This window comes from Plectropomus leopardus, chromosome 14 (genome assembly GCF_026936395.1).
Source record: "Plectropomus leopardus strain MGB_pleo_1.0 chromosome 14, ASM2693639v1, whole genome shotgun sequence".
Taxonomy (NCBI): Eukaryota; Metazoa; Chordata; class Actinopteri; order Perciformes; family Serranidae; genus Plectropomus; species Plectropomus leopardus.
Window position 1 is genome coordinate 4,230,001 of NC_142189.1, and position 61,360 is coordinate 4,291,360.

Here is a 61,360-nt window from a genome sequence, read left to right on the forward strand (position 1 = left end):
CTCAAGTTCAAATAATAATTACAGTTATTAGAAGAAGTGTGAGATGGACACGTCATCATTTCAGCCAAAGGTGTTTTCATAATTATGTATTTTGTATTTCAGGGACTGAGCTCACCTTTAACTACAACCTGGACTGCCTCGGGAATGAAAAAACCGTCTGTCGCTGCGGTGCTCCAAACTGCAGCGGGTTTCTCGGTGATCGGCCGAAGGTGAGCTTTATGATCAGAGTTGTGGTTTCATCATCAAATTTAAACTGAAATTACCCAAATCAGCAGAACCGTGTAAAAAAAAAACAAAAAAAAAAAAAACTGTTGTATAAACTGCACCATGGTTTTGTCTGTCTGGGTGTTTCCAGAAGTTTAAGAGCATTTTCTCTTTTTAAGAGCACATTTTGTTTCACCAGCTCAGCTGAATAAATATCACATCTAAATCGACCCAGCTTTCATCCCAACCTCTCCTCCGCAGAACTCAAACGGCCAAACAGCCGAGCCAAAAGGGAAAAGGTTGAAGAGAAAGTATAAAAAGAGGAAAACTGAGGGAAAGAAAAAGTCGGATGATGACTGTTTCCGCTGCGGGGACGGAGGGCAGCTGGTGCTCTGTGGAAAGAAAACCTGCACCAAAGCTTATCACCTGTCCTGCCTGAACCTCACCAAGAGACCCTTCGGTAAGAAACACCCGAAATACAACGCTGCAGCACCTCAGATATGCACCAACATGCATCTGGAAGAACAGCTGTAGATTGTTATTGGTTATCCGAATACCGAATTATCTTGAAAATGTCTGAAACATCAAATCTAACTGATACCTGAAGACACCCTGATGAAAATAAAGCTTTTACATAAAATACAGATTTTTAAATATTTTTAATTTCAAAAATGAAGTTATTTTAATGCATTTTCAGCATATTGTTTAGTTTAGTGATAGTTAGCCGCTCCAGAAGACTTTTCAATTGATTGATTTTTATTGTAAAGAATTTATAACTTGTAAATATGTACGAAAACCTTCTGCTCTTTGAGTTAATTACATTGCGTAAATTTGTATAAATATTTAAAGTTTGGGCGTGTCTGCTGTAGCTATAAGGAGTACAAGATTTTATTGAACATTTTAAGGAGTTGATTTTTTTATTATAGTTTATAGAGTTGTTTTTCTTCCTGTGTCCAGTGTTTGAGTTTATTTCACCTTTCACCTCAGATCAGCTGCGTCCTCTAACTTTGTGTCCATCTTCCTCGTCCTCGCTCCCTGCAGGCCGCTGGGACTGCCCCTGGCACCACTGTGACGTCTGCGGGAAAAACTCAGAGGCTTTCTGCCAGCTCTGCCCCAACTCCTTCTGCAAGGCTCACCAGGAGGGGGCGCTGCGTCTCTGGCCCCCCACTGGACAGCTGTGCTGTCTGGAGCACGAGGAGCTGGATCAGGACGTCAACTTGGAGACAAACGCGGCGATGATGACCGCCACTACTGCGGCCATCGGTGGCCGTCCGCCTAAAGGCTTGAGGAAGGCGGTGGGAGCCGGGGCCAAAACAAAAGGCTCCAAGAGGAAAGCAGCAGAGGCCTGAAAGTGACCTTTGACCCCTCAGAGAGCCAAAAGACCAAACCAGACTCTGACACCTGCTTCCCCGTTCATGAACAAATCTAAACCCCACATTATGTCTCCAAGATCACAAAAATCAAAGCACTGTACATCCTCATCAGGGAAAGCCGCTGATCTCTCACATGCTCGCCGCTCAAACGTTTCTTATTTTTAAACATTTTCAGGTCTTTTTTTTATTTTTTATTTTTTTAACTTGTCTGCACTGAGGCGAACCATCTGTGGTAAAGCACAAAGCAGCAGAGCAAGCACAGGTCAGGAAGCTTCTGCTGGTGGATTTCAACTCGTTCTTCCACCAAACAAACAGCCTTTGAATTTTTTGTTTTGTCTTTTAATTTTAGAATAACAAAAGAAACCAGCTGGTTTCTGCAGAAAAGAAACTGAAGTAAACCTGAGCAGCCGCGTCACCGTCTGCTAACTTGAATCTCTCTCAGCCCCCCGTCACTCAACACAGATGATCTTGAACATCAGAGTTTTATAGCTATATCTATATATGTTTATATCAAAGACCAAAATTATGATTACTGGAGTAGTGTGAAACATCAAACAGGTTGCCAAATGGATTGCTTTTATTTTTATATATAGTATATATATGCCAGATGTAATATGGAAACACCAAGACACTATGGATAGGCCTCAGACGACCTCTTTACTTCTGTTGTAGCCATAGGTTACATTTAACTTTAGACGTTCATTTGCTGTTTTACAACCTGTTATTTTGTTTTAGCTCAGTTTAGATTCAAGTAAATTTTTTTTCTTTTTCTTGGGTATCAGGATGCTGAACGATGGCGCCACAAACCATTTATCTACCTGCCTGTCCAGAGAGCGAGCGGTTACGGAAAGTATTAAGCAGAGAGCGCTCTTAAACTGCCGTCTGACTTAAAAACACTACTGGGAGGTTTATAGGTCTTTAATGCTCGGTGCTAAACCAGATAAATGAAGGAATAAGTGCGATTTTCTGGACGTTTTTTCTACGTTTTCAGTCCTAACCTTAAAAATGCTGTTTTTATTTTAGTATCTGAAAATTGAGGTGCAAAGATTTTTATGTTTAAATAATGCACATCATGCTGATTCACACTTTTAAGGGCCTTTCAGTATCAGCCTGCTGGATTTTTTTTACTGACAACAAACTCCGTAAACTTGAGTAGTTCATCTGTAGCTGAGGTTTTAAAGACTCATCTCAGCTGTTTTAATCCTCAGGAGGTTTTTAGTCTCAAACTGCATCCTGCTTGTTGTTTAACACGTTGTAACAGTACACTGGCTAACGTCTTGTGACTCCCATTTTGGTTGATTTTTCATATTTGTACTTGACATGAAGCAACACAAGGAGGGTAAACAAAACTGCAGAGTATGGTGGCCAATTTAGGACTCTTTAATGACCCTCAGTGGTCTTTGAGCTCCAGCTGCACTTGTTAAACCTCTGCCGTACTTCCACTACCTGCATTGCAAATGCTGCCTTCATTTAGAGTCGCAGTTACTATAATTAGCAGTTTTCGACTCCGATAAATAGCATTTACATCATCTGTTATTCAAAAGCAAACATTATTTAAAGGTTTTCACTTTAACTTTTTGGGTCAATGTAAGAAATACGCATTATTATGTTATTGATACAGATGTGAATTCTCTTTACAACCAGCACATCCTGTACATTTGAAGGTTCTGAGCCTGAAGTCTGTTAAGCCCCGTATCCACCAAAGTGTTTTTTCGGAGGCTAGTTTTTTTTAATTTTAAAGCTTTGCAGTGGTAGCGCTGCATAATTCACGCTGATCTACAAACACCAGCAGCACAACGAGCTGCTCCATGTCTATTCTGCTGCTGTTCTTTCTTCTTTTTTTTTCTTCGTCAGAGCACCGAGATTTGAAAATTACGTAACTTTTGTTTCAAACACTGCGCTTTTCAGTCACTTCAGTCATACAGTCCTAATGGAGGAGCAAACTCTACCCTGTCGACATGTTAACTTCTGAGGATGTCACGCATCATAGCAACCAGACGCAATCAAAATTTCTCTTTTGAACAAACACTTGAAACGCTCCCAGCTGGGTGTTTCCTGAGGACTGCATGGCGGTTTCAGCTTAAAAAAAAAAAACATACGCTTTGGTGGACATGGGGCTTTAGACTGGAGCCAAGTCTAAACCTGCAGAGCTGAGACTTACAAAGTGAGTCTGAAATGTCCAGAAATGGCCACCATAGAGAGGACAAGTCCTCCCCTACCAGTGTCCCCCATGGGACCTTGATATGACATTGAAACCATATGATTTTTGTCAAATTTAAAGATCGTTTTTGCAAGTCAAGAAAGTCCAAGTTTGTTGTAGTATCATTTTTCTAATTGTGTATTTTCACAGACTTAAACTACAGCAGTTTTATGACTTTTTTTTTTTTAATTGACAAACATCATATGTGTGATTCATGGCACAACTCAAAAAGAAAATTATTTGGGGGACACAAAAACTGGCCCTTCTTTACCAGGTTAGCTGTGGTTATTGTCTGAAATTTCATCTTTAAAGTCTCCGTTAACACAGTGTTTTGAAGAATTGGTGTCATCAGTCCCTCTCTTGGATTGACTGAGGTTTTTGGGTTTTTTTCAGCACACTGAAAACAGTTCTTTGCCTTTAGATTTAACATGACATTCATAAAACTGTTAATCGTCTTACCGTCTGAATCTCTTCTAACAGAAGGCCGTTCTATCATAAAGCCACTATTTGTGCTTCTTTTCTCCTCAAAAACATCTCCAAAAAACACTTTTGAGTTGTACAACACAACAGGAGGCCTTTTTTTTTTTTTGTAACAGCACCTTTTTTTTTTTTTTTTAGTTTTCATTTTTCCCCAGAGTGTATGAATGAGACATGTCAGATGCAGCAAGTCTTGTATGAGTATTTTTGACTTTGTATGTATCCTAACTTTGACGTTGTGTTGAGTGAATGTAGTCCAGCCAGTTATTTTTGTAAGCACTGTAATTCCCTGTAGAGCTGAAGTGTAATGTGTGCGTAGGGGTTTCATTCTGTAACTACTGTCATAGTAAACCAGAGACTAATATGTACATAATGTATAAGTGGTAATAGTGATGCATCTATTGTAAATATCATACAATTTCTCTGACATTGTATGTTTTTTTTTTTGTTTGTTTGTTTTTTTCTTGATGCAGTGCTGAAACACTTTTGCGCAGGATCTCACATCTGTTGAATCGTGCAATAAAAAGTGACCAAATATGGATTGACTTAGTTATCACTGATATCTATCTCATTTACCTGTGAGGCTGCTTTACGTTATCTTGACATGCTATTTTCTCTAGTTGTCAGCTGTTTTTGGGAAATGTCATATTTTGACATTTTTCGCCATACTATAGTATGCAATTTTTGGTTGCTTTTTCGAAGTGCTATTTCATGGTGTTTTTGCGTTTTTTGCAACATCCTTTGCTATGGCATGTCTTGGCATGCTGATTTACATGGTTTTCAGCTGTTTTCAGCTGTTTTTTTGTACATGTCATATTTTTACATTTTCCGCCAAACTATTGTATGGTTTTTTCGACATGCTATATTATGGTGTTTTTGCACCATGTTATGCTATGGGGTGTCTCTACATGCGGTTTTAGGTGGCTTTATGTGATTTTCAGCTGTTTTTTTGACATGTCATATTTTGACATTTTTAGCCATAGTCTAGTTATATGTAGACATTTTCGGTTGTTTTTTCAAAATGCTATAATTGCGTTTTGCTGTGTTTTTGCAACATTCTATCTTATGGCGTGTCTCAGCATACTATTTTATGTGGTTTGCAGCTGTTTTGGGGTCATGTCATATTTTGACACTTTTCGCCATACTATATAGTGTGGCATTTTTGATTGTTTTTTCAATGTGCCATATTAAGTTGTTTTAATTTGTTTTTGCAACATGCTGTGCTATGGTGTGTCTCTGCATGCAATTTTATGTGGTTTTCAGCTGTTTTTGGGACATGACATTTTTTGACATACTATAGTATGGCATTTTGTGTCATGTGTGTTTGTGTCATGTGTCAAACAAAACATGGTGTTATTGGTCGTTTTTGCAACATTCTATGTTATGGCATGTCTACGTGCTCTTTTAGGTGGTTTTATGTGGTTTTCAGCTGTATTACTTTTTGGGCCATTTTTTGACATGCCATATTATGGTGTTTTTGGCCTTTTTTTGCAACATTCTATGCCATGGCGTGTCCTGGCACACTATTTTATGCAGTTGATATGGCGAAAAATATCAAAAAATGACATGTCCCAAAAACTGCTGAAAACTGCATAAAATAGCATGCCAGGACATGCCATGGCATAGAATATGGCATGTCAAAAAAATGACCCAAAAAACAATACTGTATCCATCAATCCATCCTTCCATTTTCGTCTGCTTATCTGAGTCCGGGTCGTGGGGGCAGCAGGCTAAGCAGAGCACTCCAGGTGTCCCTCTTTCCAGCTTTCTAGCTCCTCCTGGGGGACCCCAAGGCGTTCCCAGGCCCGATGAGATATGTTTTCCCTCCAGCCTGTTCTGGGTCTGTCCCAGTGCCTCCTACCAGTAGGATGTGCCCAGAGGACTGATCTGATGCTGATCAGATGCCTGAACCACCTCAACTGGCCCCTTTCGACGCAAAGGAGAAGCGGCTCTACTAGGAACTCCTCCCGGATGTCCGAGCTCCTGACCCTATCTCTACGGCTGAGCCCAGCCACCCTCAGGAGGAAGCTCATCTCCATCGCTTGTATCCGCAATCTCATTCTTTTGGTCACTACCTACAGCTCATGACCATAGGTGAGGATTGGAACTGGAAAATCAAGAGCTTCACCTTCTGGCTCAGCTCCTTCTTCACCACGACAGTCCAATGGAACTCCTGCATCAACCGCACCACACCGTTTGTCCATCTCACGGTACGTTCTACCCTTACTCGTGAACAAGACCCCGACATACTTAAACTCCTCGCTTGGTTGCAGCAACTCATTCCCCACCCAGAGGGAACAGTCCAACGTTCTCCGGCAGAGAGCCATGGCTTCAGATTTGGATTTGCTGACTCTGATCCCGACTGCTTCACACTTGGCTGCAAACTGCCCCACTGCATGCTGGAGGTCAAGGTGTGATGGAGCCAACAGAACCACATCATTTGCAAAGAGCAGAGACGCAATTCTGATGTCCCCAAACCATACCGGGGCTGCGGGGAGGAAGGGGTACGGTATGGTGCTGGGGATTAACAGGCCCTGGACCACGGCCCGGACAGAACCCGCATTGTTCCCTCTGAATCTTAGGTTCGACAGTCGGATGGAGCCTCCTTTCCAGCACCCTGGGGTAGACTTTCCCTGGGAGACTGAGTAGTGTGATACCCTGATAATTGGAGCACACCCTCCAGTCCCCCTTTTTGAAAATGGATACCACCACCCCGGTGTGCCACTCCACAGGCACCATACCCAACCTCAATGCGACACTGAACAGGCGTGTCAACCAACATTGCATCTCAGGGCGAATCAGGGTGAATCTCATCCACACCAGGCGCCTTGCCACTGCGGAGCTTTTTAACTTCCCTTAGTGACATCAGGGATGCCAGGGATATGGATGAAGGTTCCCCCAAGTCTTCAGACTCTGCGTCCTCCACGGAGGACGTGAAGGCAGGCTTCAGGAGTTCCTCAAAGTGTTTCTTCCACCATTCGACAATATCCCCGGTCCGGGTCAGCTGTTCTCCTCTCCTATTGAGGACAGCCTGAGACAAGCCCTGCTTCACCTTTTGGAGACTTCTCAAGGTTTGTCAGAACTTCCTTGAGGCCGACCGAAAGTCCTCCTCCATGGCTTCCCGAACCCTTCCCACATCCAAGTTTTTGCTTTGAAGACTTCCTCCGCTGCAGCCCTTCTGGCCAACAAGTACCTGTCTGCTGTTATCGGAGACCCCCGGGCCAACAGCCTGGTAGGCCTCCTCCTTCAGCCTGACAGCCTCCTTCACAGCTGGTGTCCACCAGCCGGTTCTCTGGTTACCGCTACGACAAGGAACTGACAACCTTCTGACCACAACTTCTTGCAGCCGTCTCTACAATGGAGGTTTTGAACAAGGACCACTCGGATTCCATGTCCCCAACCTCCCCCGCGATGCACAAAGGCATGAGTTAAAGATCTGGCGGACAGGGGCCATGACTGGCACAGAAGTCCAATAACAAAACACCACTCAGGTTTAGCTCGAATGGTGCTTTGTGTGGTGTGCCTCCCAATCACGCCCCTCTGGGTTTCTCCGTCATTGCCCATGTGAGCGTTGAAATCCTCCAGAAGAACTATAGAGTCACCAGTCGTCACCCTTTCCAGGGCACCGCCCAGAGACTCCAAGAAGCCGGGTACTCTGAACTGAGGTTGGGTGCATATGCGCACACAACAGTCAGAGACCTCAGCTCTGCGACTCTTAGTCGCATCTAGGTGACCCTCTCATTCCCTGAGGTACACTCCAACTTAGAGGCACTCAGCTGGGGGCTTGTGAGTATCCCACACCTGCCCGGCGCCTCTCACCCTGGGAAACTCTGGAAAAGGCGAGAATCCAGCCCCTCTCCAGGGGTATGGTTCCAGAACCAGTGCTATGCATGGAGGTGAGCCCAACTATATATAGTTGGTACCTCTCAACCTCCTGTGCCAGCTCCGGTTCCTTACCCGCCAGAGAGGGTGCTGGTGACCCCGTACCAGGCAAGGTACCCACATCCCAAAGACGCCATTTAATCATGGTTGTTTCTGAAACACTCTGAGTCTTGCCCCTCTCCTGAGACCACTTTCCCTTGGTAGACCTGACCAGGTACTAGTAGCCCCAGACAACACAGCTCCCAGGCTCATGGAGGTTTGCAAACCCCTATAGTAGGCGATAGTAGCTATAGTATGGCGAAAAAGTCAAAAAATGACATTTTCCAAAAACACCTAAAAACAACTGAAAACTGCATACAAAAGCGTGCCGAAACACGCCATAGCATAGAAATTTTAAATAAAGGCCGATAAAAACCTTAATTTTGCATGTTGAAAAAATGACCCCAAAAGCAAGGCTATAGTATGGCGAAAAAGTCAAAAGATGACATTTTCCAAAAACACCTGAAAATAACTTAAAACTGCATGAAATAGCGTTGCGAAACACGTCATAGCATAGAAATTTTCAATAAAGTCCGAAAACACCTTAATTTTGCATGTTGAAAAAATGACCCAAAAAGCAAGGCTATTGTATGGTGAAAAAGTCCAAAAATGACATTTTCCAAAAACACCTGATAACAATTGAAAACTGCATAAAATAGCGTGTCGCAAGACGCCATAGCATAGAACTTTTCAAAAACTTCCGAAAACACCTTAATTTTGCATGCTGAAAAAATGACCCAAAAAGCAAGGCTATAGTATGGCGAAAAAGTCAAAAAATGACATTTTCCAAAAACACCTAAAAACAACTGAAAACTGCATAAAATAGCATGCCGAAACACGCCATAGCATAGAAATGTTCAAAAACTGCCGAAAACACCTTAACTTTGCATGTTGAAAAAATGACCCAAGAAGCAAGGCTATAGCATGGCGAAAAAGTCAAAAAATGACATTTTCTGAAAACAACTGAAAAATGTTTAAAATAGCGTGGCGAAACACGCCATAGCATAGAAATTTTAAATAAAGGCCGAAAAAAAACCTTAATTTTGCATGTTGAAAAAATGACCCAAAGAGCAAGGCTATAGTATGGCGAAAAAGTCCAAAAATGACATTTTCCAAAAACACCTGACAACAACTGAAAACTGCATAAAATAGCATGCCGAAAGACGCCATAGCATAGAAATGTTCAAAAACTGCCGAAAAAACCTTAATTTTGCATGCTGAAAAAATGATCCAAAAAGCAAGGCTATAGTATGGCGAAAAAGTCAAAAAATGACATTTTCCAAAAACCCCTGAAAATAACTTAAAACTGCACAAAATAGCGTGCCGAAACACGTCATAGCATAGAAATTTTCAATAAAGGCCGAAAACACCTTAATTTTGCATGTTGAAAAAATGACCCAAAAAGCAAGGCTATAGTATGGTGAAAAACTCAAAATGTTTAAAATAGCGTGGCGAAACACGCCATAGCATAGAAATTTTCAATAAAGGCTGAAGACACCTTAATTTTGCATGTTGAAAAAATGACCCAAAAAGCAAGGCTATAGTATGGCGAAAAAGTCAAAAAATGACATTTTCTGAAAACAACTGAAAACAACTGAAAAATGTTTAAAATAGCGTGCCAAAACACGCCATAGCATAGAAATTTTCAATAAAGGCCGAAAACACCTTAATTTTGCATGTTGAAAAAATGACCCAAAAAGCAAGGCTATAGTATGGCGAAAAAGTCAAAAAATGACATTTTCCAAAAACACCTGAAAATAACTGAAAACTGCATGAAATAGCGTGTCGCAAGACACCATAGCATTGAACTTTTCAAAAACTTCCGAAAACACCTTAATTTTGCATGTTGAAAAAATGACCCAAAAAGCAAGGCTATAATATGGCGAAAAAGTCAAAAAATGACGTTTTCCAAAAACACCTGAAAACAACTTAAAACTGCATAAAATAGCGTGGCGAAACATGTCATAGCATAGAAATTTTCAATAAAGTCCGAAAACACCTTAATTTTGCATGTTGAAAAAATGACCCAAAAAGCAAGGCTATAGTATGGCGAAAAAGTCAAAAAATGACATTTTCCAAAAACGCCTGTTAACCATTGAAAACTGCATAAAATAGCGTGTCGCAAGACGCCATAGCATAGAAATGTTCAAAAACTGCCAAAAACACCTTTATTTTGCATGCTGAAAAAATGACCCAAAAAGCAAGGCTATAGTATGGCGAAAAAGTCCAAAAATGACATTTTCCAAAAACCCCTGAAAATAACTGAAAACTGCATGAAATAGCATGGCGAAACACGCCATAGCATAGAAATTTTCAAAAACTTCCGAAAACACCTTAATTTTGCATGTTGAAAAAATGACCCAAGAAGCAAGGCTATAGTATGGCGAAAAAGTCCAAAAATGACATTTTCCAAAAACACCTAAAAACAACTGAAAGCTGCATCTAAAAGCGTGCCGAAACACGCCACAGCATAGAAATTTTAAATAAAGGCCGAAAAAACCTTAATTTTGCATGTTGAAAAAATGACCCAAAAAGCAAGGCTATAGTATGGTGAAAAAGTCAAAAGATGACATTTTCCAAAAACACCTGAAAACAACTGAAAACTGCATAAAATAGCGTGGCCAAAACACACCATAGCATAGAAATTTTCAAAAACTGCCGAAAACACCTTAATTTTGCATGCTGAAAAAATGACCCAAAAAGCAAGGCTATAGTATGGCGAAAAAGTCCAAAAATGACATTTTCCAAAAACGCCTGTTAACCATTGAAAACTTCATAAAATAGCGTGTCGCAAGACGCCATAGCATAGAAATTTTAAATAAAGGCCGAAAAAACCTTAATTTTGCATGTTGAAAAAATGACCCAAGAAGCAAGGCTATAGTATGGCAAAAAAGTCCAAAAATGATATTTTCCAAAAACACCTGAAAACAACTGAAAACTGCATAAAATAGCGTGGCGTAACACGCCATAGCGTAGAAATTTTCAAAAACTTCCGAAAACACCTTAATTTTGCATGTTGAAAAAATGACCCAAGAAGCAAGGCTATAGTATGGCAAAAAGTCAAAAATGACATTTTCCAAAAACACCTAAAACAACTGAAAACTGCATACAAAAGCGTGCCGAAACACGCCATAGCATAGAAATTTTAAATAAAGGCAGAAAAAAACTTAATTTTGCATGTTGAAAAAATGACCCAAAAAGCAAGGCTATAGTATGGCGAAAAAGTACAAAAATGACATTTTCCAAAAACGCCTGTTAACCATTGAAAACTGCATAAAATAGCGTGTCGCAAGACGCCATAGCATAGAAATGTTCAAAAACTGCCGAAAACACCTTTATTTTGCATGCTGAAAAAATGACCCAAAAAGCAAGGCTATAGTATGGCGAAAAAGTCCAAAAATGACATTTTCCAAAAACCCCTGAAAATAACTGAAAACTGCATGAAATAGCATGGCGAAACACGCCATAGCATAGAAATTTTTTAAAAACTGACGAAAACACCTTAATTTTGCATGTTGAAAAAATGACCCAAGAAGCAAGGCTATAGTATGGCGAAAAAGTCAAAAAATGACATTTTCCAAAAACACCTAAAAACAACTGGAAGCTGCATACAAAAGCGTGCCGAAACACGCCATAGCATAGAAATTTTAAATAAAGGCCGAAAAAACCTTAATTTTGCATGTTGAAAAAATGACCCAAAAAGCAAGGCTATAGTATGGCGAAAAAGTCAAAAGATGACATTTTCCAAAAACACCTGAAAACAACTGAAAACTGCATAAAATAGCGTGGCCAAAACACACCATAGCATAGAAATTTTCAAAAACTGCCGAAAACACCTTAATTTTGCATGCTGAAAAAATGACCCAAGAAGCAAGGCTATAGTATGGCAAAAAAGTCAAAAAATGACATTTTCCAAAAACACCTAAAAACAACTGAAAACTGCATACAAAAGCGTGCCGAAACACGCCATAGCATAGAAATTTTCAAAAACTGCCGAAAACACCTTAATTTTGCATGCTGAAAAAATGACCCAAGAAGCAAGGCTATAGTATGGCAAAAAAGTCAAAAAATGACATTTTCCAAAAACACCTAAAAACAACTGAAAACTGCATACAAAAGCGTGCCGAAACACGCCATAGCATAGAAATTTTAAATAAAGGCAGAAAAAACCTTAATTTTGCATGTTGAAAAAATGACCCAAAAAGCAAGGCTATAGTATGGCGAAAAAGTCCAAAAATGACATTTTCCAAAAACACCTAAAAACAACTGAAAGCAGCATACAAAAGCGTGCCGAAACACGCCATAGCATAGAAATTTTCAATAAAGGCCGAAAAAACCTTAATTTTGCATGTTGAAAAAATGACCCAAAAAGCAAGGCTATAGTATGGCGAAAAAGTCAAAAGATGACATTTTCCAAAAACACCTGAAAACAACTGAAAACTGCATAAAATAGCGTGGCCAAAACACACCATAGCATAGAAATTTTCAAAAACTGCCAAAAAAACCTTAATTTTGCATGTTGAAAAAATGACCCAAAAAGCAAGACTATAGTATGGCGAAAAAGTCCAAAAATGACATTTTCCAAAAACACCTGAAAACAACTGAAAACTCCATAAAATAGCGTGGCGTAACACGCCATAGCATAGAAATTTTCAAAAACTTCCGAAAACACCTTAATTTTGCATGTTGAAAAAATGACCCAAGAAGCAAGGCTATAGTATGGCGAAAAAGTCCAAAAATGACATTTTCCAAAAACACCTGAAAATAACTGAAAACTGCATGAAATAGCATGGCGAAACACGCCATAGCATAGAAATTTTCAAAAACTGATGAAAACACCTTAATTTTGCATGTTGAAAAAATGACCCAAAAAGCAAGGCTATAGTATGGCGAAAAAGTCCAAAAATGACCTTTTCCAAAAACACCTGAAAATAACTGAAAACTGCATGAAATAGCATGGCGAAACATGCCATAGCATAGAAATTTTCAAAAACTGATGAAAACACCTTAATTTTGCACGTTCAAAAAATGACCCAAAAAGCAAGGCTATAGTATGGCGAAAAAGTCCAAAAATGACATTTTCCAAAAACACCTGAAAACAACTGAAAACTGCATAAAATAAAATAACGTATGGCGTAACACGCCATAGCATAAAAATTTTCAAAAACTTCCGAAAACACCTTAATTTTGCATGTTGAAAAAATGACCCAAGAAGCAAGGCTATAGTATGGCGAAAAAGTCAAAAAATGACATTTTCCAAAAACACCTAAAAACAACTGAAAACTGCATACAAAAGCGTGCCGAAACACGCCATAGCATAGAAATTTTAAATAAAGGCAGAAAAAACCTTAATTTTGCATGTTGAAAAAATGACCCAAAAAGCAAGGCTATAGTATGGCGAAAAAGTACAAAAATGAAATTTTCCAAAAACGCCTGTTAACCATTGAAAACTGCATAAAATAGCGTGTCGCAAGACGCCATAGCATAGAAATGTTCAAAAACTGCCGAAAAAACCTTAATTTTGCATGTTGAAAAAATGACCCAAGAAGCAAGGCTATAGTATGGCGAAAAAGTCCAAAAATGACATTTTCCAAAAATGCCTGAAAACAACTGAAAACTGCATGAAATAGCATGGCGAAACACGCCATAGCATAGAAATTTTCAAAAACTGATGAAAACACCTTAATTTTGCATGTTGAAAAAATGACCCAAAAAGCAAGGCTATAGTATGGCGAAAAAGTCCAAAAATGACATTTTCCAAAAACACCTGAAAATAACTGAAAACTGCATGAAATAGCATGGCGAAACATGCCATAGCATAGAAATTTTCAAAAACTGATGAAAACACCTTAATTTTGCACGTTCAAAAAATGACCCAAAAAGCAAGGCTATAGTATGGCGAAAAAGTCCAAAAATGACATTTTCCAAAAACACCTGAAAACAACTGAAAACTGCATAAAATAGCGTGGCGTAACACGCCATAGCATAGAAATTTTCAAAAACTTCCGAAAACACCTTAATTTTGCATGTTGAAAAAATGACCCAAGAAGCAAGGCTATAGTATGGCGAAAAAGTCAAAAAATGACATTTTCCAAAAACACCTAAAAACAACTGAAAACTGCATACAAAAGCGTGCCGAAACACGCCATAGCATAGAAATTTTAAATAAAGGCAGAAAAAAACTTAATTTTGCATGTTGAAAAAATGACCCAAAAAGCAAGGCTATAGTATGGCGAAAAAGTACAAAAATGAAATTTTCCAAAAACGCCTGTTAACCATTGAAAACTGCATAAAATAGCGTGTCGCAAGACGCCATAGCATAGAAATGTTCAAAAACTGCCGAAAAAACCTTAATTTTGCATGTTGAAAAAATGACCCAAGAAACAAGGCTATAGTATGGCGAAAAAGTCCAAAAATGACATTTTCCAAAAATGCCTGAAAACAACTGAAAACTCCATAAAATAGCGTGGCGTAACACGCCATAGCATAGAAATTTTCAAAAACTTCCGAAAACACCTTAATTTTGCATGTTGAAAAAATGACCCAAGAAGCAAGGCTATAGTATGGCGAAAAAGTCAAAAAATGACATTTTCCAAAAACACCTGAAAACAACTGAAAACTGCATAAAATAGCGTGGCGTAACACGCCATAGCGTAGAAATTTTCAAAAACTTCCGAAAACACCTTAATTTTGCATGTTGAAAAAATGACCCAAGAAGCAAGGTTATAGTATGGCAAAAAAGTCAAAAAATGACATTTTCCAAAAACACCTAAAAACAACTGAAAACTGCATACAAAAGCGTGCCGAAACACGCCATAGCATAGAAATTTTAAATAAAGGCAGAAAAAACCTTAATTTTGCATGTTGAAAAAATGACCCAAAAAGCAAGGCTATAGTATGGCGAAAAAGTCCAAAAATGACATTTTCTAAAAACACCTGAAAACAACTGAAAACTGCATAAAATAGCGTGGCGTAACACGCCATAGCATAGAAATTTTCAGAAACTTCCGAAAACACCTTAATTTTGCATGTTGAAAAGATGACCCAAGAAGCAAGGCTATAGTATGGCGAAAAAGTCAAAAAATGACATTTTCCAAAAACACCTAAAAACAACTGAAAACTGCATAAAATAGCATGCCGAAACACGCCATAGCATAGAAATTTTAAATAAAGGCCGAAAAAACCTTAATTTTGCATGCTGAAAAAATGACCCAAAAAGCAAGGCTATAGTATGGCGAAAAAGTCCAAAAATGACATTTTCCAAAAACACCTGAAAATAACTGAAAACTGCATGAAATAGCATGGCGAAACACGCCATAGCATAGAAATTTTCAAAAACTGATGAAAACACCTTAATTTTGCATGTTGAAAAAATGACCCAAAAAGCAAGGCTATAGTATGGCGAAAAAGTCAAAAAATGACATTTTCCAAAAACACCTGAAAACAACTGAAAACTGCATAAAATAGCGTATGTAACACGCCATAGCATAGAAATTTTCAAAAACTTCCGAAAACACCTTAATTTTGCATGTTGAAAAAATGACCCAAGAAGCAAGGCTATAGTATGGCGAAAAAATCAAAAAATGACATTTTCCAAAAACACCTAAAAACAACTGAAAACTGCATACAAAAGCGTTCCGAAACACGCCATAGCATAGAAATTTTAAATAAAGGCCGAAAAAACCTTAATTTTGCATGTTGAAAAAATGACCCAAAAAGCAAGGCTATAGTATGGCGAAAAAGTCAAAAAATGACATTTTCCAAAAACACCTGAAAATAACTGAAAACTGCATGAAATAGCATGGCGAAACACGCCATAGCATAGAAATTTTCAAAAACTTCCGAAAACACCTTAATTTTGCATGCTGAAAAAATGACCCAAGAAGCAAGGCTATAGTATGGCGAAAAAGTCAAAAAATGACATTTTCCAAAAACACCTGAAAACAACTGAAAACTGCATAAAATAGCGTGGCATAACACGCCATAGCGTAGAAATTTTCAAAAACTTCCGAAAACACCTTAATTTTGCATGTTGAAAAAATGACCCAAGAAGCAAGGCTATAGTATGGCAAAAAAGTCAAAAAATGACATTTTCCAAAAACACCTAAAAACAACTGAAAACTGCATACAAAAGCGTGCCGAAACACGCCATAGCATAGAAATTTTAAATAAAGGCAGAAAAAACCTTAATTTTGCATGTTGAAAAAATGACCCAAAAAGCAAGGCTATAGTATGGCGAAAAAGTCAAAAAATGACATTTTCTAAAAACACCTGAAAACAACTGAAAACTGCATAAAATAGCGTGGCGTAACACGCCATAGCATAGAAATTTTCAGAAACTGCCGAAAACACCTTAATTTTGCATGTTGAAAAGATGACCCAAGAAGCAAGGCTATAGTATGGCGAAAAAGTCAAAAAATGACATTTTCCAAAAACACCTAAAAACAACTGAAAACTGCATAAAATAGCATGCCGAAACACGCCATAGCATAGAAATTTTAAATAAAGGCCGAAAAAACCTTAATTTTGCATGTTGAAAAAATGACCCAAAAAGCAAGGCTATAGTATGGCGAAAAAGTCCAAAAATGACATTTTCCAAAAACGCCTGTTAACCATTGAAAACTGCATAAAATAGCGTGTCGCAAGACGCCATAGCATAGAAATGTTCAAAAACTGCCGAAAACACCTTTAGTTTGCATGCTGAAAAAATGACCCAAAAAGCAAGGCTATAGTATGGCGAAAAAGTCCAAAAATGACATTTTCCAAAAACACCTGAAAATAACTGAAAACTGCATGAAATAGCATGGCGAAACACGCCATAGCATAGAAATTTTCAAAAACTGATGAAAACACCTTAATTTTGCATGTTGAAAAAATGACCCAAAAAGCAAGGCTATAGTATGGCGAAAAAGTCAAAAAATGACATTTTCCAAAAACACCTGAAAACAACTGAAAACTGCATAAAATAGCGTGGCGTAACACGCCATAGCATAGAAATTTTCAAAAACTTCCGAAAACACCTTAATTTTGCATGTTGAAAAAATGACCCAAGAAGCAAGGCTATAGTATGGCGAAAAAATCAAAAAATGACATTTTCCAAAAACACCTAAAAACAACTGAAAACTGCATACAAAAGCGTTCCGAAACACGCCATAGCATAGAAATTTTAAATAAAGGCCGAAAAAACCTTAATTTTGCATGTTGAAAAAATGACCCAAAAAGCAAGGCTATAGTATGGCGAAAAAGTCAAAAAATGACATTTTCCAAAAACACCTGAAAATAACTGAAAACTGCATGAAATAGCATGGCGAAACACGCCATAGCATAGAAATTTTCAAAAACTGATGAAAACACCTTAATTTTGCATGTTGAAAAAATGACCCAAAAAGCAAGGCTATAGTATGGCGAAAAAGTCCAAAAATGACATTTTCCAAAAACACCTGAAAATAACTGAAAACTGCATGAAATAGCATGGCGAAACATGCCATAGCATAGAAATTTTCAAAAACTGATGAAAACACCTTAATTTTGCACGTTCAAAAAATGACCCAAAAAGCAAGGCTATAGTATGGCGAAAAAGTCCAAAAATGACATTTTCCAAAAACACCTGAAAACAACTGAAAACTGCATAAAATAGCGTGGCGTAACACGCCATAGCATAGAAATTTTCAAAAACTTCCGAAAACACCTTAATTTTGCATGTTGAAAAAATGACCCAAAAAGCAAGGCTATAGTATGGCGAAAAAGTCAAAAGATGACATTTTCCAAAAACACCTAAAAACAACTGAAAACTGCATAAAATAGCATGGCCAAAACACACCATAGCATAGAAATTTTCAAAAACTGCCGAAAACACCTTAATTTTGCATGCTGAAAAAATGACCCAAAAAGCAAGGCTATAGTATGGCAAAAAAGTCCAAAAATGACATTTTCCAAAAACACCTGAAAACAACTGAAAACTGCTTTAAATAGCGTGGCGTAACACACCATAGCATTGAACTTTTCAAAAACTTCCGAAAACACCTTAATTTTGCATGTTGAAAAAATGACCCAAGAAGCAAGGCTATAGTATGGCGAAAAAGTCAAAAAATGACATTTTCCAAAAACACCTAAAAACAACTGAAAACTGCATACAAAAGCGTGCCGAAACACACCATAGCATAGAAATTTTCAAAAACTTCCGAAAACACCTTAATTTTGCATGCTGAAAAAATGATCCTAAAAGCAAGGCTATAGTATGGCGAAAAAGTCCAAAAATGACATTTTCCAGAAACACCTAAAAACAACTGAAAACTGCATAAAATAGCGTGCCGAAACACGCCATAGCATAGAAATTTTCAAAAACTTCCGAAAACACCTTAATTTTGCATGTTGAAAAAATGACCCAAGAAGCAAGGCGAAAAAGTCAAAAAATGACATTTTCCAAAAACACCTGAAGACAACTGAAAACTGCTTAAAATAGCGTGGCGTAACACACCATAGCATTGAACTTTTCAAAAACTTCCGAAAACACCTTAATTTTGCATGTTGAAAAAATGACCCAAGAAGCAAGGCTATAGTATGGCGAAAAAGTCAAAAAATGACATTTTCCAAAAACACCTAAAAACAACTGAAAACTGCATAAAATAGCGTGCCAAAACACGCCATAGCATAGAAATTTTCAAAAACTGCTGAAAACACCTTAATTTTGCATGTTGAAAAAATGACCCAAAAAGCAAGGCTATAGTATGGCGAAAAAGTCAAAAAATGACATTTTCCAAAAATGCCTGAAAACAACTGAAAACTGCATAAAATAGCGTGGCCAAAACACACCATAGCATAGAAATTTTCAAAAACTGCCGAAAACACCTTAATTTTGCATGTTGAAAAAATGACCCAAAAAGCAAGGCTATAGTATGGCGAAAAAGTCAAAAAATGACATTTTCCAGAAACACCTGAAAACAACTGAAAACTGCATAAAATAGCGTGGCGTAACACGCCATAGCATAGAAATTTTCAAAAACTGCCGAAAACACCTTAATTTTGCATGTTGAAAAAATGACCCAAAAAGCAACAAAAAGATCCACATACATTCAGCACATGGGAGGTGTTGACTTGTTGGATTCACTGATTGCTTTGTATCGCACCAACATCAGGTCAAAGAAGTGGTACCACCGTCTTGTCTTTCACTTCATAGATATGGCAGTGGTGACCTCTTGGCTCCTCTACAGACGGGATTGCACTGACAATGGAATGACAAGAAGTGACTACATGCGCCTCTATGCTTTCAAGGCCCAAATTGCACACAGTCGGTGCAAATCCAAGAAAGATGTCAGGAAGAGAGGGCGAATCAGTGGTGGGATTTCCCAACAGTATGAGGAGAAGAGAAAGAAGCAGGGCCACACAGCTCCCATCCCAAACCAGGATGTCCGCTTGGACAGTACCGCACACTGGCCAGTCATGTGTGACAAAAAGGGGAGATGCAGGGTTCCTGGTTGCCCAGGAACACCCAAAGTCATGTGCAGAAAGTGCAGCACACACCTCTGCTTCACAGCAGACAAGAACTGTTTTTTAAAGTTCCACACTGAATAAAATCTGATCACATGGAGAATGTGACGTGGCACAATGCATACATGAAATGATGATACATGAAACCTACGGCTGTATCAAATGAAATATGTAAATATGTTTCAGTTGGGTTTTTTGCTTTTTGTTTAGTTATTTGTTGACTTTTCTAAAAGATTGTTTGGTGTTGTATTGTTCTCTGAGTATTGTTTTATAACAAATGAGTTCAGAGTTTTCTCTTTGATTTTGTACCATTGTTGCACGATGTGGCCCTCAGGCAACGAAAAAATATTTTGGAATGAGGGGGTCACAAAAAATAAAAAATGAGTTTTATCAATAAAGTGTCCCAAAATGAACCAAGAAATAATGTGGAATCATTTTTATCATGTACCATCAAATTGTGTGCAGTAGAGGGTTAATTTTGCATGTTGAAAAAATGACCCAAGAAGCAAGGCTATAGTATGGCGAAAAGGTCAAAAAATGACATTTTCCAAAAACCCCTGAAAATGACTAAAAACTGCATAAAATAGCGTGGCGAAACACGCCATAGCATAGAAATTTTCAATAAAGTCCGAAAACACCTTAATTTTGCATGTTGAAAAAATGACCCAAAAAGCAAGGCTATAGTATGGCAAAAAAGTCAAAAAATGACATTTTCCAAAAACACCTGAAAACAACTGAAAACTGCTTAAAATAGCATGCCGAAACACGCCATAGCATAGAACTTTTCAAAAACTGCCCAAAACACCTTAATTTTGCATGTTGAAAAAATGACCCAAGAAGCAAGGCTATAGTATGGCGAAAAAGTCAAAAAATGACATTTTCCAAAAACACCTGAAAACAACTGAAAACTGCTTAAAATAGCATGGCGTAACACACCATAGCATTGAACTTTTCAAAAACTTCCGAAAACACCTTAATTTTGCATGTTGAAAAAATGACCCAAGAAGCAAGGCTATAGTATGGCGAAAAGGTCAAAAAATGACATTTTCCAAAAACCCCTGAAAATGACTGAAAACTGCATGAAATAGCGTGGCGAAACACGCCATAGCATAGAAATTTTCAATAAAGTCCGAAAACACCTTAATTTTGCATGTTGAAAAAATGACCCAAAAAGCAAGGCTATAGTATGGCAAAAAAGTCAAAAAATGACATTTTCCAAAAACACCTGAAAACAACTGAAAACTGCATAAAATAGCATGCCGAAACACGCCATCGCATAGAAATTTTCAAAAACTGCCGAAAACACCTTAATTTTGCATGTTGAAAAACTGACCCAAGAAGCAAGGCTATAGTATGGCGAAAAAGTCAAAAAATGACAATTTCAAAAAACCCCTGAAAATAACTGAAAACTGCATGAAATAGCGTGGCGAAACACGCCATAGCATAGAAATTTTCAATAAAGGCCGAAAACACCTTAATTTTGCATGTTGAAAAAATGACCCAAAAAGCAAGGCTATAGTATGGCGAAAAAGTCAAAAAATGACATTTTCCAAAAATGCCTGAAAACAACTGAAAACTGCATACAAAAGCGTGCCGAAACACGCCATAGCATAGAAATTTTCAAAAACTGCTGAAAACACCTTAATTTTGCATGCTGAAAAAATGACCCAAAAAGCAAGGCTATAGTATGGCGAAAAAGTCAAAAAATGACATTTTCCAAAAACACCTGAAAACAACTGAAAACTGCTTAAAATAGCGTGGCGTAACACGCCATAGCATAGAACTTTTCAAAAACTGCCCAAAACACCTTAATTTTGCATGTTGAAAAAATGACCCAAGAAGCAAGGCTATAGTATGGCGAAAAAGTCAAAAAATGACATTTTCCAAAAACACCTGAAAACAACTGAAAACTGCTTAAAATAGCGTGGCGTAACACACCATAGCATTGAACTTTTCAAAAACTTCCGAAAACACCTTAATTTTGCATGTTGAAAAAATGACCCAAAAAGCAAGGCTATAGTATGGCAAAAAAGTCAAAAAATGACATTTTCCAAAAACACCTGAAAACAACTGAAAACTGCATAAAATAGCATGCCGAAACACGCCATAGCATAGAAATTTTCAAAAACTGCCGAAAACACCTAAATTTTGCATGTTGAAAAAATGACCCAAGAAGCAAGGCTATAGTATGGCGAAAAAGTCAAAAAATGACATTTTCCAAAAATGCCTGAAAACAACTGAAAACTGCATACAAAAGCGTGGCGTAACACGCCATAGCATAGAACTTTTCAAAAACTGCTGAAAACACCTTAATTTTGCATGCTGAAAAAATGACCCAAAAAGCAAGGCTATAGTATGGCGAAAAAGTCAAAAAATGACATTTTCCAAAAACACCTGAAAACAACTGAAAACTGCATAAAATAGCATGCCGAAACACGCCATAGCATAGAAATTTTCAAAAACTGCCGAAAACACCTAAATTTTGCATGTTGAAAAAATGACCCAAGAAGCAAGGCTATAGTATGGCGAAAAAGTCAAAAAATGACATTTTCCAAAAATGCCTGAAAACAACTGAAAACTGCATACAAAAGCGTGGCGTAACACGCCATAGCATAGAACTTTTCAAAAACTGCTGAAAACACCTTAATTTTGCATGCTGAAAAAATGACCCAAAATGCAAGGCTATAGTATGGCGAAAAAGTCCAAAAATGACATTTTCCAAAAACACCTAAAAACAACTGAAAACTGCATACAAAAGCGTGGCGTAACACGCCATAGCATAGAACTTTTCAAAAACTGCTGAAAACACCTTAATTTTGCATGCTGAAAAAATGACCCAAAAAGCAAGGCTATAGTATGGCGAAAAAGTCAAAAAATGACATTTTCCAAAAACACCTGAAAACAACTGAAAACTGCATAAAATAGCATGCCGAAACACGCCATAGCATAGAAATTTTCAAAAACTGCCGAAAACACCTAAATTTTGCATGTTGAAAAAATGACCCAAGAAGCAAGGCTATAGTATGGCGAAAAAGTCAAAAAATGACATTTTCCAAAAATGCCTGAAAACAACTGAAAACTGCATACAAAAGCGTACATGTAACACGCCATAGCATAGAACTTTTCAAAACTGCTGAAAACACCTTAATTTTGCATGCTGAAAAATGACCCAAAATGCAAGGCTATAGTATGGCGAAAAAAGTCAAAAATGACATTTTCCAAAACACCTAAAAACAACTGAAAACTGCATACAAAAGCGTGCCGAAACACGCCATAGCATAGAAATTTTCAAAAACTGATGAAAACACCTTAATTTTGCATGTTGAAAAAATGACCCAAAAAGCAAGGCTATAGTATGGCGAAAAAGTCAAAAAATGACATTTTCCAAAAACACCTGAAAATAACTGAAAACTGCATGAAATAGCATGGCGAAACACGCCATAGCATAGAAATTTTCAAAAACTGATGAAAACACCTTAATTTTGCATGTTGAAAAAATGACCCAAGAAGCAAGGCTATAGTATGGCGAAAAAGTCAAAAAATGACATTTTCCAAAAATGCCTGAAAACAACTGAAAACTGCATACAAAAGCGTGGCGTAACACGCCATAGCATAGAACTTTTCAAAAACTGCTGAAAACACCTTAATTTTGCATGCTGAAAAATGACCCAAAAAGCAAGGCTATAGTATGGCGAAAAAAGTCAAAAAATGACATTTTCCAAAAACACCTGAAAACAACTGAAAACTGCTTAAAATAGCGTGGCGTAACACGCCATAGCATAGAACTTTTCAAAAACTGCCCAAAACACCTTAATTTTGCATGTTGAAAAAATGACCCAAGAAGCAAGGCTATAGTATGGCGAAAAAGTCAAAAAATGACATTTTCCAAAAACACCTGAAAACAACTGAAAACTGCTTAAAATAGCGTGGCGTAACACACCATAGCATTGAACTTTTCAAAAACTTCCGAAAACACCTTAATTTTGCATGTTGAAAAAATGACCCAAAAAGCAAGGCTATAGTATGGCGAAAAAGTCAAAAAATGACATTTTCCAAAAACACCTGAAAACAACTGAAAACTGCATAAAATAGCATGCCGAAACACGCCATAGCATAGAAATTTTCAAAAACTGCCGAAAACACCTAAATTTTGCATGTTGAAAAAATGACCCAAGAAGCAAGGCTATAGTATGGCAAAAGTCAAAAATGACATTTTCCAAAATGCCTGAAAACAACTGAAAACTGCATACAAAAGCGTGGCGTAACACGCCATAGCATAGAACTTTTCAAAAACTGCTGAAAACACCTTAATTTTGCATGCTGAAAAAATGACCCAAAATGCAAGGCTATAGTATGGCGAAAAAGTCCAAAAATGACATTTTCCAAAAACACCTAAAAACAACTGAAAACTGCATACAAAAGCGTGCCGAAACACGCCACAGCATAGAAATTTTAAATAAAGGCCGAAAAAACCTTAATTTTGCATGTTGAAAAAATGACCCAAAAAGCAAGGCTATAGTATGGCGAAAAAGTCAAAAAATGACATTTTCCAAAAACACCTGAAAATAACTGAAAACTGCATGAAATAGCATGGCGAAACACGCCATAGCATAGAAATTTTCAAAAACTGATGAAAACACCTTAATTTTGCATGTTGAAAAAATGACCCAAAAAGCAAGGCTATAGTATGGCGAAAAAGTCCAAAAATGACATTTTCCAAAAACACCTGAAAATAACTGAAAACTGCATGAAATAGCGTGGCGAAACACGCCATAGCATAGAAATTTTCAATAAAGGCCGAAAACACCTTAATTTTGCATGTTGAAAAAATGACCCAAAAAGCAAGGCTATAGTATGGCAAAAGTCAAAAAATGACATTTTCCAAAAATGCCTGAAAACAACTGAAAACTGCATACAAAAGCGTGCCGAAACACGCCATAGCATAGAAATTTTCAAAAACTGCTGAAAACACCTTAATTTTGCATGCTGAAAAAATGACCCAAAAAGCAAGGCTATAGTATGGCGAAAAAGTCAAAAAATGACATTTTCCAAAAACACCTGAAAACAACTGAAAACTGCTTAAAATAGCGTGGCGTAACACACCATAGCATTGAACTTTTCAAAAACTTCCGAAAACACCTTAATTTTGCATGTTGAAAAAATGACCCAAAAAGCAAGGCTATAGTATGGCAAAAAAGTCAAAAAATGACATTTTCCAAAAACACCTGAAAACAACTGAAAACTGCATAAAATAGCATGCCGAAACACACCATAGCATAGAAATTTTCAAAAACTGCCGAAAACACCTAAATTTTGCATGTTGAAAAAATGACCCAAGAAGCAAGGCTATAGTATGGCGAAAAAGTCAAAAAATGACATTTTCCAAAACACCTGAAAATGACTGAAAACTGCATAAAATAGCATGCGAAACACGCCATAGCATAGAAATTTTCAATAAACTGCCGAAAACACCTTAATTTTGCATGTTGAAAAATGACCCAAAAAGCAAGGCTATAGTATGGCAAAAAGTCAAAAATGACATTTTCCAAAACACCTGAAAACAACTGAAAACTGCATAAAATAGCATGCAGAAACACGCCATAGCATAGAAATTTTCAAAAACTGCCGAAAACACCTTAATTTTGCATGTTGAAAAAATGACCCAAAAAGCAAGGCTATAGTATGGCGAAAAAGTCAAAAAATGACATTTTCCAAAAACACCTGAAAACAACTGAAAACTGCTTAAAATAGCGTGGCGTAACACGCCATAGCATAGAACTTTTCAAAAACTGCCGAAAACACCTAAATTTTGCATGTTGAAAAAATGACCCAAAAAGCAAGGCTATAGTATGGCAAAAAGTCAAAAAATGACGTTTTCCAAAAACACCTGAAAACAACTGAAAACTGCATAAAAAAGCGTGCCGAAACACGCCATAGCATAGAAATTTTCAAAAACTGCCGAAAACACCTTAATTTTGCATGTTGAAAAAATGACCCAAAAAGCAAGGCTATAGTATGGCGAAAAAGTCAAAAAATGACATTTTCCAAAAACACCTGAAAACAACTGAAAACTGCATGAAATAGCGTGGCGAAACACGCCATAGCATAGAAATTTTCAAAAACTGATGAAAACACCTTAATTTTGCATGTTGAAAAATGACCCAAAAAGCAAGGCTATAGTATGGCGAAAAAGTCAAAAATGACATTTTCAAAAACACCTGAAAACAACTGAAAACTGCATGAAATAGCATGGCGAAACATGCCATAGCATAGAAATTTTCAAAAACTGATGAAAACACCTTAATTTTGCACGTTCAAAAAATGACCCAAAAAGCAAGGCTATAGTATGGCGAAAAAGTCCAAAAATGACATTTTCCAAAAACACCTGAAAACAACTGAAAACTGCATAAAATAGCGTGGCGTAACACGCCATAGCATAGAAATTTTCAGAAACTGCCGAAAACACCTTAATTTTGCATGTTGAAAAATGACCCAAAAAGCAAGGCTATAGTATGGCGAAAAAGTCAAAAATGACATTTTCCAAAACACCTGAAAACAACTGAAAACTGCATAAAATAGCATGCGAAACACACCATAGCATAGAAATTTTCAAAAACTTCAAAAAACACCTTAATTTTGCATGTTGAAAAAATGACCCAAAAAGCAAGGTTATAGTATGGCGAAAAAGTCAAAAAATGACATTTTCCAAAAATGCCTGAAAACAACTGAAAACTGCATAAAATAGCGTAGCGAAAGACGCCATAGCATAGAAATTTTCACAAACTGCCGAAAACACCTTAATTTTGCATGTTGAAAAATGACCCAAAAAGCAAGGCTATAGTATGGCAAAAAAGTCAAAAAATGACATTTTCCAAAAACACCTGAAAACAACTGAAAACTGCATAAAATAGCATGCCGAAACACGCCATAGCATAGAAATTTTCAAAAACTGCCGAAAACACCTTAATTTTGCATGTTGAAAAACTGACCCAAAAAGCAAGGCTATAGTATGGCGAAAAAGTCAAAAAATGACATTTTCCAAAAACACCTAAAAACAACTGAAAACTGCATAAAATAGCATGCGAAACACGCCATAGCATAGAAATTTTCAAAAACTGCTGAAAACACCTTAATTTTGCATGTTGAAAAAATGACCCAAAAAGCAAGGTTATAGTATGGCGAAAAAGTCAAAAAATGACATTTTCCAAAAATGCCTGAAAACAACTGAAAACTGCATAAAATAGCGTAGCGAAAGACGCCATAGCATAGAAATTTTCACAAACTGCCGAAAACACCTTAATTTTGCATGTTGAAAAAATGACCCAAAAAGCAAGGCTATAGTATGGCAAAAAGTCAAAAAATGACGTTTTCCAAAAACACCTGAAAACAACTGAAAACTGCTTAAAATAGCGTGGCGTAACACACCATAGCATTGAACTTTTCAAAAACTTCCGAAAACACCTTAATTTTGCATGTTGAAAAAATGACCCAAAAAGCAAGGCTATAGTATGGCAAAAAAGTCAAAAAATGACATTTTCCAAAAACACCTGAAAACAACTGAAAACTGCATAAAATAGCATGGCGAAACACGCCATAGCATAGAAATTTTCAAAAACTGCCGAAAACACCTTATTTTAGCATGTTCAAAAACTGACCCAAAAAGCAAGGCTATAGTATGGCAAAAAAGTCAAAAAATGACATTTTCCAAAAACACCTGAAAACAACTGAAAACTGCATAAAATAGCATGCTGAAACACGCCATAGCATAGAAATTTTCAAAAACTGCCGAAAACACCTAAATTTTGCATGTTGAAAAAATGACCCAAAAAGCAAGGCTATAGTATGGCGAAAAAGTCAAAAAATGACATTTTCCAAAAATGCCTGAAAACAACTGAAAACTGCTTAAAATAGCGTGGCGTAACACGCCATAGCATAGAACTTTTCAAAAACTGCCCAAAACACCTTAATTTTGCATGTTGAAAAAATGACCCAAGAAGCAAGGCTATAGTATGGCGAAAAAGTCAAAAAATGACATTTTCCAAAAACACCTGAAAACAACTGAAAACTGCTTAAAATAGCGTGGCGTAACACACCATAGCATTGAACTTTTCAAAAACTTCCGAAAACACCTTAATTTTGCATGTTGAAAAAATGACCCAAAAAGCAAGGCTATAGTATGGCAAAAAAGTCAAAAAATGACATTTTCCAAAAATACCTGAAAACAACTGAAAACTGCATAAAATAGCATGGCGAAACACGCCATAGCATAGAAATTTTCAAAAACTGCCGAAAACACCTTAATTTTGCATGTTGAAAAAATGACCCAAAAAGCAAGGCTATAGTAAGGTGAAAAAGTCAAAAAATGACATTTTCTGAAAACAACTGAAAACAACTGAAAATGTTTAAAATAGCGTGGCGAAACACGCCATAGCATAGAAATGTTCAAAAACTGCCGAAAACACCTTAATTTTGCATGTTGAAAAAATGACCCAAAAAGCAAGGCTATAGTATGGCAAAAAAGTCAAAAAATGACATTTTCCAAAAACACCTGAAAACAACTGAAAACTGCATAAAATAGCATGCCGAAACACGCCATAGCATAGAACTTTTCAAAAACTGCCGAAAACACCTAAATTTTGCATGTTGAAAAAATGACCCAAAAAGCAAGGCTATAGTATGGCGAAAAAGTCAAAAAATGACATTTTCCAAAAATGCCTGAAAACAACTGAAAACTGCTTAAAATAGCGTGGCGTAACACGCCATAGCATTGAACTTTTCAAAAACTTCCGAAAACACCTTAATTTTGCATGTTGAAAAAATGACCCAAAAAGCAAGGCTATAGTATGGCGAAAAAGTCGAAAGATGACATTTTCCAAAAACACCTGAAAACAACTGAAAACTGCATAAAATAGCATGCCGAAACACACCATAGCATAGAAATTTTCAAAAACTTCAAAAAACACCTTAATTTTGCATGTTGAAAAAATGACCCAAAAAGCAAGGTTATAGTATGGCGAAAAAGTCAAAAAATGACATTTTCCAAAAATGCCTGAAAACAACTGAAAACTGCATAAAATAGCGTAGCGAAAGACGCCATAGCATAGAAATTTTCAAAAACTGCCGAAAACACCTTAATTTTGCATGTTGAAAAAATGACCCAAAAAGCAAGGCTATAGTATGGCAAAAAGTCAAAAAATGACGTTTTCCAAAAACACCTGAAAACAACTGAAAACTGCTTAAAATAGCGTGGCGTAACACACCATAGCATTGAACTTTTCAAAAACTTCCGAAAACACCTTAATTTTGCATGTTGAAAAAATGACCCAAAAAGCAAGGCTATAGTATGGTGAAAAAGTCCAAAAATGACATTTTCCAAAAACGCCTGAAAACAACTGAAAACTGTATGAAATAGCGTAGCGAAAGACGCCATAGCATAGAAATGTTCAAAAACTGACGAAAACACCTTAATTTTGCATGCTGAAAAAATGACCCAAAAAGCAAGGCTATAGTATGGCGAAAAAAAAGTCAAAAAATGACATTTTCCAAAAACACCTAAAAACAACTGAAAACTGCTTAAAATAGCGTGGCGAAACACGCCATAGCATAGAACTTTTCAAAAACTTCCGAAAACACCTTAATTTTGCATGTTGAAAAAATGACCCAAGAATCAAGGCTGTAGTATGGCAAAAAAGTCAAAAGATGACATTTTCCAAAAACACCTGAAAACAACTGAAAACTGTATAAAATAGCATGCCGAAACAGGCCATAGCATAGAAATGTTCAAAAACTACCGAAAACACCTTAATTTTGCATGTTGAAAAAATGACCCAAAAAGCAAGGCTATAGTATGGCGAAAAAGTCAAAAAATGACATTTTCCAAAAATGCCTGAAAACAACTGAAAACTGCATAAAATAGCGTGCCGAAACACGCCATAGCATAGAAGTTTTCAAAAACTGCCGAAAACACCTTAATTTTGCATGTTGAAAAAATGACCCAAAAAGCAAGGCTATAGTATGGCGAAAAAGTCCAAAAATGACATTTTCCAAAAACACCTGAAAACAACTGAAAACTGTATAAAATAGCATGCCGAAACAGGCCATAGCATAGAAATTTTCAAAAACTGCCGAAAACACCTTAATTTTGCATGTTGAAAAAATGACCCAAAAAGCAAGGCTATAGTATGGCAAAAAGTCAAAAAATGACGTTTTCCAAAAATGCCTGACAACAACTGAAAACTGCATAAAATAGCATGCCAAAACATGCCATAGCATAGAAATTTTCAAAAACTGCCGAAAACACCTTAATTTTGCACGTTGAAAAAATGACCCAAAAAGCAAGGCTATAGTATGGCGAAAAAGTCAAAAAATGACATTTTCCAAAAATGCCTGAAAACAACTGAAAACTGCATAAAATAGCGTGGCGTAACACGCCATAGCATAGAAATTTTCAAAAACTGCCGAAAAACACCTTAATTTTGCATGCTGAAAAATGACCCAAAAAGCAAGGCTATAGTATGGCGAAAAAGTCAAAAAAATGACATTTTCCAAAAACACCTGAAAACAACTGAAAACTGTATAAAATAGCATGCCGAAACAGGCCATAGCATAGAAATTTTCAAAAACTGCCGAAAACACCTTAATTTTGCATGTTGAAAAAATGACCCAAAAAGCAAGGCTATAGTATGGCGAAAAAGTCAAAAAATGACATTTTCCAAAAATGCCTGAAAACAACTGAAAACTGCATAAAATAGCGTGCCGAAACACGCCATAGCATAGAAGTTTTCAAAAACTGCCGAAAACACCTTAATTTTGCATGTTGAAAAAATGACCCAAAAAGCAAGGCTATAGTATGGCGAAAAAGTCCAAAAATGACATTTTCCAAAAACACCTGAAAACAACTGAAAACTGTATAAAATAGCATGCCGAAACAGGCCATAGCATAGAAATTTTCAAAAACTGCCGAAAACACCTTAATTTTGCATGTTGAAAAAATGACCCAAAAAGCAAGGCTATAGTATGGCGAAAAAGTCAAAAAATGACGTTTTCCAAAAATGCCTGACAACAACTGAAAACTGCATAAAATAGCATGCCAAAACATGCCATAGCATAGAAATTTTCAAAAACTGCCGAAAACACCTTAATTTTGCACGTTGAAAAAATGACCCAAAAAGCAAGGCTATAGTATGGCGAAAAAGTCAAAAAATGACATTTTCCAAAAATGCCTGAAAACAACTGAAAACTGCATAAAATAGCGTGGCGTAACACGCCATAGCATAGAAATTTTCAAAAACTGCCGAAAAACACCTTAATTTTGCATGCTGAAAAAATGACCCAAAAAGCAAGGCTATAGTATGGCGAAAAAGTCAAAAAAATGACATTTTCCAAAAACACCTGAAAACAACTGAAAACTGCTTAAAATAGCGTGCCGAAACACGCCATAGCATAGAACTTTTCAAAAACTTCCGAAAACACCTTAATTTTGCATGTTGAAAAAATGACCCAAGAATCAAGGCTGTAGTATGGCAAAAAAGTCAAAAGATGACATTTTCCAAAAACACCTGAAAACAACTGAAAACTGTATAAAATAGCATGCCGAAACAGGCCATAGCATAGAAATTTTCAAAAACTGCCGAAAACACCTTAATTTTGCATGTTGAAAAAATGACCCAAAAAGCAAGGCTATAGTATGGCGAAAAAGTCAAAAAATGACATTTTCCAAAAATGCCTGAAAACAACTGAAAACTGCATAAAATAGCGTGCCGAAACACGCCATAGCATAGAAGTTTTCAAAAACTGCCGAAAACACCTTAATTTTGCATGTTGAAAAAATGACCAAGAAAGCAAGGCTATAGTATGGCGAAAAAGTCAAAAAATGACATTTTCCAAAAACACCTGAAAACAACTGAAAACTGCATTACATAGTGTGGCGAAACACGCCATAGCATAGAAATTTTCAAAGACTGTCGAAAACACCTTAATTTTGCATGTTGAAAAAATGACCCAAAGAGCAAGGCTATAGTATGGTGAAAAAGTCAAAAAATGACATTTTCCAAAAACACCTGAAAACAACTGAAAACTGCATAAAATAGCGTGGCGTAACACGCCATAGCATAGAAATTTTTTTTAAAAATTCCGAAAACACCTTAATTTTGCATGTTGAAAAAATGACCCAAAAAGCAAGGCTATAGTATGGCGAAAAAGTCAAAACATGACGTTTTCCAAAAACACCTGAAAACAACTGAAAACTGCATAAAATAGCAGGCCTAAACACGCCATAGCATAGAAATGTTCAAAAACTGCCGAAAACACCTTAATTTTGCATGTTGAAAAAATGACCCAAGAAGCAAGGCTATAGTATGGCGAAAAAGTCAAAAAACGACATTTTCCAAAAACACCTTAAAACAACTGAAAACTGCACAAAATAGCGTGGCGAAACACGCCATAGCATAGAATTTTTCAAAAATTGCCGAAAACACCTCAATTTTGCATGTTGAAAAAATGACACAAAAGTCAAGGCTATAGTATGGCGAAAAAGTCAAAAATGACATTTTCCAAAAACATGTAAAAACAACTGAAAACTGCATACAAAAGCGTGCCGAAATACGCCATAGCATAGAAATTTTCAATAAAGGCTGAAAACACCTTAATTTTGCACGTTGAAAAAATGACCCAAAAAGCAAGGCTATAGTATGGCGAAAAAGTAAAAAAATGACATTTTCTGAAACCACTTGAAAACAACTGAAAACTGCATACAATAGCGTGCCGAAACACGCCGTGCCATAGAATGTTGCAAAAACAGCCAAAAACACCATAATATGATCTGTTGAAAAAACAACCAAAATAAGCCATACCATAGTATGGTGAAAAATGTCAAAAAATTATGTCCCAAAAACAGCTGAAAACACCTTAAAAAGTTTGTCAAGAGACATCATAGCATAAAATGTTGCAGAAACTGCACAAAACATTACAATATAGCATGTACAAAAACGACCAAAAATGCCATACTACAGTATGGCAAAAAATGTCAAAATATGTTAAGTCACCAAAACCTCATGGTATAGAATGTCATCAAAAGAAAATGAGAAGATGATCGTCTGAAATAGCATTAAAAAACTCATAATAAGGTAAGTCGACCAAAATAGCACCAAAACGCCATAGTAACGTCGTAATAAAAAAAATCATTGTATAGTTCGTCATAAAATGCATCATAGTATCAACAGCAAAGAATAACATTTGGCGTTTTAGTCAAAAAGGTTGAAAAGTTACAAATCAATCAAACAAATTCTCTCTTGTCCTTCAGAGTTTTTATTCCTCTTTAAGACAAAGACAAAAACAAGTTTCATTTTGCATAACAGTAGTACAGCAGCGGCCGAGGGTACAAAACACTTTCTTAATTTTTCAGTGTAAAAATAACTCTACTCATACCTCACACCTGTGCCGTCCTCTCGTAGTGCAAATGCTTCAAATAAAAGTTAGGCACATGATGGATACGATACGATCGCAGTTCGGTTACACTTAAGTGCTGATGACAAATAACATGTCTTCTTACTTCCTTTTGTGTGTGGTTCGCAATGTTTGGAAGAAATGATGACAGCTGGATTTTAAATAGCGATAAAAGGGCAGTTTGACTTCCTGTTTGTAGATGTTAACGTCCAATGAAGCGTAATAAAAAAGACCTAAGTACTATTTTTCTGACAAGATTATTATCTGTCAGCGTTTTCAACTAAGTGCAACTGAGTTTAATACTATCTCAAAAAAAATGACATTGCAAGCTTATGGTCCCAAGCAACAATCACAACTTTTCCTTCGTTGATGCTTTTGCTTGTAAGTATCTGAGCAAGCGTTTAAGTGGCAACTTGACATCTTTCTACTTTTAAGAAAGAAAAAACGAAAAACTAGCTCAAAATAAAGTAAAATATTTCCCAGATTTACATATGTTACAAATAAAAAATAAATATCAGCTCTGTTTTTTTAATCTAGGCATTTAAATGATTCATCGAGAAAAATAAAAGGTACAAAGAGCGACCGTCTTTCTCTTCCAACGTACACAGTGCAGCTTATTTTCCAAGTGTTGCTCCGCCATCAGGACGCCAGCACGCCTCGGCGGATGATGTCAGACCCGTAACGGCGACTGAGAGACGAGTCGCCCCTCAGCTGGTGGGAGTGGCATCGTTTCAAGCAGGGATCCATCTCGTCATCGCCCGGTTTGGAGTCGGAGGCGTATCCGTCATTCTCCGTCCCCGTGCGGTGTCTGGTCCTGGGGTACGACGGCTCAGGCGTGTTGGTCAGCGGCCTCAGCAGCGCCTTGCGGGGCTCCGCCTCCTGTTGTTCCTTCGTCGTCGCCACCGGAGGTCTCTCGCTCCTCTTGGGGATCCTGAACTTGCCCCAGCTCCTCAGGTGTCCTCCCACATGTCTGCTGGTTGTGTGTGAGCCGTTCGCCTGAGCTTTCTTCAGCCAGCCGTTAGCTTTGGTGCCGGCGGCGGCGTCTGACACCTCGCTGGCTCTGTTGACTTTAGTGTTGGTCGTCACATCAACGGTGTCGGGGCTTCTTTTGGTCATTCCTTCGTCGGCAAAGTAGTCGTCAGTGTCAGAGCTCCTGATGTCGACCAGCCTGATGGACACGGTTTTCTCCAGGTGTTTTGAACCGAACCTGTTCTTCCCGTGGCTGGGAAAGCTCTCCGTCACATCGCTCCTCCTCTTCCTCCTCCTCTCCTCTTGTTCGTGGTCGCTGTCTCGTTTCCGTCTGACCAGTGTCTCGTGTTCGGACGCAGGGGCCTCCCTCCTAGGGCCCTTCCTGTTCTCGAGTTTGTGCAGTTTGACAGCGATCATTTCCTGAACGACTTCTGGCTTCTGAAGTTTTGGGAACTGAGCCTCCGGGCTGAGCGCAGAGTTCTGGATTTTGGCGTTGCTTGTGTCCTCAGCAGTCTCCGACTCTTTGATTCTGGGGAATTTACTATCCTTCGTCTCCAGTGGTATGCTCAGATTGTCTTTCTTGTGAGTGTGCTGGTAGTCCGAGAAGCTTTTTCTGTCTCCGCTTTTTCTTTTTTCCTGCTTTGAAGACCCTCGTTTGGTTTTCAGTCCCGAGTGGCTCCAGGAGGAGCGAGACTGGGAGCCCTGAGAGGATAACCAGCCCAGAGAGAAGAGCTTCTCCAAATCCTTTGCTGAGGGATCACCTGTAACACAGACAATTGAGCGACAGATTCAGGACGAAATCAGGGAAATATTTTCAGATTATCCACTGGAGGGGGACCACCATGTTTAAACCCCCGCTAACTTAAATAAAGATAAAATGACTCATCCTGCAGCTAACTCACACCTCCAAGTGTTATCAGACCAAACAGATTAAATTGAGTGAAATACACTATAAAAAAGGCACTGCATATCTCAGAAAAAGTCATAATATAGTGTGCCATAAAAATATCACAATATTTAACAGTATGCCATAGTGAAGTACGCCATAAACATGCTGTATTATATTATGCCATAAAAATAAAAACATGTCATAGTACATAATGTCAGGTACATTTCACTGAAATTTCAAAGTTATGTATGTCATGAAGATTTAACTTAAAAAGTTAAATAAAAGTATGTCAAAAATATCAAATATTTTTCAAAATGTCATTTTTTTTTTTCCAAAATGGCATAAAAAAGCCAAACTACTGTATGACATCCAAACTGCATAAAAAAAGTAATGGTATAAAGTGAAAAAATTATAGTATTTCTTCCAAAATAGTATAAAGAAAAGCTGATAATAGCAGCGGGTCGGCAAAAAAGCCTAAAAAAATCATAGTATAGTTTGTCGTCAAAAATGGCATTAAAGTCATTGTATAGTACATGTTGACAAAAATAGAAAAATGTCATAGAAAAGTGTTGTCCAACATATAATTTAAAAAATCCTGGTAGAGTATGTAAAAACGCATAGAAATGTCACGGTATAGTACGTCTGCGCAAATAGTATTAAGAAAAACTAAAAGTATAGTATGGCATCAAAAACAATCTAAAAATGTCATAGTAAGGTGTGTTGTCCAAAATATCATAAAAATGTCATAGTACAGCATGTTGTCCAAAGTAGCATAAAAAGTCATAGTATAGTATGTCATCAAAAATGACCCAAAATGGCACAAAAACGTCACAGTATAGTATGTTGTCCAAAACTGAACAAAAAAGTCATAGTTACGTATGTTTTCTAAAATAATGATAAGATAAAATATGCGTGGTATATGTCACATAAAATAGCATGAACAAGTAATAGTATAGCATGTGTCATGGCAGAAAAAAATGTGATGTGTTTTGAAAAGTTTTGATGTGGTGTAGTAAAAAGTACAAATACTGCTTTTTAAAATTTCATAGAGTATAGGTATAGAGTTACATTAAATGGAAATAGCAAACTTACGTATAAAAACTTGGTTTTACTTCCTACGTTCCCAACATTAATGAAAGAAACTGTAAATTTGCACGTAACAGAATTGGCTGCACGGAGTTTCTAACTTTTAGCGAGATTCTTAAAAACAAAATGAAATAAATCAGCTTGTTCTCGTCTTTCGGGTTTTACCTGAGAGCAGCTCGTGGTCGAGAAGTTGAACTTGGTGCTGGAAGATCTGCTCCTGGATTCTCCACAGCGAGCGCTTCATCTTCTCCCTCCGAGTCACCATGTAGGTCAGATTACGGACCTGAGGAGCAACAGCAGCAGGATCTTCAGACTCTCATGAGCTTACATCAACATCTTAAGACACTGACCTTCATACTGATTCCTGCCTAAAATGTGCTGATTTGCTGCTTCTCTCTGTTATATGCCTCCACGTAAAGTGAGTATCTGAACCAGAACTGACAGTGATTAAAGTGTTTACATCGCTTGTTTGAAAGGTCGGTCATTTTTCATTACTTTCTAACATTTTCAAGTCTAAAAGATTAAACTAAATCATTATGCAGCCCTATTTTAGATTTCACCATATTATGTTCCATTGTAATCCTATTACACACATATTATGTAGTAATATATTGTGTACACTTTAATATATGTCTGCATATTGTAGTATTTTACCTGTATTTATTTCATGTATAATACATGCTCCGTTATGAGTCTTTTAACAAGTCACTTTACTTTCTTAAAGGGGCCCTATTATGCTCTGGGTAGCATTTTTGTGCTTATTAAAGGTCTCCAAGTAATAAAGCCCAAAGTTTAAGCCAAAGGGAACTCTTTCTGCTCCTCAGCTGACTGAAACAGTTCTCGGCGGGTTTCCATTGACACTCAAATTGCGCAAATTGCGAAAACAAAATTCACCCGTTTATCACAAAACGTTTATTGCGCTCGCATGAGGTGGTATTTCAGGCAATTCGAAAAAGCCATATTTCGCAAAGCTGCAATGGAAATACTTTTTTCGCATTTATAGGTCATATGATGTGCAACATATAGACAGACAGTTTCAGACAGAGGAGCTGCAGTAAAGGGCAGTATGAGACACATGATGTGTTTTTCTAGTAGAACCCCAAAATACAAATATGATCCTAAAAATGAGCACAATAGGGCCCCTTTAGGTCTTAAAAGGGATTTGCACGACTGCAATAATTATATTTGCACAACGTATATGGTCTAAGGCCTGTCTGATCTTGACCACAGGCACAGGAGTTTGTTTATTTGTTGTTTTTTTATGATAGAAATAAATATGTTTTCACAGAAAGTTAGTTATTTACACAAGGAACAGTGTAGAACACTATATATGATATATACTTTTGATGGTCTTGATGATATGAAATGGATTTTGAGCTTTTTTTTCTCTTCTCTTTATAACAGCGCCACCTGCTCTGCAACTAACGTTTAAATAAATGCAATGCTCGTGTCTTACAGACACAGCTGTTCCTCAAACAAACTGATGGGGAGATGCTCTCTCTCCTCTATCCAAAACCGACATAACGACCGCAGATGGCGGTCAGTCTGTCAGTCTGTCTACTGTGTCCGCTCCTATTTATTTTGAAAGAAAGAACGACGGCCAATAGGGAAACAGCAACGTCACATCCTCAGTAGCACTGACCATAAGCATAATATTTTAATTTATGATATTTGAAATAGTTGTTTCCTGTCTTTTTTTACTGCTCTATCATGTAAGTAAATCTTATCTATAAAAAAACAAACTTTTCTGCTGCAGTCAAACTTTATTTAAATTTACTTAAACTGCTTCTTTGCTCATTCCCTCCTTCTCCTCTTTGCTGCTCTCTGGACTTTGTGACGGCTGAAGTAGAGACCTACCCTCTCCAGGTCCTGACGGAGGTGTGTGAAGAGCTGTAGGCGTCGCAGCAGCACCTCGTGCTCGCGGCGTGCCAGGCTGTCCTCCTCGTCCTTCTTTGGCGTGAGGAGCGGCTGGTTGAAGTTGGCTTTGCGTTTAAGTTTCCAGTACTGATACAGGAAGTCCACCACCTCCGGCGGCAGCTTCAAGTGACTCGCCACCTCCTCCACGTCCACAAACTGGTAAAACTCCTCCTCCATCTCCTGCAGCTTAAGCTTGCGGAGGCTGACCCTCTTCTCCTCTTGGCGGCTAGTGAGCGCCTCCAGATCGCTGGGCGCTCTGTCTAAGAGCTGAGGAGCCACGTAAGAAGACGAGGAGGAGACGGCGTCTTCCTCCCCTCTCACCCTGCCTCTCCTCTTTCCCTTCTTATCTCTGGCGCTCTCCTTCTCCTCCTCGCCTCCCGAGTCTCGTTCCCTGGACTCCTCGCCCTCGAGCCCAGAGTGTTTGGGGCAATAGGACTTAAACTTGACCTCGTCCTCCTCGGTGAGGATGGTGTTCATTTCAAGGCTGGCGTGGAGGCCGCATGTCACATGGAAGGCAGTCCGGCAGTTTTTCGCTGAGCACTACAGCAGCAAACATTAACATTTAACTCTTACAGTACCACATGACAAACTAATCTAATGTGCACTGAACGTCTGTAAAAGTCTCTTAACCAAATGCACAAAGCAAATGTTGGAACCTCTCTGGATGGCAGTGAAATGGCTCAGAAAATAAAAAAAAATAATAATAAAAAATTCCTCTTAAAATATTTAGCCATCTCTTTGATGAGTTTGATTGGTATTGACATTTTAAAGTCAGTTTGATTTGTTGTCTGATGGCACAAGTATTGTATTATTTCCGGTTAAGTGTGTTGGTTTCTTGTAAAAACACTGTGATCACTTGTATATCACTTGTCTTTGTACTTGGGTCAAATTTTTTAAATACTGTTAAAGTATGTGTATGATTTTATTTTTGTATTATTTTAATTGTCTGAATATACTTGTCTCATTAAAGTTGATGAAATGTCTTAATCCAGTTTTTTTCAGAGCAGTTTGTGAAATTAGTTTGAAAAATTGCCGTATAAAGTTTATTATTAATATTATTATTGGTAGTAGTGGTAGTAGTACTAAGAGTAGTAGTATTTGAAACTGTCACCAAATTCTTCTAATTATATTTAATATAAGAACTGTACAAATGTATGGCTTTTTAAATATAACTTCAACCACATTTGAATTTAATGTGTCGAATTTAAAAAAAGATCTGGACAAAAATGTGTCAATATTCAGCAGTATTGATTAGAATAATTTTGGTATCTGTACTGGGAATTATTTATGTAGCTTTGGCACTGCTATAAACTAACATCCAGCTACAAGTCATGATTGTAATTAAAATTGAAATTGTATGCCATTTATACACATTTGTGTAGGACTTTTGTTACACAACAGCAAAATAATTAACTGATGGTTTTCATTTTAAGCTGTTATTCCCATGTATTAGAATTATTAAAACACGAAATACAACCAACTCTAAATAGACAAAAATTAATCATTAAAACGACCTCCTGATCTGAGAAATCTTTACAATTTAATTTCCCACACTTGTAAAAAGCAGAGAAAACATCACTCGCCACCACCCCGACTATATCTCCAGCTGCTGACTGAAATATTATAACACGCTGCGTCACGCGTTGCTTTTCACGTCTCATTAAACGTCTTTTTGTTTCTGCGTCGCGGTGTTGAAATGCGAGGTGTGACTCTACCTGTATGCACGCTCCGGTCTTCTCTTTGCACAGGCAGCAGATCAGAGCCCATCTGTTGCTGGGGATGTGCGACACGTTGGTGATCGGCTCCATCTTCTCTGGATTCCCGATGCTCACCTGCAAAACACATGAACACATAATGTGTCAAATGTGGTTCAAATGTTGGTGTCAACTCATTTAGAAATGCAAACACATCATCAACAAATGTATGAATGCACTCAGATCTCCAGCACATGCTCAGAAATCTTCAGCAATTGATGCTCTAAAACGAATAAATGAAAAAAAAAGTTTTTCATGGTGTTTGATCTAATTAATAACTAAAACATGACTAAAAAGGATAAAAGAACTGGAATTTTTTTTAAAGAAACATTTGAGATTTTTTTTCTTTAAAAATGTTTGGCTTTTTTTTGGTCTTACAAAATTTATGGTGATTTTTAAAGGAAAAAACTTGGTGATTTTTTTTCTTTTCTTTAAAAACTCTGGGCAGTTTTAAAAATGTTGAGGATTTGCAGGTTTGGATGGCAAGTATTCGTTAAAAATAACTCAAAATTACAACATTTATCATAGTCAGAAATTGTAAAAATAGACATTGATGTTGGATTTTACAATTGTCAACGGTCCTTGAACACATCATGTGTTATCATACAGACTTGTGAAACAAATTCAACCACTTTTCCAAAATATTCAGGGTATATTTAGCTTAAAAAACATTTTCCAATTGGGACAGGCAAAATGAAATTCATGTTGGACACAGGAGAGAAAAAAAACCTTATGCAAAGAGTGCATTACACTAACTGGAATTGCTATTTGCAAACTCCATGACTTCAAGGTTTTCCATTACTGTTCGAACAAAGACGGATAAATTTACTCTTTTCTGACATATTTAAGACTTACAAAGTACGTGTGAAACACGGAAAGAGTAAAATGGAAGAAAGACTAAAAGTGTTAAAAAAAACCACAAAAAAAACAATTATTTGTTATAATAAACTTGCAGGACAAAAAACAGGCTATAAGTGGGTAGATTTTATTTTTCACCTCTGGAATCCACAAGGCACAGCTGACGTGGACCCACTTGGTTCCACTTCGGGTCGGCTTCATGGCTCCTCCCTTCTTAGGACACAACTGGCACTTTGGCAGGATGCCGAGGGCGCAGATCCGGCACAGCCAGCTGCCCTTCGGGACCTTCTGGATGCCGTAACACGCCTGGTGAGAGACGCAAGCGAGAGGGAGACTCAGCTTCGAGGCGGCAAGCAGATATCGATACAGCAGCAACAAATCAAGACATGGGGAAAGTTTTTGTGTGTGTGTGTGTGTGTGTGTGTGTGTGTGTGTGTGTGTGTGTGTGTGTGTCAGATTAAATCACAGCGACATCTGATCTGGCAGCTAACATGAGACGCATTCATTTTTGCTTCATTACCACCAAGAAATCTGTCTCATGTAAAGTCAATATTTTTGATGGTGTCTAAAGTTATGTTTAGTGGAAATAAAAAGCCGACAAAGTATTTCATTTAATTTATATTATTAGTTTTTTCTTATTTTCTGTGAATTTATAAGCAGAGCTAAAGTTGCATTTTCATTGTTCTCACAGCTGAAAACTGAAAGAAAAATGAAAGAAAAAGGGTCAAATCTTTTGGTTTACTTTTCAGATATTTGGCTGATATTCTTATATTTTCATTTATTAATTAATTATAATTAGACAGATGCTTAAACTCGTGTTCTAATAAAGTGTACAACTCTAATTAATATATCACGATGGGGTGTAAATTTACAAATTTTATTCCCACATCACTGTTTCATAAAAGTATTTTATCAGGTTTTTTCGTCAAATATTAGTATTTTGTCTCGAGTTGACCTCTGACCTGGTGAACGCAGATATTACACTTGTCGCAGAACACCATCTCATTGTTGTCCTCCCCATCAGGTGACTGGCAGACGTCACACACCACGTCCTCGTCATACTCGATGCCGAGCCCCTCCTCCGTCTCCATGGCGTGCGTCATGTTTTCGTGGCAGCATCGCTCAAACTCTTCGATCACCCGCTCCATGGTGATCTCGTCCAGCAGCGGCATGGCTGGAAAAGTAAAGAGTAAAACGTTTTCCCAATTTGTTTGTCACAAAAATCCTCCACATTTCAATCTGTGACCTGAGGCATTTATAAAAAAAAACATTATATATATTTAAAACATGTCGACTTTAACTGAAAAGTCACCGTGAAAAAACTAATTTATTTCTGCCTAATTGGTCGACATGTTGGAGTAATCCCTATTTTATCCAACAGTGACGACACACAAATTAAAAGGTTTAACTATGAAGTTCACTCTGTGAGTCATCTAACCAAAAACACGACACAGACAGAAGTCAACCTTAGACAACAACATGCATCTACACAAAGATGTGGTTTAAGCAACATGAGCAGCCTAAAATAAATCAAGATAAAAGCTCGGCTCAGAAACCCTGTGAACCCAAACTCGGATCTAAACAGACTCCAGCTCGAGGAGAGGATGGAGTGAAGCTGAGAGGCTGTTTGGACGGGAAAGATAAACAGGATAACACGCAGGAATCATGAATGCTTTTGTTTGCAGACCTGATGACATTTTCTGACTGTAAACCAAAAACGATAATGAAAGTAGATCTAATACTTTCAGCCTTTACTTTGGTTCCAGAGAAATTCCCCGATTTGTTTTCCCAAAAGAAGCGTCGAGCTCAGTAAACAGTGACAATTTAACCCCTTAAAACTTGAGCAAACTGGCTTAATTTCTTTCAAAAACACGAAAAGGTGACAATCAAGGAATGTCCCAAAATTTTAAATTAGAGAAACATTACAAGAAAAAAGTAAAAGAACAAAAAGAAGAAATGAAATGAAAAAAAAGCTAAAATAAAAGAATAATAATAACATAAAAATAAATAATAAGAAATATTTTCTCATAACCTAACTTTAAATATATATAATAATATTAATAGTAATAATAACAATACATTTTTCTTCATATTTTTCCCATTATTTAATAATTTTCTCTCTCTTCTCTGTCTATTTTTTGGGGCTTATTTTCAGGTCACCTTCAACTATTTTTTGCAGTTTGCAGAACATCTGTTTCTTCATTGCCTTTTCTCCCCACGTTTTAAAAGAAATCAAACCAAATTGCTCAAAGTCCAAAGATATAAATATTTAAGAAAGAAGTCTTGTTTTATTGTGTGACGCACTTTGTGTTACAGTTTGTGTGTTTGAAAAGTGCTAAACAAATAAAAGTCTGACTGACTGATTGATCGAAACATCTGTTCTGTGACTCACCCATCTCTGCAAACTCCTCGTTGGCGATCTGCAGCCAGGCCACGTCCTCCTCATTCAGGTCGTAGCGACACATTCCCTCCGCCAGCGTCCGGATGTCCACGTAGCCCAGCGCCTCGGCACCTGATGTCCGGATCAACTTCTTTGGCCTGACGAACATGACCTCCTTCCCTTTCTCAGCCAAAACCCTGCACAGCACAGTCAGGACACAATTTAGAGCATTTACAGCACGTTAATTTAAATTACGCATCCTCGCATTTTCTATGTACGTATTCTCTGGACAAATATGTGGAGTTCATTGCAGGCAAAAGATTTTTTTTTTTTTACATTATAGATCAATCGAACAGCAAATGTGACCATGATTATACATAAAAAGCATCTTTCCCTCACAGCTGTAGGTCCTGCTTGAGTCATGAATAACTGAGCACTTTAAGGATTTTAAACGCTGTAATCTGATACAAAGGTGTAAAAATATCACCTGAAAGATGCAAACGAAAGTTTAAATTTTCCTTTGGTGGATAAAATAATGTGAGCCACGGGAAACGGTGTGAAAAATTAACTTTTTTTCCACAAGACAAATGGCTGATAAATAATCAAGCCACTTAATAGATAACCATTGTTTATGTCTGTTGAGTGAAATTACCAGCCACACGCATATTTTACAAGCACATGTTAGCAGATGGTGCCAATTTTATAGCCTGACTGCCACATGCCTTTTTAAATATACATCTGTTTGATTCATGTACTAACTAGGGCTGCACAATTAATTGCATATTAATCATGATCCTGATTTTGGCCTCCCCATAATTGATTGAACACTGATGTTTAAAATGCAAACTCTGCTGCATATAAAATCAAGGGTTTACTTAAAAGCCAGCTTCCACTTCTGAAGAGCTGTCACTCTGCTGTGTGCATCCTGCAGCAGCAGCAGCAGCAGCCCATAAAAAACTTGACTTAATGCTGCCACTGCAGACGGGCAAAATTAAAATCATCTGTTGTTTGAACACAGAAGAGAAAAATAACAATATGCACAGAGTGCATTAGACTTTTTTTCTGTGCAAATGAAAAGATTTGTTGATTAGAAGGAATGTTGCACGAGGTGAAAAAGAACGCAGTGCTCTTAATATACAATTTAATTTATATTTATTTCTAAATATGTTTATTTAAATCATGCCTTTGCACATACACTTTTCTTTTTTTTTAAACCCAATTTTTCTTTTCCTATATTTTGTTTTCAGAAAAACACGGTAAATGAAGACCGGTCTTATTTTGATGCAAAGATCTAATAATTCGCAGGAATGTAGTAAAAAAGGGAGGTGAAGGCAGTGTCTGTTGTGACAGTATTTTGTCTCTGAAAAAAACAATAAATAATTTGGATAAACAGTCGTGATCTCAAGATTGATTAAAATAATTAAGCTTATTACTTTGGCTATTATCATGCAGCTCCAGTATATACTGGTTTTGTTTTTCAACCTTTCTGCTTTTTATTGGATACCAAGGTATCTGATTTTGAGCACGTCAGATAACATTAAAACAAAAAAGGCTCTAAAAGCCCCTTTTTATACAAGCAGCCGCCTCCAAACAAGCAGTGACGTCCCAGTTTTAAGAGTATTCCCGCTCAAGGACGATACAGGATCAAACGTAACTCAAAGCGCTCTTTTGTTTTGTCCTACCTGGCGACGGGCTGTGGGATGGACTGGGGGCTGACGGGAACCTGGACGCCCTTCTCCCACTCTTGCCTCCACGGGTCGGCGAGGACGTAGTAGTCCTCGGGGTTCAGCTGGTACGAGTCATGCACCTTCATGGCGGTGATCAGGTCGGTCCTGAAAACCTGCAGCATGAAAACAAGTCAGTACGCTTCATCATAAGCACTTTTACAACAGTGAATCATTACAAGCTGTAGAGGAGAAAAGATTGTTTTTCTTGTTTGACGTTTACAGCCGTCAGACGAATAAACATGCTGTTGTTTATTATACGAATTCTCTGCATCTTCTGTGCAAATATTCAAGAGTGAAGTACGAGGAGACATCACAATATAATACAGTAAAGCCACATTAAGGCTTCCAAAATACTGATATATTAGGATTAATTATTTCATCTGGTCATCCTCAAGATCATAAAAGCTTTATAAAGTGCAGAATCATAGTCCAAAATTACATTTTTGGCTCATCTGAAGAGGACTTGTTAACTGTTCAATTTGTGCCAACAATATCTTTTAGAACCAAAACACTCACAAACATGTTTTTTCTCTACAGAGATACTTTATATCAGTGTTTGCACAGGCTTGAAAAAAACTACCACGTTGTCCACAGACAGCCAGAGAGGAACCAACCAATCAGGATCCAGTTTAGGCCTGAGTCATTGTTTTGTTTTGATCTGATTGGCTCTCGGTCAGAGGGTGTACAGTGGCCTGCAGGGACCAAGTCCACAGACTGTACAATAGATAAAAGCAGTTATGTTGCTGTCCCAAGTACCCAGTGTACGGCATGTAAGATTGCATCATTTAATGTAAAAAATAAAGGGATGTTTTAAAAAATATGTTGTAGTTTCAATTACTTCTTTAAATTAGCACATTATTTTTTACTAAAATGTTTATGTTTTTGATGTTTCTTTCCTCCAAATATCCAATAAATAAAAAAATAAATACAACTTTGAATAAAAACATGACTAGAGCTGCAATGACTAGTGACTAAAAGGAAACTACAAAATGCATTTCCTAAAGAAAATGTGTGTGGACGCTGACGGCTGAAATGAATCTAAAAGCATTTCTGAAACAAGTTTTGGAGGTTTGGGCCACTTCTTGGAGAAAAGAAGAATTTTGAAGACGTCCCTTTGGGTTCTGGTAAATTGTGATGAGCATTTTAAAATATATATATTTTTAAGAGTTTTTACATTCATTAACGAAACAGATAATCCATTAATCATGAAAATAACAAGCAGATTCATTGTTAATGAAAATAATTGTTAGTTGAAGTCCTTAACATGACAGCAGAGTAGAGGAACGACAACAAATGATGAACTAGTTTAGACGCACGTACCTCTGAGGGTTTCTGCCCGGTCCCTCTCCTCGGCTGTGATGAATGTTGGGACCAGCAGGTAGAATTACCTGGAGGAGAAACACAACAGGATGTTAAACGTCTCATTTTTTTCTCTGTCTGTTTCTGCTGCTTTAATGAACAACTTCACATGCCCAAAAACGTATGGATTTCCCCCCCAAGGGGAAATTTCAAACAATGTACGTGTGGCTCATTTGTACAGTCAAAATGGAGAAACTGCCATTTTCTGTTTTCAGTTTCATTTCTACACTATTTACTAAATTGTCTTTTGGCTTATTATAAAATGACTGAAAACAGGGGCGCTGGGTGGCATCCCCATTTCCTGTTTTCTCTCAAAGTGGTCTTAAAGGCCGTAAAATCTTCCAAAATAAAAACAAATAAAATATAATATATATGTATTTAATATAATATAATAAACAAAATAAAAAAATATTGAAAGCAGCAGCAATAATTTTGCATGTAGAAATTACCTGTATGAGATGTGGGACCGCAAAGTCCAGAAGGATCATTTCAATAATTAACTGTTCACCTCACAAAACGCTGATTCAGACCTTAGCTAAATTTTCCAGTAAGAGCTCAGGTTTGTTTTTACACCAGATGGCACATTAGACAGATTGGATGTTAGCATTCACAGGGAAACATCAACGTATTTTTGGCTTTCTGTGATTAACAACTTACCTCATCATTTTATATGATGTGGTAAAACCACAGACATCTGACATTTTGTAGAGAATAAAACACAATGAAGTGTTTCTGAAGTTGTTCACTGATGTCAGATTTGAGCCTATCTGCCTGACCTGCAAGGATGTCTTTAAAGGTCCAAGTGTCCCTACTCTGTCTCCTGTCTCTCAGACTGTAGGCGTTCTTTTTCTTTTCCTTAATTTTTGTCCATCTGCTGCTCCCTTTTCTCTTTCTCAGTTTCCTTCCTGAACAGAGTATACGTTCACTGACAGCAAAACAAGGACAACTACTCTGACAAAGAATCTGTAAAGCCAAAAATAAATGGCTACGAAAATGCACTTGACTGTAAAAAAGGCAGACATTTACAGATAAAAAAAATGTGATGATTTAATTTCAGCCAAAATGTGTGCTATTTAAGAATAAAACTTGGCATTTCTTCTGCAGTTTTACACTTTCACTTCTGAAAATTGAGGATAGTGGCAGAGTTTTGCTTGGCCTCATTCAGGTCTATATTTGGACTCGGTATGAGTGAGTCAGCAGAGACAATACTTTGCTTACTTCCATTGTCGGAGTCATCACTGCTGCTGAGGTGCCTGCTTCTCTTCATCATCGTCGTCGTTGTCTGTCTGCAGGGCTCCGACGTAGGGACACTTCACACAAACCAGACAGGAGGTTAGGTTACAGTATACAGCTGTGGTAAAGAAAACAGGTTGGGAATAAGACTGAAAAAAGTCTGGCTCAAAAAGTTACATTATTGTGCAAAACAGTGTTAGATTTTCAGTCTAAATCATCCCTGGCATAAGTGATATGTGATTCATCAACTTTATCCCTTTGTTTAAGAGGGTTTAAGTTTTTTATTTGATTGTTTTTTTGCTCATTTTGAGTAGGGGTTGACCAACATTGGCTTTTCGAGGCTGATACCAATACTGATTTTTAGTAGTTAATGAGACCAATAATCGATATTTGGAACCAATATGCATTTACAATAAAAATTAAATCTTTCTGTCAAATTTTAGAATCTGAAATATAACAACTCCAACAAAAAAACTTTGTTTAAGAGCTTTTATAAAATGTTCAATCAAAACTGAAACTTTCAACATAGAAAGCAAGTTCCCAGCGACTTCTTTTTAATAAAGTTATGTGAAAATTTAAGTGAAAAATTAATAAATAAAAATGGCTCCCTGAGGTTTTACAAAGTAAAAATTACTTGTGTGCTGACACTTTCTTTGCACTTTTTAATTGATTAATTTTATCAGCGATCATTTAAATAAAACACCAATACAGATAATTTGCAAAATTCCAAATATTGACCCCAGACCATTAATCGGTCGCCCCTTGGATTTCAGGTAATTTCCTTTTTTTTTAATAAATCAAGATAATTTGCCTATTTTTCAAAGGGTTGAAAGACACAAGGATGGTGCACAATAACATTATTAGACATCAAGTTAGTTACACAATGAGTAATTGCATGCCCATGACAGCCACTGCTGAAAACACCTCATGTTCCAGTTTAATTTCTGCACAAACATTCAGGAAACTCTCCCTGCAGCCCCTCGCCCATCCTTTGAAATATCTGCAACACCTCTTCTGTACTAACATGTAATTTCTTGCACATAAACAGGTAGATATCACAGCAAAACAGTAGTAAAAACTTGCCACCTGCAGATCTGACAGCACACCAACCCGGCAGCTAAACGATGTGTACATTCACTGTTCAGCGATGTCAACAAGAACAACACATGCAGCACAGACAGGAAACAACGCCTTACAAGTGCTATGAGTCAGCTCGCGGCGTGCACAAACATCAGCATGATCTCTAGAAACACCAGACAGGTGGAAATATCTCCGCTGCTGCCAGCGTGCAAAAGAGGAAAGGTGCTAACCCAAACTTGGCTGGCTAGGCTAACAGCAGGCTAGCCACGGTTTGTGTGACGCCCCTTTTCTAAGCGGCTAACTAACTAGCGGCTAACGTTAGCTAGCAAGCTAAACCAGCTGGTTTTTCACGGTTACCCCGGCAACATGGCAAAACACACGCAATGCACGTTTGTGTTTTTACGATTTGATCACGGCTGATTTTAAGTCAAACTGCACGGCGTTGCATTTTTTTTTAAATCAGACTACAAATGCTAGCTGGCTAACGTTAGCCGGCTAGCTAATCTCCCCCCTTCAGCCGTTATGCAACATGCGGGCCCACCCACACCCGGCGCCCCGGGTGGAAATGTGATAAGAAATTTCAAAATATTCCGCAACGCCCTTTAGCTTAATCATTTTTGCAAAACGAGAAACAGACACTGGATGTTTAAACGCCTCAATGTGCACGTTTTTCTACAGGCACGGCGCGCTGAATTTAGCTAACGCTGGTGGTTAGCAGGCTAGCTCGTTAGCTTGTTGCTACCCGTATGTAATATGGTTTAGCATTAGCATGTTGCTAAGATAACGTTCTATGGCGCCCCCTTATCAAACAACCCCCGACTAGCTAACTGTCAAAGGTTAAGGGTCATAATCGATTCAAACAAACTACCTGACACCAGCGTGAACACGTTAATAAACGCTGCGAAGTTATTAATAAAACATGGTTGTTGTGCTACCTGTGATGCTAACCAGCAGGGCACAGAGTGGCACAGTTTCCACAGACCCACTGGCTGGGGTTAATCTTTGGCGCCATTTTAAATGACGATGTCGCGTTTTCCTAGCGGACTGCTGGTGCGACCATACTGGAAATATTTACTCAAATAGCCCGTTAAGAACATTCTGGACGATATGCACATGAATTTACACTAACGCAGAGTTGAGAGTAAACTGGACGGTACGTACAGAGCACGTCAGGCCGATGAAAGCCGGTGTTTTGGGTCTGAAGTGAAGCGCAGTTTTGGCTGTGAGTTCCGCTTGACCCGCATTCCACATACACAAACACAGCGCGAGCGGCCGGGGAGGAGGGGACCCTGCCCGGCTGCAGCTGCGCCTCTGCGCCGCTGGAGGGCAGCAGACACCCCGGGAACAATAATGCAACGGCTCCTACAGGAATAATGCTGGAAAAAAAGAAATATTTCCAGTGGCAACACATGCACATTTATTATTATTATTATTATTATTATTATTATTATTATTATTATTATTATTATTATTTCTTGCTATTTTTTGGGTCATGTCTTAAATTGTTCAGTGCCTTCTTACAATGTTTTTGAAAAAAAAAAGTTGATTAGGACTGAAAATATATGTTAAATAATAATGGTGATTATAATACTACTAATAATAACAATGATAACAATAATTATTATTTTATTTATTTAATTCGAACATGTAGAAAGGAAATAGAGAAATTATTATACAAAAACAGAAAAAAGTACTAATTACAGACAATGAAAAGATAAAGGAAATGGTCAAATACATAATGACAGTGAGAAGAAGAAAAATTATATATATATATATATATATATATATTATTTATTTATTTAGTTCTTCTTAGTCCTTATCAACTGATCAACTAATTTTGCTATTTTTAAATTGTCTTTCAAAAACATCGGATGAAGTCATTGTGCAATTTAGGAAGACGTCCCAAAAATTAGCATGGAATTAGTCAAAGGTACAAGAAAATTACCTGAAAATTAGTAACAACAAAAACAAACCAAAAACAAAACGTAACTTAAAAAAGACTGAAGATGTTTTTGCCAAGCTTTTAGATATTCATTTTTATAAAAATAAACTACTAAGACGGAAAACAAATAAGATGTATGTGTTTGATTTAATCTGTAGGATGCATGCTGCCAACATGTGGAAAAAGAGCCGTGTGCTGATTCAAAAAAGACGGTTTTCTTGTGTTTCTATCAAACATGTTTATGTTTTGCATTCACACCGTGTCTATGACTTACATGCAAAACACAAAAAATGTTTCCTGCTCCTCTTATGCTGTCATGTAGAATATTTTCAGTATGTGACTTTTTCAGTAAATATTTAGAAGTGAGATGATGTGAAGTTCTTTCTGAAAGGCAACAAATATACATAATTAAGTACAGGTTCTTTTAAACAGCACTACAGTGATTTTTCCTTCAACTCACACAACTAACAGACCAAAAATAAGAAAATGAGAACTTTTTAACACCAGTTAATGGAGGTAATCTGAAGGTTTGTCCTGCAGAGTCGGATCTACATGCAGGGAACCTGAACACACAGTCACACAACGTCACAACACACAGCTGTTTCTCCAGCTCGAGAAATCAGCGTTTTTTAAAAGTTTTTGGAATTATTTCCATCTCTGAGTGTTAAATTCTCAAAAACAGATAAACAAAAAGCATTAATATCCACTTACAGCACATACTTAACTTTAAATCATAAACGTGATCCATGAGATGAAAATACTGACTTTTCTACTAAGACTGAGGAATGATTTATGCTTTGCAAAATGGACAAATTTGATTATATATTGTTTCAAATAATAAACATGGCAGGTGTTTCTCTTTTTATGGATATTTACATGGTTCTTGACAACAGTGTTGTTGTTACTTTTGATATTATTGTCTTAAAAAAGATTTTAAAAAAATTAAAAGGTAGGTAGGTATTCAAAAACTGAAAAAATGGAACTAATTATTTAATTTTCACAGTGCTTGCTTCCTGATGATTTTAAGTGGAGTTATATCACTCTGTAAACTAGATGGAAATGTTGCACTTTAACTGCATGTTTATTGGGCTCTTTTTCTGTATTTTTTTAAATAAAATATTGAGGGATTTGTTGGTATTCTAAATATATATTTTTAAAAACTTTTCTTAAAAAGTAAAAATCATGAAAAAAACTCTACAATACCCAAGCCAGGATTATAAATATAAGATTACTCATAAAAAATATTTTGCAAATTTTTAGGACTACTCAGGGTTCCCGTGATCATGACATGAACACTGATGTCGAAATAAGTTTTAAAGGAAGATTTTTTGAAGTATTGATCACAAATTCTGTCCAGCAGCATCTTCAGTCCAGAGAAAGTTTGATCCTTGAAAAAAGTTTTATCACAATATCTTAAAACATCACAAAGTTGACCACAACAAACACTAGAGATCCATGTGCACTCAGACTGTTAACCCTTTTTTTCCGAGCTTAAACATTTGTGTCCACCTATGAACCTTTTAAGTCCTTGAAGAGTCCAGCTGTCTCTGCTTCCCCAGACTTGGCCTGTCCCGCCTGTCCCGCCTGTCCCGGGCTCATCTGATGGCCAGGATGGCGTCGTAGGACTTTCCGGTCCGGCACAGCTGGACGTTGTGGAAGCCGGTCTTGCTGAGGATGCGGGTGTACTCGGACGGCGGGCGCTCCCGGCCCTCCGCCTGCACCAGCATGTTGAGGGAGAAGATCTGAGCCATGACGGGCCCTCGTCTGTTCTCAAACAGCATGGCCTCCACCAGCAGGACGCCGCCGCCTGCCAGGACGAAAAAAAACATACTGAGTGCTCAAAGTGTGAAAGTAAACAGATGAAGAGTTGAACAGCTTAAAAAGTGCCACTGCAGGATGGTGAAGGACGCAAAACTGTGGCATTAAAACCGAGCCCGACATAATCTTCAAATTCTCTTCTTTCCTGCAGACAATAAATGTCTGTTTTCAAAATATTTTTTTCATTTTCTTTGTCAGATTTTCTAACCTCTTGCAAGATCTTGTGGGAAATCTCTGTTGTCCATTACTTTTTAAGCCATGTTTTAGCAAGGAATTAATCAAAAGATTCAAGAAAATTACCTGAAAATTAGCACACAAAAAAAGAAAATTGTAAAATAAATAAATAAATAAATAAATAAAAATTAAAACAAAGCAAACAAAAAAATGCACATATATGATCAAATAATTACTTTCACACACACACACACACAAGTTGCCCATTACTTTTTAAGCCAAAACAAAAAAAACAAATCAAACCAATTTGCTCAAAGGTTTAAATGCTTGTGAAAGGCATCCGAATGTAACACAAGAAACTGATATCGATCCATGTTTTAAAGGGTTAACTGCAGCTTTTTTTTTTTTGGTAGAGTTGTTACTTGGTTCCAGAAGTGAGGATGTAAACACAACGCAAAATTCAACCTTCCAAAACTGTTTTTACTCTTAATTTATTTCAGTCTAATAATTCTAATGAAACTGGCATAAAGTTATTTTCACACCAATGCAAACAATTTGTGCAAATAAACCACACCTCAGTTTAAACATTTGAGTCCATCTTTCTCTAAGAGTCTGCAAACACTGAATCTGAAAGTTTTGTATATGCGGTGCATTTTTTTGTGCTCCTGCAGCTTTTTCGATTTCTGCAGTTTCATCGATAAAAACAAGTCAACCAACATCATTTTGCTCACACTATAAATCGATTTTCTTGAAAACCGTCATAACTCTTTTCCTACATTCACACAACAATATAGATATTAATCTCCAAAACAGTGTCCTCTTGTTACTTACGTACATATAAACAGCAAAGCAAGAGAAGAGTGTAATGAGTAAATACAGAGTGGATGAAGATTACGTCAGATTATAATCCCGTGCAGCTCAGGAGGAAAAAGAGGCCACAGATTTAGCAGCTGTGCACAAACCAAAAGAACACACACTGTTTCACTCACCTGGCTGGCAGGTGTCATGGATCTTCTTCAGCAGCGTGAGGCACTTCTCTTCAGGCCAGTCGTGAATGATTCTGGCCAGAACGTACAGGTCGGCGTGAGGGATTTCATCGCCGAAGAAATCTCCTGAAAGATTTGATCACGACTTTTTAAATCCACACTCAGCTGCCGTTTTTTAGGAAAACTTAAAAAATGAAAACAGTGGTGCCACAAATCCTCCATGAAAGTTAAATGTTAATTTTTTTGTTTTTTCCTTTTTTTTTGATCATTTTGGCTGTTCGTGCATTTGGTATGCAGATTGGCAAGATTGTGTTTTATTGTTTAATTTTTGATTTCCAGCTAAGCTCCTACAGTAAGTCCAAAATACACTGTGGAAACTGTTCAGTGCAAAAAAAAAATTCAAACTGCAATTTTTGATCCCACAGCCATCAAAGCATAAAAAAAAATTCACAACATCTAAAAAACGGTACAAGTGTGAGTATTGCACAAAAAATAATGTATGGATAAAAAATTAATGTTGCTGGAAATCATAATTATTTTTTTTAATCTAAAAACAAGGTGGCATCCTGACAAAAACCTGGCATTTTATGGGTTAAAATTCTGAAAATTAACAAATATTTGATATTTTTGATTGGCACTGATGTTGGTTAAAAATATAAACTCAATGAAAGTAAAAAATAATATTAATGTATAATATTTTTTAAAGCTTGATTTTGAAAAGTGCATTTTGTGCGCAGAGCGATACGAGTGTGTTGATATTAAAGCGGGCCCTAAAGGGTTAAGATCATTTTGGAGGCTGTAGCTTGTGCTGGTGTTGAATTGTATGTTATTATTCCAGAGTATGAGAAACACTTATCATCAACATTATCAAAAACATAATGTTGAATCCACATTAAAACAGAAAGTTCTTGTTGTGAAAAGAATCTCAGCAGAAGGACGATCCGCTGATTTGCTGGATTTTCTGGAGATTTGGTTGATTTTGAGAGATTTCACACAATAAATAAACAAATAATTGATTTCCTACCAAAATATCACGAGACTCACCAGCTCGAAACACCACCATGTCGCTCTCCTGAGAGAAATGTTTCTGAGCCGTTTCTACGACCTGCGGGAGGTCGAACACCGTGACGGAGGAGGACGGGTACGCCTTCGCCATCTCTCGGGCCAGAGCACCGGTGCATCCTGGGAGATATTCAGAAGAATGATGTCAAGTGAAATTGCCTTTTTTCTTGGTGTGAAAAAACAGACAAGGGAAACATTTGTGAAAAGTCTGTTTGGAGGCCGAGTTTAAAGTGAGTTTTGACTGATTTGAAGTGTTTTTTTACTCATTTGAGACCCTTTTGCCTTTAATCTACTGAATTCATTTTTTTAAAAAAAACTGTTAAAATTATTTAATATTATTAAATACATTTAAACTCTTTTACCATTTCAATCTGTTCAAAAAGACAAAGTGTTAAATGAATAATGCAAACAAAAATGTCTGTCCATAAATAAATAATGTATAAAAAAAATATAAAAATTCATAAAGGGAGTTTACAAGATTTTCGAGTACCTTATCAATACCCATCGATCAAAAAGCCTCTGGACACCAGAATATGATGTTAATTTCACTACAGAAGAGATGATCACTAAAATTAGGTGGGAAAGACGTGGATGTATCAATATTGGTTTTGGCCAAGTAAGTTGTTATTAGGGTTGCAAATCGTAATTACTGTCATTATTGGTTATTGGTAAATTTAACTGTCAATTTATCGTTATTTGAAAAAAAATCATTAAAACATATTCTTATTTTACTTATTTCTTAGAATACCAAATGCGTTTTTTTTCTAAATCAAAGCAAACAGCAAATATATTTCATATAATTCGACAGCATTGCATAGTATTATTGATCAAACTTCACAAATTCGATTAAATTCTTCATAACTGATTGATCGATCGTTGATAAATTATCATCCTTAGTTATTATATATCTGCATCTTGGATTTCTGCAAAAAATCATATCAATCAATCACATCCTGCATCCCTAACTATGTTTTCTTTATTGTTTTATCACCTGAAAATAAGAATTGTTTTTGTTACCTTGGAATGAGACGTTTTTATCTACATACGGAGCGGGTCCTCTTCCACAGACTCCGCCATGTTGTTTCTACAGTAGCCCAGACAGGACAAACCGCTTAATGACTCCAGATAGAGACGTTCATATTTCTGTCATCCACAGTAGCTCTCCTACACACTTCACACACAGGAGAAGTTTCAGCTGGCTGTAATCTGCAACCTCGGCACTAGATGCCACTAAATCCTGCACACTTGACTTTTAAGTGCAAAAGCTCTGCGAGCTGTCAGCCAGTGTCTGAAACTGGCCCCACATCAGATAAACCGGTCGTCTGAAAAACTGTCTGAACGGGAGCGGGACCAGATGCATCTGCCAGAGCAAATAAAATACAGATTTATTTGGCTCCCGGGCTGTGAGTTTAACCTCTTACCTCCAAGATCAACGATGTTCTGAAAGCAGGAGAGGTTGAACGCCGTCACAATATCGTGTCCGTCTAGAACCCAGGAGGAGTTCATCAGACCCATGAACTTCAGCATCTCCTCTTCTGACCTGAGAGCAACAATTTACACATGAAGAAGCTCAAAATATTTCAGCGCTTCACAGTGAAGTTTCACATTTAAGCATCCGAAGCAGCAAATCAGCACCAACCTGTAAATAGCCTGGAAAACGTCCTCCGGTGGAAGGCCGAAGGTCTTCTCGTTCTGGTTCCTCCCCTCCCTGCGTGATGGAAAATTTGAATTTTGTACATTTTGTACTTACACAAAAATTATGATAATTGAAATGTTTGCTCTTCATTTGCACAATTTGTTCTGCAAACATTTCTCAAAAGGCGCAGCAGCTCTGGAGGCTATTAGCAAACCTAGTTCACTCTGCATGTTTGCACTGCGGTCTCTTCTTCTCACTGCTTTAAAAAAACGCTTTTCTCCTGCCAACACTTTTCACTGAGGAACTGACCGGTTTATTTCACTGTCAGTCAACATATGAGCAGCCCTGCTGCTGAGGAACAAAATGAACTTTCACCCTCGGTCGTAACCTCTCTGTGCGTGCCGTCATCACAACACAAGCCACATTTAGTTTAGTTTAGTTTTCTGCACTCAATTAAAAACTACATAAAATCCAGATCAGTTAAAAAAATGTATCAGGAAAGATCAAGAAGCCAGCAGCTTATGCAAACGCATCCATCCACCACTTGAAAAAAATACAAAAAAGAACCTAAATTGACATTTTACAGAAAAATTAAAAAGATAAATGACAACAAAGAGCAGAAAAAGTAACAATAATCCATAAAAAACAAAACCAACATAACAGAAAGTGTAAAAAAGAAACATCCAGAAATAATTTAACATCATAAAATAATGAAATGATAATTTTCTTTTCATGTTTTTAAATGAAAAAACAGAAGGTGAAAGCGATCGACCCGTCTGGTGTTATATCAATCTGTGAATTAAAAATAAAGAACTTGCTAAAGGATGACGGTACAGAAGATTATAAAAACACGTATTTACTTTATGGTCAACTCCTCACATTGTGTTGACCCTTGACCCCTATGAAGTCAGAGAGGTCGTAACCACCGACCTGACGGCGTCCACCATGTTGTTCCACAGCGGGTAGATGGTCTGGGATTGGTAGATGATCATGTCGTGGAGAGACTTGGCGCTGCCTTTGGCCAGGTAAAGATTCGCCACGTCTGTGCTGCTGTACAGAGCTGTGTGAACACACACACACACACACACACACACACACACACACACACACACACACACACTTTCACACTTTAAATCAGGACGTTTAGTCCCAACGGGGACACTCACAGTGTCCACAGCAGCCATCCATGCAGACGAAGCGTCCAAGTGTTTTAGTGTCAGTTCACTGCAACTGAAACCGTCGACTCATTCAGCCTTTATTTTAACACAGATGCATTAAGACCTCATTTAAATTTATTATTTAATTTTTTATTATTTGTCATATCTAACAGAGTTCCCCTTCAACAATCTGCAATTACGTAAATTTAAGTGACATAACTGCAAAATGTTATCAGTAGAATTATCTGTAATTGGATTGTTGTGCTTTTTTCCATTTTTTTCCTAATTTTTCTGTATTTCATTAATATTACATTTTTTTAAAACTTTTTTTATATACCTTATAATACCTTGTCAAGCTCTGTACGTCAGCTCAATTCTTTTTTGTCCTTGTGTGTTGTTCTCATTTGTTTTGTACTTGTAAAGTCACAACTGTTTTAATTTTGCATAAATAAAATAAAAAATAATGATACAATATATAATATAATAATAATAATGATAATAATAATAATAATAATGATAAAATAAAAAATAAACAAAATGAAATAACAATAATAATAATAATAATAATAATAATAATAATAATGATTTAACAATTAGGGTCTATGACACATAAATAGCCTCAGGCTTGTTACATCACAATCTTCTTTAAAATTACTTTTGAGGACTTATTTTTAATCCAAAGGCATATCTTTAATTTCTCTTTTACTCCTGAAATCAAACTTCAGTCTTGCACTGATCCGTTTCTGTTTTTAAATTTAACGAATGTTTTTAAATGTTTGTTTTGTGTTTGTGTTTTAACATTTTTTCCCGTGTGTGCATTTTGTGATTGTAAGTGTGAAGCACTTTGTAACATTGGTTTGGATAACTGTTGTATAAATAAACTTTATTATTATTATTATTATTATTAAAGACATCAATTTATTGTTGTTTTTAGTCTTTTCTTTGGATTCACTGGCAATAAGAAAAAACAGAAAGCCGTCAGGTTTTTACCTTTAAATCTACGCCTTGTCGATGTTATCAAGGAAGCTCCGACATCTGAGTTTTCGGCAGATGACCACAGAGAAAAATTGCATTCACAATGCTCAGGTGTCCACATACTTTTGGCCACGTCATGCAAACTGACACACTGATACAGAGTTAATGCACCGTTCATCTCCTCGTCCTCCTCACCTGTCCCGTCTGCCGTCTCCACCTCGAGGATCTCGATGCCCACCAGCGCGTCCAGCAGCCTCTCCATCCCGTCCACACTGGTGTCCAGCTCCTGGGCCACATTTTGGGCGCTCAGGGGCTCCTGGGACTTCAGCAGCAGGTCAAACACTCCGAGCTCGCAGGCTGAAAAGATCACCTGCAGGGACCAAACACACATCGACACCTCTGCACCCGTGGATAGATTTTTATCATGTGAGCAGTGTAGCTTCATCAATTTAGTCCAAACTAAACTAATGTAATCTAAACTAACTAACTAGTGCAACTAATATAGAAAATTATGATTTTTATTTCTATATTAATTTATCCCTTCCCATATTTAATATGTAATCACATTTAACCCTTTGAAATCTAAGCAATTTGGCTTTTCTTTCAAAAATGTGAGGAAGTCAATGATCAAGAAAAGACTAAATGACATGCAAAAATAGGAGGAAATGTACAAGATTTAAAAGGAAAAAAGTTTGAAAAAAGATAGAAAAAATGAATAACAAACCAAAATATTTTTTTTAAAAAGTGCTTAAAAATTACAATAATTCTGTAAGTTCATGTTAAATAAGTAATATAATAATTAAAAATGTAGTTTTTCTCTAGCTTTTTTCTTTTTTTTCCCTAGGGATTTTGCCTTTTAAAAAAAATCTAAATCTAGTAATTTCTTGCAATTAGTGAGGTTGCGCATTGACTTTTCCCCATTTTTTTGAAAGAAACTGCAACAATTTGTTCAATTAATTTTATATCAGTCTTAAAATAAATTAAAGATTTTAAAATAATAATAATAATAATAATCTATTGATTATTTATATATAATTTAAGATTTATAATTGTATATTTCATCTAAAAAGTAAGATTATTTTCCTATACTAACTTGTCCCTTCCCTTCATTTTTTTCCATATTTAATTTTCCTATTAATTCCCACATATAATTTTAAATATAAATTAGAAGGAATATTCATAAATATAATAATATTAATAACCCTTATTATTATGTATTATATTTTGCCCTTGTCTTGAAAAAATATTTTTCTAAACTTTATAATTTCTTGTAGTTTGAGGAATATTGAGTAACAGAAAAAAAGGTGTTGCAACCGTCCCCAGTCTCCCCTATATTTTTGTGTACAATCATGTTATTTTGGGCTTTTTAATGGATCAAATCGATCAGTAGCACACCCATATACGCCACTGCAGACTGACACTTTAATGTTTATGAAATTAGTGGATAAATAAAAGTTAAAATGTTACCTTAGAAACCCTGAATCCGTTGAAATACTCCAGAAGTTTGAAGGGATAGTCCAGCTCACTCTGAGAAAGATGCTCTGCCATTATTATCCTAAAAAATCACAACACAGCGACACAAAATCAGCTGCAGGAATTCATCCGACTTTTGGTTTGAATGAACCGGGACAAAACATCTCTGTCTCACCCGCGGATGTCGCCTGGAAAGCCGCCAAGATGGTCCGATCCCGGAGGGGAAGACACGGGTGATTTTTCGGGGGAGTTTTGTTTGTTTTTAGCCCAAATCAGCCAAAATGTCGGAGGAGTGCTGAGCTGCTGTCCGTCCCGGAGACTCTGAGCTGATCGACGGATCCTCAGTGGGGGAGAGTCATCCTGCTCCGGGTCCGTCGGTGGTCCTGCTCCGGGTCTGTCGGTGGTCCTGCTCCGCTTTAACGCTGCTGTGATGATGGTGGCCGATAAGAAACAGTTTTACCAAAACACACAAGACATCAGGGAACTGCAGTACCGGGATCATCCGGAGCAGCAGGGGGGGCAGTGTCGAGCTGTGCGGCTGAAGACAGAGCGGGTTATTTTTACTCTGTGGTGGTGACCCTTAAATCTTAAGCACATCAAAACATCACTGAACATAACATAACATAACATAACATAACATAACATAACATAACATAACATAACATAACATAACATAACACAACATAACATAACACAAAATAACATAACATAACATAACACAACATAACATAACACAAAATAACATAACATAACATAACACAAAATAAAACAACATAACATAACATAACATAACATAACATAACATAACATAACATAACATAACACAACACAACACAACACAAAATAACATAACATAACATAACACAAAATAAAACAACATAACATAACATAACATAACATAACACAATATAACATAACATAACACAAAATAACACAAAATAACATAACATAACATAACACAAAATAAAACAACATAACATAACATAACATAACATAACATAACATAACATAACATAACATAACACAAAATAACATAACATAACATAACACAAAATAAAACAACATAACATAACATAACATAACATAACACAAAATAACATAACATAACATAACATAACACAAAATAACATAACATAACATAACATAACACAACACAAAATAACATAACATAACATAACACAAAATAAAACAACATAACATAACATAACATAACATAACACAATATAACATAACATAACACAAAATAACACAAAATAACATAACATAACATAACACAAAATAAAACAACATAACATAACATAACATAACATAACACAACACAACACAACACAAAATAACATAACATAACATAACATAACACAAAATAAAACAACATAACATAACATAACATAACATAACACAATATAACATAACATAACACAAAATAACACAAAATAACATAACATAACATAACACAAAATAAAACAACATAACATAACATAACATAACATAACATAACATAACACAACACAACACAACACAAAATAACATAACATAACATAACATAACATAACATAACATAACATAACATAACATAACACAAAATAACATAACATAACATAACACAAAACAACATAATATAACATAATATAACATAACATAACACAAAATAAAATAACAAAACAAAACAAAACAAAACAGAACATGAAATAAACACTTAAAAAATATAGACATTATTTAAAAAATTATAAAAAGAAGACTGAACATGTATATAACAAATATAAAATAAAATAGAACATTT

At 36.8% G+C, this 61,360-nt stretch overlaps 3 protein-coding genes across 10 annotated transcripts in view; 1 reads left to right on the plus strand and 2 right to left on the minus strand.

Moving 5' to 3' along the window:
* The window catches only part of nsd2 (nuclear receptor binding SET domain protein 2), a 20,541-nt gene extending 15,746 nt beyond the window's left edge, over window positions 1-4,795 (plus strand). For all 3 annotated transcript variants that reach the window (XM_042501091.2, XM_088087603.1, XM_088087602.1), the window contains exons 20-22: window positions 103-209; window positions 466-664; window positions 1,246-4,795. In XM_042501091.2, coding sequence (XP_042357025.2) covers window positions 103-209; window positions 466-664; window positions 1,246-1,553 — 614 coding nt within the window. In that variant the 3' untranslated portion in view covers window positions 1,554-4,795. The remainder of the gene's footprint in view (window positions 1-102; window positions 210-465; window positions 665-1,245) is intronic.
* Window positions 4,796-32,944: 28,149 nt separating this feature from the next.
* jade1 (jade family PHD finger 1) lies at window positions 32,945-49,670 on the minus strand. Of its 6 annotated transcripts, none has more exons than XM_042501095.2 (11): window positions 49,519-49,670; window positions 47,263-47,354; window positions 46,006-46,073; window positions 44,641-44,798; window positions 42,971-43,155; window positions 41,541-41,752; window positions 40,717-40,884; window positions 39,682-39,798; window positions 37,907-38,506; window positions 36,215-36,332; window positions 32,945-34,835 (listed from the first exon to the last, which is right to left on the minus strand). In XM_042501095.2, the coding sequence occupies exons 2-11, from the start codon at window positions 47,312-47,314 to the stop codon at window positions 33,745-33,747; spliced, it is 2,769 nt and encodes a 922-aa protein (XP_042357029.2). In that variant the 5' UTR covers window positions 47,315-47,354; window positions 49,519-49,670; the 3' UTR covers window positions 32,945-33,744. The 6 variants fall into 6 exon arrangements, with proteins under 6 accessions (XP_042357029.2, XP_042357031.2, XP_042357032.2 ...); XM_042501097.2 differs by having other exon boundaries at window positions 47,263-47,395; window positions 49,519-49,655; XM_042501098.2 differs by lacking the exon at window positions 49,519-49,670 and adding an exon at window positions 49,293-49,435.
* Window positions 49,671-50,427: 757 nt separating this feature from the next.
* Window positions 50,428-60,032, minus strand: asmt2 (acetylserotonin O-methyltransferase 2). The gene is made up of 9 exons (XM_042501021.2): window positions 59,756-60,032; window positions 59,575-59,662; window positions 58,303-58,477; window positions 56,906-57,035; window positions 55,979-56,047; window positions 55,761-55,879; window positions 54,322-54,459; window positions 53,281-53,403; window positions 50,428-52,106 (listed from the first exon to the last, which is right to left on the minus strand). The coding sequence occupies exons 2-9, from the start codon at window positions 59,653-59,655 to the stop codon at window positions 51,895-51,897; spliced, it is 1,047 nt and encodes a 348-aa protein (XP_042356955.2). The 5' UTR covers window positions 59,656-59,662; window positions 59,756-60,032; the 3' UTR covers window positions 50,428-51,894.
* Between the last annotated feature and the right edge of the window lie 1,328 nt (window positions 60,033-61,360).

Bases quoted from the DNA above. Each gene is read 5' to 3' on its own strand.
- jade1 (XM_042501095.2), bottom strand. From the start codon at position 47,314: ATGATGAAGAGAAGCAGGCACCTCAGCAGCAGTGATGACTCCGACAAT. The intron at 46,074-47,262 runs GTAAGCAAAGTA...TTTCTCCTCCAG, and splicing joins TGATGACTCCGACAATGGAA to GTAATTCTACCTGCTGGTCC. The intron at 40,885-41,540 runs GTCAGAGGTCAA...GTCTCTCACCAG, and splicing joins GTAATATCTGCGTTCACCAG to GCGTGTTACGGCATCCAGAA.
- asmt2 (XM_042501021.2), bottom strand. From the start codon at position 59,655: ATGGCAGAGCATCTTTCTCAGAGTGAGCTGGACTATCCCTTCAAACTT. The intron at 56,048-56,905 runs GTCGGTGGTTAC...TCCATCACGCAG, and splicing joins AACATGGTGGACGCCGTCAG to GGAGGGGAGGAACCAGAACG. The intron at 53,404-54,321 runs GTGAGTCTCGTG...CAAATCTTTCAG, and splicing joins CATGGTGGTGTTTCGAGCTG to GAGATTTCTTCGGCGATGAA.